Raw genomic sequence first — 72,089 nt, 5'->3', positions numbered from 1 at the left:
ACATCACTGAGGACTTCTCCTGGACCCTCCACACAGACGCTGTTATCAAGAAAGCTCGTCAGAGGCTTTACTTCCTCAGGAGGCTAAGGAAGTTTGGCATGAACACGAGTATCATCTCAAACATCTTAGGTGTGTTCTTGCTGTGTCTTTGTAAGTCCATGCTTTCGTTCTTTTTTAAACACAGAAACAGTTTTGTTTACCTGTTTGTAGCTACAGTTTCGCCGACAGCTGCTGGCTTCGTCAGCCTGAAGAAGCCGGCAGCTGTCGGCGAAACTGTAGCTACAAACAGGTAAACAAAACTGTTTCTGTGTTTAAAAAAGAACGAAAGCATGGTATCATCTCAAAGTTCTACAGGTGTGCTATTGAGAGCTTGCTGTCGAGCTGCATCACAGTTTGGTATGGAAGCTGCTCTGCCAGCAGCCGTAAATCACTACAAAGGGTGGTGAAAGCAGCAGAGCACATCACTGGCACAAGGCTTCCTGCCATTCAGGACATTTATCTCCAGCGATGCCTCCGGAAAGCACACAGCATCATCAAGGGCCACAGCCACCCAGCGCATCAGTTGTTCTCCTCATTACCATCTGGCAGGCGTTACAGGAGTCTGCCTGCTCGGACTACGAGACTTAAAAACAGTTTCTACCACCAAGCCATACGACACCTCAACCACTACACTTAAACACACAATTAAACACACACAACACAGGATACAGATGTTACCCTGCAGCTCCACAAGTAAAATTTAATCTGCACTGGTTACTTCATTTTAATGTTACTACTCACTTTTTTTAGATATATTTATATTTAGTCATCTATACTTACTTTATCTATTTAGTAAGCTTTTACTTTTAAGTATGACTCTCTAATATTTTGCTTTTACTGTATTATACCTTGTTCTTTTTTTTTCTATTGTATTATGCTGCTGAGAGGCCGCTGCTCGTCAAACACATTTCATTGCAATGTTGACCCTGTGCTAACTTGCATATGACAAATAAACTAAACTAAACTATTTGAATGACTTTGTGACTGTCTATTTGGATGACATTTTAATTTTTTCCAGGTTCATCACTCAGCACCAGAGACATTTTCGAGCCGTGTTACAACTGCTTTTAGAGAACAGGAAATTTCACGTTTCGGTTGTGAAATTTTTAGGTTTTGTGTTGGAAAGCGGACGACTGAAGGCAGACCCAGACAAGGTGCAAGCTGTGACAGAGTGGCCCATTCCTACCACCAGAAAGCAGCTGCAGCGTTTTCTGGGCTTTGCCAACTTCTAAAGACGGTTTATCCGCAACTATAGCCAAACCGCAGCTCCTCTAACATGTCTCACTTCCACTACTAAACCCTTCTTTTGGTCTCCAGAGGCCGAGGCAGCCTTTCGGACACTCAAGAAAAGGTTATCTGAGGCCCCGGCACTCTGCAGGCCTGATCCCATGCAGCAGTTCCCCTTGGAGGTGGATGCCTCGGGCACTGGGGTCGGAGCGGTCCTCTCACAGGTATCCCCTGCAGACCACAAGCTCCATCCCTGTGCCTTTTTCTCCCGGCGCTTAACACCCACCGAGAGCAGGTATGACGTGGGTGACCGGGAGTTACTAGCCATTAAACTGGCTCATGAGGAGTGGAGGCACTGGTTGGAGGGGGCTGAGCATCCGTTTGTAATTTGGACAAATCACAAGAATCTGACTTACCTCAAGGAGGCTAAGAGACTTAACCCTCAGCAATACCGTTGGTCTTTGTTCTTCTCACGTTTTAACTTTGTATTGTCTTATCGCCCAGGATAAAAAAACACTAAGCCCGACGCTCTCTCCCGCCAGTATGCCTCCGAGGATGAATCCATGCCTGGTACCATTCTGCCTCCTTCCTGCATTGTAGCAGGAGTCACCTGGGCAATCAGGGACCAGGTTCTGGAGGCTCTCAAGGTCGACCCCGGTCCAGGTAATGGTCCATCCAATAAACTGCTTGTTCCTCAGAGTCTGCGAGGAAAGGTCATCCACTGGGCTTACTCGGGGAAATTCTCCATACATCCTGGGGTGGGACAAACCTTGGCCCTTATCAAGCGCTCTTTCTGGTGGCCCGCCATCTACAAGGACGTCAAAGAGTACGTGTCGGCATGCCATGTGTGTGCCCAACAAAAAGGTACCAACCGACCACCAGCTGGATTACTGTGTTCCCTGCCTGTTCCGTCTTGTCCTTGGTCACACATTGCTATAGACTTTGTTTGTGGACTTCCTTCCTCCCACGGTTTTACTACTTTATTGACTATTGTAGACAGGTTCTCCAAGGCCTGTCACCTGGTTCTTTTCAAGACCCTTTCTCCCTCTGTCGTGACCACCCAGGTCCTGGTCAAGCATGTGTTTCATGCTCCATGGCATACCAACTGAGATCCTCTCGGATTGTGGCCCCCAGTTCGTGTCCAAGGTTTGGAAGTAGTTCGCCACCGTCCTGGGGGCCCGGGTCGCCTTAACCTCGGGATTCCACCGCCAAACCAATGGCCAGTGCGAGCGTATGAATCAGGAGCTGGATGCCATGCTACGCTGTGTGTGTGCCACAAACCCCTCTGCCTGGAGTGACAATCTCGCCTGGGTGGAGTACGCCCACAATAGCCACGTCTCCACTGCCACAGGTCAGTCTCTGTTTGAAGCTTCTATTGGATATCAGCCCTCCTTGTTCCCGCTCCAAACAGGTCCCACCACTTCCATGCCTCAATTTCTTCGCCGGGCCCACCATATGTGGGCGGCCACGAAGTCTGCCCTCCTACGTACCGCTGAGAAGAACCAGAGGTTGGCGGATCGGCATCGTCGCCCAGCGCCGACCTACTCCCCGGGGCAGATGGTCTGGTTGTCATCAAAGGACATACCCCTCAAGTCGACGTCTAAGAAGTTCGCCCCAAGGTACCTTGGTCCGTTCAAGGTGGCGGCTGTTCCGAGCCCACTGACCGTGCGCCTGGACCTCCCGCAATCGCTGAGGGTCCACCCCGTGTTCCATGTATCCCTGGTCAAGCCCGTGGTTTCCAGCCCCCTGTGTCCGGTGCCTGCTCTGCTGCCTCCTGCCCAGCTCTACAAGGGGGGCTGGTCTACAAGGTTCGGCGGATCGTCCTTCATTGAAGACCCCTCCTTCATCACTGACTTTGAGGCTTCCAGATCTGTTCCAAGGACGCCAGGGGGCGTCCGTTGAGGGGGGGTGGTGTCATGTTCCTGAGCTGAGGTGAGTGCTCCTTCCATGCTAACCATCTCTGAGGCATTTTCCACAGGTGAGGAGCGGAGGGAGCTGCAGGTGCGCCGAATCGCCAATTTGGAGGTCAGATATAAAGGGAGGATGGAGACACCACACTACGCCGGATTGCACCTGCTAGGTAGCCCCAGCCTCTTGACTTTGTTTGCTCGTTTCTCTACTTAGAATTTGATACTGGATTTTTTGGCTCTGAACCTTGGACTGTTTTTCTGGATTATGCTTTTTGGATTCTCCTCTGAACCCTGTTTGTTTACTCTGTTCAGGATACTCCACTCTACACACTTCTCTCGCCGCTCAAACCCCGGATTTCCAGAACCATGTTCTATCCTCCTCTACAACGCCTGCCCGTTTATCTCCGCTGCCTCACCCGCCTCAACTCGCTGAATCTCCACCTGCACTCACCTTGGCTACCCACCTTTCCCACACATATTGGACTATTATATGGACTAAAGCCGAACGGCACACTCTCACTGGATTTACCAGTGCACTTTTTGTTCCTGTTTTAAAATAAAATAACTTTTCTTTTACTCACCCAGTGAAGTCGTGTTGATTCTGCATGTCTTGAGTTAAACACCTCCCTCGAGTCATGACAGGGCCATAAGAAATCTGGAAATTAAAACGGTAAAAGAAAAGAGACCACCTGTACTGCCGCGGGTTAAGCCTCTTTGCCTCTCTTAAGTAGACCAGGTTTTTGTGATCTGTCCAGATGATGAAAGGTGTTTCAGCTCCCTCTAGCCAGTGTCTTCACTCCTCTATTGTGAGTTTCACAGCCAGAAGCTCTCTGTCACTCACATCGTATCTGCTTTTAGTGGGGGTTAAACGGCGAGAGAACAAAGCACATGGGTGAAGTCGATTGTCCGAGGGAAATGCCTGAGAAAGCACTGCGCCTACACCGGTGTCTGAGGCATCCACTTCAAGTGTAAACTGGTGCTGGCGAACAGGTCGGTGGAGCACAGGGGCATTTGTAAATCTCCTCTTTAGTGTCTGGAAAGCAGCCTCGGCTTCTGGGAACCAAACAAAAGGCCGATTAATAGAGGTCAAGTTTGTCAGAGGGGCGGCTGTCTGACTGTAGTTCCTGATAAACCTCCTATAAAAATTGGCGAATCCCAGGAACCTCTGCAGCTGTTTACGGGACATCGGTGTGGGCCATTCAGTGATCACACTGACCTTCTCGGGATCGGCCCTCAACCTCCCGCTCTCAGTGATGAACCCTAGAAATTTTACCATAGGGACAGGACATGAAACACACATTTCTCAGCCTTCACATATAGGTGGTTCTCTAGGAGGCACTGTAACACAGACCTAACGTGCTTAACGTGTTGTTCCTCAGAACTAGAGAAGATTAAAATATCGTCTAAGTGAGCATGCGCTGACGGCCGATCACCGGACACATGGCAGAGTTTGAAGCAGATGGCAGCTCGTTAATCAACTTCCACAAACAATTAAGATGCATTTTCGCCTAATTTACTCACTGACAACGCAAAAAAACTAAAATGAAATCTGTTAAATATAACACACTCAACCTGGAGGTAAGTGGAGAAAATTTAGAAAGTTTGCAAACATATATTGACGAGGTTTTTGAGTTTTTTGTCATGGGACCGAAGAAAGCAGCAGCAGCTGAAACGGAAACACGTGGGACCAAGAGGAGCCGTCCCCAGGACTCGCCCGAGGCCTCATCTCCCCATAAGGATGTCTTAGATTTACTACAGTCCATAGATAAACGGCTTCTGGGATTTGAGGAGCGACTCCACCTGCTAGAGGTGCTTCACAAGGAGTTCCAGGACCTCCGAACATCTCTGGAGTTTAGCAAAGGAGCAGGTGGAGCGGCTCGCGGCTGAGAACGCGTCTCTGCGGGAATCGGTTTCCTCCTTAACTGCAGGATTAGATCGGATCTCCCAGGACAATAAAGTTCTAAAGGAGACGGTTCTGGATCTCCAATCACACAGCATGAGAGACAACCTGGTGTTTGCAGGCCTTCCAGAACAGACCGGAGGAGAAGCGGAGGATTGCGAACAAAACATCAAGAACTTTCTCCACACCCCCATGAAGATACCTGAGGAAACGTTTAAAAACATCACCTTTCATCGGGTACATCGCTTTGGAGCCAGGAGAACAGACAGCAGAAGACCTCGTCCCATCGTGGCTAAATTTGAGCACTTTATTAGAAAGATCTTGTTAAAAGCCGCGGGAGGGAGCTTAAAGGTAAAGACTACAGCGTTAACGTTCAGTTTCCTAAAGAAATTCCGGATCGCCGCCGAGTTCGCTACCCGCTGCGCAGGATGGGAAGCGGGCTGTGATCTCTGTGGATAAACTGTTTGTTGATGGTAAGATCTACAAAGAACGAGGAGTAACAGACTGGTTTTATTAGACAAACTTCAGGTACAACTTTATTATTATTAACAGCACTCACTGGGTTTGAACATGTCAGGATTTATAGCTGCTAGATCCGTTTAGATATGTTCACCTGTTCCCCTCACCACCTCACACCCACAACACTGTTTCTTTTCTTTCTTCTTTTTTCCTCTTCTTAACCTTTATATTCCCTTTCTTTCCCCTTTTTATCAATTTCTGGGTCTTTACATCTGCATGGCACAATTAACTTCTTTTTTGTTTTCTCTTTCCACACTGCAGCACACAACTTGCGCGCGCACGCACGCACGCACACACACACACACACACACACACATAGACTCCATACGCACAGTCACACGCATAAGTAGCCTAAGGCGTTTCATTGCACAATCAACACTGTTGGGCTTGTCTTGTTATTATTATTATTATGATTATGATTATTATTATTAATATTTGTTTGTATTTTTAATTTTTATTTGTTATTATTTATTTATTTATTTATTTATTTATTTATACTTTATCATTATCAGCATTAATATCTTTATATTAATATTGTAATATATATATATATATTTTGCTACTATTATTTTTTTTATTAATGTTGCAAATAATAATAATGATTATAATAATACCCTCATCATTTACTCTCTATTATTTACTATAAGATTAATGTATGCATTTAATTACTTATTTTATCTCATACACATGAAGGCGTGCACACACACATCTATGGGTGCACTAAGGTTTGTCTCATGGAACGTACATGGAGCTGGCTCCAGAGAGAAGAGATGAAAATTTTTTGGATCAGTTAAAAAGAGTGCAAGCACACGTAATATTATTACAAGAGACTCATAGATCTGCCACATCTGCAGATGAACTTAAAACACCTGAGTTTCCCAGCATGTTCTCTGCCTGCTATAACTCTAGGCAAAGGGGTGTAGCTATTTTAATACACAAAAACATCAATTTCACAGTATTGGACACAATTTCAGATCCAGAGGGTAGATTTATAATGTTAAAAATATCTATACAGAACCAAAGCTTATTTATCGTCAGCATATACTGTCCAAATATTGATGACCCTCCATTCTTTCATATTTTTTTCTCTGTACTCTCTTGGACTGTCCACTTATACTTGGAGGTGATTTTAATTTTTGGATGGACACTTTAACAGACAGGCTCAGTACAGCTGGGACTCAGCGCAATTGGCAATCCACTAACATAGTTAAACAGTACATGAGTGATTATGGGCTTTGTGATGCATGGTGATCTCTTCATCTTAACCATAGAGAGTATACTTTTTTCTCACACGTCCATCACTCTCATTCACGTTTGGATTATTTTCTAGTCAGCAGCTCATTGTTGGCTGACATTTCAGACACCGAGATACACCCCATAGTTGTCAGCGACCGTGCTCCGGTTTCTTTAACTCTGGTAAATGAGAAGATAATCCCACCAAGCAAAAACTGGAGGTTTAATACATCACTGCTTAAAGACGAAGGTCTTATTGATTTTTTTAAAAAGGAGTGGACTTTATATTTAGAACATAATGACCTGCCTGGAACATCAGCATCTATTCTTTGGGAGGCAGGAAAGGCAGTGATGAGAGGTAAAATAATCTCTTTCTCATCACATAAGGAAAAAACGGAAAACAAACATATTCAGGAGTTAGAAGAAATCATCAAGTCTTTAGAGGCATCCACAGAAGAAGAGTTACTGAGCAAATCACGTAAAGCTAAATTAGAACTTCATGGAATAATTGACAAAAAGACACAATTTTTAGCACAAAAACTATGAATAGAAAACTTTGACCATAGTAATAAATCAGGTAAATTTTTAGCTAGCCAGTTAAAAAATAAAGAGAAAACTACCATATCTGCTGTTAAGGACTCAACTGGGAATGTAGTTTATGATCCTGAAAGAATAAACAACACTTTCAGAGACTTGTACCAAACTGTACTCACCACAGATAAAGCCATCAGATAACGAGATCGATGAGTTCCTTGACAGGATAACACTTCCTAAATTATCAGACAGCCAAGTTACAGTCCTGGACTCGCCACTAACATCAGCGGAGCTCCAGGAAGCCCTTAAATCCATGCCTAATAGGAAGGCTCCAGGTCCAGACGGGTTTCCAGTAGAATTCTATAAAGAATTCTGGATCATTCTGGCTCCAACATTTTTCAGAATGGTGAGGGAAATCGAAGAGAGCGGCAGATTACAGCCAAACATGAACTCAGCCAATATTAGTCTCTTGTTAAAACAAGGCAAAGACCCTGCATTTCCAACCAGCTATCGCCCAGTTTTTCTTATTAATGTTGATCTCAAAATAATTTGTAAAGCCCCGACAAAAAGATTAGAGAATACACCCTGACCAAATTGGTTTCATTAAGGGTAGACAGTCAACCACAAACTCACGGAGATTACTTAATTTGATAGATTTCTCTTACAGTAGAAACATAGAAACTAGTATATTATCTCTAGATGCAGAAAAGACTTTTGATAGAGTTAACTGGGAGTTCTTATTTGCAACTTTACATAAATTTGGTTTTGGGAACTTCTTCATAAACTGGCTACAAACATTATACAGTTCACCAACAGCACGTGTCAGGACGAACGACCAAATATCAGCTAGCTTCTGTCTTCAGAGGGGGACCAGGCAGGGGTGCCCACTCTCCCCCTCACTGTTTGCTATCTTTATCGAACCACTAGCGGCAGCAGTTAGGCAAACAACAGATATTAAAGGGATAGAGAGTAAGAAAATAGAACATAAGATCAGTCTTTATGCAGATGATGTTTTACTCTTTCTCCAGAATTCTCAATCCTCTCTCTCCCATTCAATACAACTGATAAACTCTTTTTCAAGAGTTTCAGATTACTCTATAAACTGGTTAAAATCCACAGTTCTACCAATTAATTTCTCTTTTGTTAATTTACTTAATACACAATTGGATTCAGGGAATATCACATACCTGGGAATTAATGGCTCTCCCAAGTTAGCAGATCTAACCAAACTAAACTACATCCCACTTTTAAAGAAAGTGGAAGATGATCTTGCAAGATGGAAATCCTTACCGAAATCACTCATGGGGAGAGTTGCTACAATTAAAATGATGGTCTTACCCAGAATAAATTACTTATTTTCGATGATCCCAAACAAACCACCAGCTGACTGGTTTAAATCTCTGGACTACTCAATTACTAAATTCCTTTGGCAGGATAAACCTCCACGAATTAGCTTAAAAACGCTTCAGAAGACCAAAGACAGAGGAGGACTGGATTTACCCAACTTTTATTATTATTTCTTAGCCAACAGGCTGCAATATACACCAAGATGGTTGCAAGATAACCCACTAGACGAGTCCTGGTTAGATATAGAACAGACACTTTGCAATACGATAGAGCTTTCAGACTTACCATTTATTAGCTCAAGCATAAGAAAACATGAAAGCTTCAAAAGTATTAGTATCAGCACCTCTCTGACAGCATGGTGGGAGTATCTAAAAATGACAGAGTCTTCACTAATACCATGCAGACGCACACCTATCTGGAATAATCCTGATATTTTGCAAAATAACAAAATGATTAACCTTCCGGACCGGAAAAATAAAGGAATCCTATACCTGGAACACATATATGAAGGATTGGACTTCATCCCATTTAATAGAATAGTCTCCCAATTAAGAATTGATAAGAATAGCTTTTTAGAACATCACCAAATTAAATCTGTAGTCAAACAAAAATTTAAGCTCAATAAAATAGAATTACCAACACCACCAAGGGTATATGACTTCTATAAAATTGCAATCCCTATTGAAAAATGGGAGGTGGATCTATCAGTCAGCTTTGACCAGGACTTCTGGTCCCAAACTTGTTTAAACACTTTTAAAATGATCAGACACTCCAATTTACTACTAATTCAGTACAAAATTCTACACAGAGTACACTATACAGGTCATCGGATGTTCAAGATGGGGTTTGTGTAATCTGACACCTGTACACACTGCACAAACAACGTTCCTGACAATTATATTCATGCACTGTGGTCCTGTCCACCTGTCCAGGAATTTTGGGGTAGAGTATGTGAGGATCTGTCAAAGTGTCTGAAATGTCATATCCCAACTTCCCCCTCTCTTTGTTTACTGGGAAACCTGGACGATGTCCCGATTGAATTATCTTCTGTTCACGTGGTTCTGACTGCCATTTGCATCGCTAAGAAAACTTTCCTCATGAATTGGAAAAATAGAGACACCCTGTGCATTTAACAGTATAGAAATATTTTGTTAGATAATATTACACTTTATACAGCTTCTGTTTCAGCGCCTTGGGCTTCCTGACAGGGTTGCGGAAGGCGCTTTATAAATAAAGCTTTGATTTGATTTTGATTTGATTTGCTTCCACTTCAAGTCAATCTCTCTGGGCTCCTTTGATCGGTTCCATCACATAGCGAAGATGGGGGACCATTGATATTGTCCTGCGGGATGATGTGGGTGAGGGGTTTGATGGTCTGAGTTTGGAGTATCTGGATGTTCCCTGGAGGTGGGTTCACCGGGGGTGCCTGGGACTGGGGGGCCGTTGCCCCCCTCTGGAGGTGCTTGGGTTGGCTCAGGGGGTGGACTACTGGCGGCTGTGAGTGGGGCCCTTTGGAGGTCTTGGCGGCCTGGCAGCTGCATTGCCCCTGGGCGGGTCTGGGTGGGGGCCTGGGGGCTCGGGGTGTGGGGGTGGCCGGCCCCGTGTGGGGATCTGGGTGCGGCCTTAGGGGTCAGGTCCTGACATGTATGCTGCTGGGAAGAAGGCAGGAACATGCAGCAGTGCCTGGCCCGGGTTCAGGGGCCACGGGTAGACCTTGAATCCTCTGCTGTCCCATCACAGGGGAGGGGGAGGTCCAGGAGGGGGAGGACCCAACCTTACCTGGATGTTCTATGTCATTTATAGTCCAAAAGTTGTGCAAATGCAGGGATGGGCGTAGATATTCTGCTGGGGTAGAGCTGGGTTAGGGTTAGTACCCCAAATGGAGACTCCCTTTTGGATCCGAGTTGTCGGGGGTCGGGTGACCCCAAGGCACTGAAGGTCGTAGATTACCCGCAATGTGACCAGGTCAATACAGAGTCGTCTTCGGGTCACAACAAACAGGTGGACTCGTTTTGCATCTAAAACGATTGGACTCTTAGGGAGTCGGAGGCTGTGTCAGCTTTGCAGCATGCAAAAAGGTTTTGACTGCATGTCAGAGAGACGTTTCAAAGAGGCTGGTCCCGGATTGGCCACTCCGAAGTCTTAGCTGGAAACAAACTTACTCAACTCCACTCAATGAACTGAACAACTCAGGAAGTGATCTAAGTTTTATTAATTTCTATGTTATGATTTTCTGGCAAATCACATCATGCCATGTTAAGGAGGTTTTACCAAACAAACCTCAGAAACACGCCTTCCTCAGATAAAAGATGCTGATTTTGTGGACAAGAAAATCTCTACGTGTCATGAGATTATTTTAACCTTGTCATATGATCATGTGTATGAGTGTGTGAGCTTGTCAAGTCACGTACACTGATTATCAGACAAATGGATATTGCAAGGACACATTCATTCCAGCCATATTAATTTAAGCACAGATTAATCAGAACATTCATTTAACACCTTGTCCATTCATTATATGATTATTTAAGTATTTTATTTTATCCATATTGTTCATTTCATTTCATCATTATTTTAACATGTCATTATTTATAACGGTTCATTATTATAAAAGTTCATTCTTTATTCTGTGAAGAAAAGACTAGATAAGCAGCAGCTTGGCAGACAAGAACCTTGGGAAGGTAACATGTTGACAATGTTGTGATCCCGGGATCTCAACAAGCACTGTAGAACCTTTCTTGCAGCTTGGAAGATTAGAGGGCACACAGATGCAAAATTATGTCTGTAGCTGAACCGATACTGAAGAGGTCAAACTGTAGATGAAAAATGACCCTTTCTGGACATTATAGTGTAAAAATGACATCCTGTAGTTGAATTGGGGTGATGAGTGTGCATCCTTCTTCAATGAAAAAAATCACAAACATTAGATTAACCAATCATTCCTCTAAATCAGCTAACACAACCAGACCACTGACACAGCCTCACAGCAACAACCTGGCCAGAATGCCAGCTTTCACCCTGACTAGTACTAAAACACTGATTGACACAGTAAAGACCCTAAATTCGTCTGCCTGCTGTCTGGGCAACCTGCCAACAAACTTCTTTAAATGTTTGAGTTCCCTAAAAGCTGAGGTACTGGAAATTGTTAACTGCTCTTTAACATCAGGTCTTTTTCCTAAACCGCTGAAAACTGCTGTTAAACCCCTTCTAAAGAAGAGGAAATTAGATCGCTCAGTGTTGAACAACTACCGACCGATCTTTAATCTCCCTCTGATGGAAAAATCATTGAAAAGGCGGTAATGATCCAAAAAAAAACAACTATTTAGAGTCAAACAACATTATGGACGGTCTTCAGTCAGGCTTTAGACATCACCACAGCACAGAGACTTCACTGATCAAGACATTAAACGACATTCATCTCAACACTGATTCAGGGAAAGCATGATGATGCTTGACCTCAGTGCAGCTTTGATACTGTGGACCACAACATCCTTCTGGACTGTCATGTGCCGGGGTGAGTACTCCTCTCATTTTCCCATTTTTGAGTTGTGTGTTTCAGGTGTAACAGAATGAAATGACTGTTTTCCACTTAAAAGTCATTTCCCCCCTCTCCTCTGACAGAACTAATCTGCATGAGATGTGGTCTCAAGGTCTCATGCATTTGCTCTAAACTGCTTCTTTCCAGCCCAAGAGAAGAATGAAGAAAGGACTCTCTCCTTTTAATAAATCAAAGAACTCTATTTTTAATAAAGCTAATCAAACAAAGTGTTAGTCAATAATAAGATGTGAACCAATCTGTGGAATCAAAATATTAATTACTTTATTATAATCCTACAGAATATAATAAGCAGTGGTGGGCAGTCAGGGCCAGCAAAGCCTTCTCTGCTGGCCTAAACATACTCAAAAGCGTAAATGTATTTTTTTTCCTTTGGTAATTATTTTTAAATAAAAAAAAATGTTTACTGGTCTATTTTCTTTATATCCTATTATACCCACTTGGCTGCGCTGCTTCCAGTGTTAAAATACCAAGGCTGGGTGTTTTCCAATCAGATTTAAGCTAGCTTGTGTTTTCAGGCAGATTAAGTCTGCCCTAGGCCTTCAGAATCAATCGAGAAGCCCACTGTCCGCTGTAAGTGAACAGAGACGATCCAGTTGCGATAGCCAATCAGCTCACGAGTCAGCTTGGCCCGGGCCAGCTAGCTGGCCTCACGCAAAAGTTGACATGAACGCATCCTGTGATTGGATAAGCAGTAGTTAGAACTTTTCTAGCGGCATGAAGCAAAATATCAAAACTAAACACAGAGATTTGTATCTATAGGCAGCTATCGGTGTATTTTTGAACACATGATGGCTGAAAGAGGAGAAGAGACAGACTTGGTTGCAGATTTACTTGCCACACCATTTTCAAGACGGACCTTTCAAGAAAAAATGGATCTTGTGAGAACAGGTCGTCCGACTCCAACGCTAGCTGGCTTGTCCCAGCAGGAGAAAGGATTTGTTCGTCATTTTCAGGCAAGCAACTATGAACGGTACCCACGGCTAACAGCTTCAGAGAACCGCTGCAGGTTATTCTGCTGGGAATGCCTGTTGCTCGCATCAGATGGATTTGGTAGCATTAAAGCGCGTTAAAATGTACGCCAGAAACACGACCGGACAGACACGACTTTCAGCATTAGCCTCCATGTCCATAGAAAAGGACCTACTCATGGACCTGAAGCACGCAGATAAACTGTACAGAGCCACTGAGGTTTTCCTGAGGAAAGAAAGAAGGATGGATTTTGTTTTCAAATGAGCAGGAGAGGAGGAGATCCATGCTGGACATTTATGTTGGTGAGTAGAAACATTTTATTAGTATTTTTTAATGTTTTGTCATTTCATTTTGTTAATAATCAATAAATGGTAACGAAATAAAATGGCTAAATGAAATAATTCTATGTGTTCTGTTTCTATGCAATTTATATTGTGTATAACGTGGTGTGTGCAGCTGCGCCAACATGTTCGCGGTACAATTTTCTCCAAAACAAATGCAAATAATGTGTTTGCTTTACTTATTTATTTTATTGTCTCATCTCTTAAACCCGTCTTTCATTTCTGAGATTTGACGGTATCCGTGGTCAGCTTCCTACTCTCAACTGGGAATGCGAGTTTGATTTTAAAGACTCTGGAAATTATGTGTCTTGACCAGCCACTGGTGTGTGTGTGTGTGCGTGTGTGTGTGTGTGTGTGTGTGTGTGTGTGTGTGTGTGTGTGTGTGTGTGTGTGTGTGTGTGTGTGTGTGTGTGTGTGTGTGAGAGAGAGAGAGAGAGAGAGAGAGAGAGAGAGAGAGGTTTCTCCAGCTGTGATGTCCAATTGATGGTATTTTAAGGTGTATTAAATTAGATTGGACTGAATAGGAAATCACTGAAGGCCCAGGGGTGGAACGCACCGCCCGCCACTGATAATAAGTAATATGACTTTAAATGTTTCCACTAGGACTGATCTCACGTAGCGTCAAGAGATGACACATTACTTTTTCTGATCCAATCAGGAACTGCCAGATCTGACGGAGGCGTGGTTTTGGTGGTGTTTGGTAAATCTGTAAATCTGTATTGGAGTTTCTAGCAAAGAACGGATTTTTCCTGCTGTCATTTTTAATGTAAATACATGTTTATATGTCTTTTCTGAGTGTTTCGTGACACTGTGCATTTTTCTTGTGTACGGAGATAAAAGAATTTCTCCACCGGAAGTTCGCTTCCCGATTGCCATTTGATCACCGGAAAATCAGCCCGTAGCCTGACTAGCATTGAATTGCGACAGTCTTATAGGCTTTTAAAATGGAAGAGCGTCGTTGCAGCACGAATTGCACACGCTAATTAGTCCGAAATATTAACACGAATGAGTCACGGACGTTCGGTTATTCGGGCTGGTCAGTTCTACGACATAATTGGACCACAAAGCCTGCTCAGCTGACAGGCTCTGCTAGCTTACCATGCTCAGCTGCTAAAGTTTAGCTCTCAGTTTTTGCAAAAAACGGAGTAGCTACCCGCAGCTGAAAATCGATTGACACAGCGCTCCTGTGTCTTAAATTCCGCTACCCACAAAGGGATAAAACTTTGCTTCGTTCGAGTTGATTTAGCGGCATTTTTAACACTTTTGGTGTGAGAAACAGACTTTCGGTTAGCCATTTGTGCTAACCGCCAGTGGAGGTACGGCGCATGCGCACACGTGCCGCCATCTTGCCTGGTAAGACCACGCAACCTCTCGATCAGCCATCTTGGTACGGTAAGCCGAGTGAAATCTCTGGGTCATTACTGAAACTGTTCTGTCCTGAATGTTCATTCAAAACACCACAATTTCTCCTGTAACAAAGCTCATTTACATCCATCCAGTAATCAAGGATTTCCTATTCAGCTTCCATTAATTTTATAACAAATTAAAGGATCTGTTACATTGATACAATGGCTTCAGAGCAATATAATCATTTGACTTCTCTCATTCTACAGATGAAAAATGAATTTCAACTGCAGATTTCACAAACGCAGACCCAGCTAAATATGCAACTTTCTGTAATGAAAGACATGCAGATGCAGCTTTTCAATCTGCAACAGGGAGTCACAAAAGTCCAAGCTATTGAAGGTGACTCCCAGGTGGGAGGGGCTTTAACCCTGTGCTCTGCTGATTTGCCTCCAGATAAGACAGAAACGCTGGAACCGGATGTACTGATTGGCTCTGAACTACAGGAAACACACAACATGTCCCATATTGCTCCATCCACATTGATGATAAGTGCAATCTCCACGGACAGTAGCCCTGCGCCCCCTGGTGTCGAGCCTGACGAACTACTGTTGGGACCTCTCCTGCCACAGGGGAGGGGTGGTAAACCCACAGTATCTGTCATATTGCAACAGGGGCATCCCTGCAATGCACTTTTAGATATGGGTTCAGATTTTACAATCATGAGCAAGTCTCTCTTCGACCACGTCTGCCTGGATGTAGGTGGAGGCGTACGCCCTCCAGAACTGATTCCCTGTGCATTACCTATCCGTGTTTTCTCTGATTCTACAGTGATCTTGTCTTCTAAGACTCTCCTCCAATTCACGATCGGTCCTATGGGCTTGACACACCCCGTGTACATCTCCGAGAGTGGAACCATGCCTCTCACCCATGGCATGGACTTTCTGAGGCACATTGATGCTTTCATTGATGTGGGAGGGGGGGAACTCTGGTCAGGGGTTGAAGAACCTCTGCCCATCATTCTGCCTCCTGACCTCCACTACGTTTGGTAACTCTGAGCAGGCGAGAACAACATGTTCACCACATAGCCCAGAACATTTGCCACCACAGATTCAGCTTTCATCAGAGTCACATTCTGATGTTTTCTCTCAGATTGAGCAGGTCGTGGACCAAGCAGATGCTCCTACCACCATGTTTGAGCGAGACAAACAACAACTTGTGTTAAAATATCCTGATTGCAAAAATCTTTCTCTTTCCACCATGTGGACAGGTAAACACCTTTCCAGTTACATCGGTGGCCAGAAACTCGGCTTCAAAGCTTGACTTCTGCCAGAGAACTTCCTTAACGGTCATCTCAACAAATTTACAGACCCTCTTGCCACACAAGGTAAAGATGTGGGCACCTCATGGTCCCTCAAACCCTGGTGGCCCCCTGATGATGCGTCCATCTTTGAACCATCTGATGGGTTTGTGTCTGTTCAACTTGTTTTTCCTATAAATGACCTTTTCAGTCTACAGGTCCAGGACCCTGCTATCAGCAGGATGGTCTTGTACCTTTCTGAGCCAAAAACTCATCTACATCTTTCTCTGGGGTTTGACTCCATTCCTGAGCTGCGTGCTCTCTTTTGTGTTCGTGTCGCTCCTCGGTCAGGTGTTGTTGACCACAACGGCGCGGGACTGACCAGGGAATCCAGAAACTCTAAGATCATCGATGTCCACAGAGCCTGTGTTGTCCCTGCAGCAGAACCACTCCTACCTGAGTTGGGAAAGCCACCTGACCCAGGGGAGGCTGACCCTTGCAGTGACGCTCTGCCTGAGACTCCACACCCTGCAGTGGGAACGCCACCTGCCGCAGGGAGAGTTGATGGTGGCACAGAGACTCCAGCTGAAGCCCAGTACGTTGCGGTGGGAACACCACCTACCAGAAGGGGGAACGACGCCATCACTGACCTTACTCCACTAAAGCTGGCGCTGATGACCTCTAAACCTCAGGTGGGTGACTTACCTACCAAAGTGTGTGTGTGTGTGTCGGGGGGGGGGGGGGGGGGGGGTTCGGATGTCGCCCTGTACCTTTACTGGCTGACCCTGATCTCTCTGATCGCACCTGTGTGTCGACCGGGGGTCCTCCAGAGAGCACATCTGCTCTGGACCCTCGTAAGGCGCCTGCACCGGTCTATAGCCTAAATCATCCTTGTTTTCAGTCGTCAGATCAGACAGTGTGTCTCTTACTAGTCACATGCTTCTGTCTGATCCTCAACGTGGCTGTGCTCCCTCCACAGCCTCCTCTAATACGACCAGATCTCTTGATGTTTAACCATCGCCTGCAGTTCCAGCCAGTTCAGTCTGGTGGCGCTGTGGCTCACGAGTGAACAATATTTGCAGGACCTGAAGAACCATCTGCCTGCAGCATTCTCGTTTGCACAGACAAATCTGGAGAAATCAGCTGAAGGCACGAAGGCTTATTATGATCAGAAGGCCTCACATTCTGAACTCAACGTAGGTGATGAGGCCTGTTTCTACATTTTTGCTCCTAAAACTGGTAACACCAAGAACACCTCTGGAAAGCTGGCTAAGAAACTTTTGCCCAAATGGTCAGGCCCATACCTGATAACAGATAAGCTCTCTCCAGTCGTGTATCAGATCAAGATTACCCAAACAATCAAGGAGCCCGTCTACAAATGGGTCCACAGGGACCAAATCAAACTGCACAAGGGTTCCACTTATTTGGTCAATGCTACCACCAACAACTTACCGACTTTTAAAGGGGGGTGATTTCATGCCTCGTCTGTTCCATAGCACTCTCTCGAGTTACACAAGTTTGTCTATGTTTGTGTGTGTGCATGGTTGTTTTTCCTGTTTATACATGACGTGCAGACTTGGGTGATTGGAGATGGTCACGCTGTGGGTTCCTGAAGTCAGGTAATCAGGTCGTTAACAGTAGAGGGGTTTAGTCCATATATTACCGGTAACCAAATATTTTTTATTGTTTTCACTAATCATAATTCCTTATGGGTACATTCACATGTAGGTTGATTACTAACTTCACTGATTTACATTTTAGTGCTCTTTGACACTCATATATCTATCTCTTTCTAGAACTTTACTACAGTGATTAAGTTTTGAAAACTTTATGATTAACATTGTTAATTTACCATTATGGGCTACAGCCATTTTTGCCCTTCATTTTGAAGACATTTTTACTTAGTGCAGTGATTTCTCCCATACGCAGTATAGGGTTTTATTAATTTTATTCTTTTTGCACCACTTTTTGCAGTACACGTAGTGTATTGCATCCATTTCTTCGCTTAATACTAATTCACATAATTGCCTACACATAGTACATGCAGGTACTCACAGTGCTAGGTTTCTTTTTGTTTATTAATTTGCATTAGACACCATTTTGTTTTGTCTACGTCGAAGTGCCCTGTGCTGTGCTCTCTCTACTCTCCTGAGTTTTGCTGATGATCCTCGCTTCCTGGGGGTGGACCCGTGACTCGTCATTGGATTCTGCTCCTCCTGATGGGTGTTCTGGCTCGTAGGACCTGGACGCTCGTGGATCCCGGCATGGCTGCTGGGATACTTCGCTTTAGAGGCCTGCACTGAAGCTCTAGGCCCTCGGGTCGGCCCTCGGGCCAGGCTTCGGGCCAACGATTGTGTAATTACCTCGGACACGGGCCGGGCGCCTTTATTTTTAATCGAATTCATAAATAAAAAAAATTGAAACACTTAAACCAGGGGTCGCCAACCTGTTCCCATCAAAGAGCCATTATTACCCGTTTCCCACAGTAAAGAAAACACTGGGAGCCATAGCAGCTACGGCGTTGTGGGCGGGGCCTACCCTCAGACAGCAGAGAGCTGCTCACAACAGGTGACAGCAGCCAGTACTGGTCGCTCTTGTACGTCAAAGTTATCTTTCATAAGAAGATAATCAATAAAACGATTTATATAAAGTGGATCCAGAAGTTGTAGCCCGTCTCTGCCGACAATATTTAGATATTTTTCACCCTGTTGGTGGTTTTACTGAGCAGGTGCCACTTTTGTCATACGTTTCTTTTTAAAACATGTTTAGACTGTTCAGAATACAAATCCAGGCTCTGTCACGTTTGATTGTTGTAATTAAACTTTGTAGGTGGGGAAGGTCAGGAAAGGATCCGATCATTTTGTTTTTCCCTCATTTACAGTGACGGAGATAACGGCGCAGTGCGCCTGGCTCTGGTGTTAATCAAGTTAAATTATATCTATTTTCACAAGAAAACAAAACAGTTAAAAGCAGGGCTTGTGCTGACCGGACAGTTCCCGTGTTTGACCGTTTATTTTGACGGAGAAAGAATAGAAAGAATTACCCCGATGCATGCAGACGAACTGACATTTTATTCGTTTTGCACATCGCAGATGTAGCTAAATCACCCAAGAAAAGATTCCCATCTGAACATCTGAGCTGGACACTGCTCAGCGCAGCTCGCTTTCAGCGTGTACTACATGAGGTACACAGCGAGCTGAAGATGTGGAGAGGGGCTTGGAGCGCATGCGGGAAGATTCCTCCGACTGAATTCAGTCGGAGGAATCTTCCCGCTGATCTATATCTGATGCGGGTCTCTGTGCTTGTAAACTAATGAATGGATATTTAAATAAAATGCTTTATATTTTACTGAATTAATTTTATATCTGTAAGTCAATTCTATGTAAAGATTGTCTGCGTAAACCTGAACAGGCCCAACCCAGTCTTACTGTGAGACCGGGTTGACGGGTCACGCTTGTGCGTAATCATAGGTGATTTCTGAGCTGAAGATGTGAGATTCTGGGATTCTCCTCAGACGGCTCCTGGATGTGTCGCCACATTGGAGACAGGAACAAGTGCTATTCAGCCAAAGTTTCATAATAAGGGAACATTTTCTAAGTGACAAGTCTCTCTGAGAGACCGGGTTTGGAAACCTCTTGCTTCAGTGGGAGGAATCTTCCCGCATGCGCTCTGGTTCTGCGGCGCGCTCCAAGCCAATCTCCACATCTTCAGCTCGCTGTGCACATATGCGCTGACAGTGAGCTGCGCTGAGCAGGGCCCAGCTCAGATGTTCAGAAGGAAATATTTTCTTGGGTGATTTAGCTACATCTGCGATGTGCGTAGAATAAAATGTCAGTTCGTCTGCATGCGTCGGGGTAATTCTTTCTATTCTTTCTCCGTCAAAATAAACGGTCAAATACGGGAACTGTCCGGTCAACACAAGCCCTGCTTTTAACAGTTTTGTTTTCTTGTGAAAATTGTTGGAAAGAGATAAAATTTAACTTGATTACCACCAGAGCCAGTGCGCTGTCATCTCCGTGACGGCAAACGAGGGAAAAACAAATTGATCGGATCCTGCACGTCTTTTAACACATTGGTCAGGATTGACACACTTTGTTTTCAATTAGTTGGTTAAGAAAAGTCGGGCTCGGGTCGGGCCAGAGAATCCTGAAAACCTTTTCGGACCGGGTCGGGCTGGGGCTCCACCCCCTCGGGCCGGGCCGGACACGGGCTCAGATTTTAGGCCCGTGCAGGGCTCTACTTCGCTTGCTGGGACCTGACCTACCTGCTGCTATTTCCTGTACTGGATCACGATAAGTGCAATTACAAAGATCAATATACTATTTTGGAAGTATTCCCTACCCGTGGAGATATAAGTTTTGCTCCTGCTTCAAATTATTACCTCCACGTGGATACCTTAATAATCTGCTGAATTGTGTGCTTCCAAAGGGATTATGCGAGACTGTTGAAACCATAGACTGTTCTTTGCTGTGGGGTTCGTACCTCACCACTTTTGGGTTGTTTAACACCAGGTGGTCTCTGTACGGACCACCGTACCATTGAAAAGGGGGATATGTAACAGTATGAAATGACTGTTTTCCACCAAAAGTCATTTCCCCCTCTCCTCTGACACAGAACTAATCTGCATGAGATATGGCCTCAAGGTCTCATGCATTTGTTATAAACTGCTTCTTTCCAGCTCAACAGAAGCATGAAGAATGGACTCTCTCCTTTTAATAAATCAAAGAACTCTATTTTTAATAAAGCTAATCAAACAAGGTGTTAGTCAATAATAAGATGTGACCAATCTGTGAAATCAAAATATTAATTACTTTATTATAATCCTCTAGAATATAATAAGTAATATGACTTTAAATGTTTCCACTAGGACAGATCTCACGTAGCGTTACGACATGACGCATTGTTTTACTGATCCAATCAGAATCTGCCAGATCTGACGGAGGCGTGGTTTTGGTGGTGTTTGGTAAATCTGTCATCTTTTCATTCGACCATAAACCAAAACATCCGAAGTATAAAACTATGTCCACATCATCTTTAATGCCAGTTCAAAGCGTTCTAGAGAAGTTGACAGAGTGGCCAATCCGTAACTTTCCTCTTCAGCCGAAAGAACCAACGACAAGCTGGATAAAATCTGTTCCTTTTCCAACTGCTGCAACGGTTCCTTTCAGAATAAAAGCTGAACCAACACAACCCAGTTTTGGGTCTTGTTAGATGCCGATAAATTGTCATGACCCGGAAGTATCTCAAGACTGGTCGGCTGCCGCGGCTTTTTCTACAAGCTTCGGCTCCACAAAGGTCAAGCTGGACCTCTACACCTCCTGATCTAGACGGGGACTTCCGCTAAGGGTACGTAGACCGACAGAATGGCGTTGAATGTGTTTATGAATCTCCTAACCAAAGCTTAGCGCGAAGACATCACCTTCACTTCCCACCAGAACTACCACCAGAACTGGTTCTGAGCAACATTTCACATTACACCATTCTCTGTCTCATTCACCTTAGTTACACTATACATTTAGTGTTAAAGTTAGTCTAGTTTAATTTGTTTAGTAATAAAACTTTAAACTTTTCAAACTTGACTCTCTCTTCTGTTGTCTCTGAGTTAATACTAAGTGTTACATAATCCCTGCAATAAAAAGTTCCAATCTTCTGGTTAAACAGTACCCACAGATCCATAAAGCCGGGCGTACACTGTGCGACTTTTTCACTTTTTGAGCCGATTTTCCACTCGTGCGAGAATCCACGAGATCGGGGCGAGTTTTGCGCAGAGCGGTCGTGTAGTGTACAGGGGGTTACAAGAGGCGATTAACACCACGTGACCAGCTGCCGATCAGCAGTCGTGAGGTTGCACGGACTTCTGGCGTGTTTAAAATTTCGCTCGTCCCTCGTGAGGGTATCACACTGTTGAAGCGGCGCTGCGAGCAGCTGCGACCCAAAAAGTATCAGAACCGCTCACGGCGCATGCGCAATCATGCATCAACACCGCTCGCTATTTCCCTAATAACACACGCTGTTCGTTTTTATTCTTACACGTTTTTTTATTCACAAAGATTGTCAAGAAAGTGTGTTTGTCGTGTTCATGTCAAATTAAATTGATCACAAAACACAAAACTAGTTTTCTTGTCCGGGGATTGGACCGCCAAGGCTCCCGCCTTGGTCTGCCACCCGATTCGCATTGCACCGGACCCTTCATGTTCCTCCTGCGGGTGGTGGGTCCACAGTTGGACGAGCCCATGTATCCGGTTCGGGCTGGGCCCGGCCGGGCCCCATGGGCGAAAGCCCGGCCACCAGGCGCTCGCTCACGGGCCCCAACCCCAGGCCTGGCTCCAGGGTGGGACCCCGGTAACCCTCCGGGCCGGGTACTCCGACTCTTCGTTTTAACCGCCATGAAAGATCCTTCGAGGTGGCCGGGCTCAGCCTTAGAGATAGGGTGAGGAGCTCGGACATTCGGGAGGGACTCGGAGTAGAACCGCTGCTCCTCCGGATCGAAAGGAGCCAGTTGAGGTGGTTTGGGCATCTGGTCAGGATGCCTCCTGGACGCCTCCCCGGGGAGGTGTTTCGGGCATGTCCTGCCGGCAGAAGGCCCCCGGGTCGACCCAGGACACGTTGGAGAGGTTACATCTCCAATCTGGTCCGGGAACGCCTTGGGGTCCTGCCGGAGGAGCTGGTGGACAAGGCCGGGGAGAGGACGGCCTGGAGCTCCCTAGTTGGGATGCTGCCCCCGCGACCCGGACCCGGATAAGCGGAGGAAGACGAGACGAGAGACAAAACACAGATTTAATTTCTTTATTTCGTTTTCCTCATCCAACCCCCATAAATCCCTGTGTGTCCTCCTGCAGCACTCCTGAAGGACAACAGGCAAAACAAGACAAAAAAGTCTGACGTGTTGAGTAAAAACTGCTATTTTTAGCATATTTTTAGAGCCGACGTGTTGCTACCAGACGTACAGTGTGAGCAGTCACATCGCATCCGAGAACTGGGTCGTGCAGTGTGAGCGCCTGACTAATGAGATCTGCCCTGCGAGTAAGTCGTACAGTTTGAGCTGAAGCTGAACGCTACGAGTGGAAAAGTCGCACGGTGTACGCCCGGCTTAAGGTTGATTTCATATTTACTATGGAATTTTATGTCTTATGGCTCATTAAATAACATATAAATTAAATCATTGCACAGGAGAGGGAGGCTCCAGCTGCAGCTGATTTTTCAATCAGCGGGTCTGGCTAGAAAAGGAGGATGGAGAACACTCCTCGACGCCAGATGATTACTACAGCTTGGTAGTTTCCTGCCCTCTTGCAACTCTTGGATTTTGTGCTCTAGTTTTTCTAGGATTTTTTGTGAACCTTTGGATCTTTTCCCTGTGCTTACCCGTTACCAGGTTTTGGAACGTTTTTGGACTTCTGCGACTCGTCTGGATTACGTCTCTGGATTTCTGACTCCCCTGGATTACTCACCTGTGCCTCATCAGATTTCTGGACGCAGCTCTCACCATTCTCCATTCCTCCCGGCCGGCCCGTTCTCCTGCTCTCCTCTCGCTCCCTCTCCTGGACACCCCACTTGGATCCACCCCGACCCCCAACCTACCCTGCCTCATTCCTACGCTCCCCTACTCCCAGTAAGTCTATTCTCTGCACCCACCAAGTTTAGACTTACCTTCCTGGAGTCACTTGTATTTGCTCTCCCCTCCTCAGACGCTGCGCTCCCGTTCTCGATCTCCACTGGGCTTTTCAAGTGCACCTTCAGTTCCCGTTTAAAATATATATATATATATATTTTACCATAAGATCTGTGAGTGTGTGATTCTGCATGTCTTGGGTTAAATGCATTCCCCAAACCATGTCATGGACAGACTCACAAACTGGGTGGGACCATCAGGCACAGTGCTTGTCTGGTTCCAGTCCAATCTCAAAGGCAGGGGCTATGTTGTCTCTATTAGGGACTACCAATCAAGGCGGATCACCATGATATGTGGGATCCCCCAAGGCTCAACTCTAGGACCACTACTCTTTAATCTATATGTGCTCCCCCTGGGTCAGGTCATACTTAATAACAACATTGCCTATCATAGCTATGCTGATGACACCCAGATCTACCTAGCCCTATCGCCTAGTGACTGTCGTCCACTGGACTCACTCTGTCAGTGTCTAGAGCAAGTAAACGACTGGATGCAGTCAAACTTCCATCAACTAAACAAAGACATGACTGAAGTTATTGTCTTTGACAACAAGAAGGATACATTGGATGTTATTGCTCAGCTGGACTCAATCAATCAATCAATACATCAATCAATCAATCAATCAATCAATCAATCAATCAAATATACTTTATTAATCCCAGAGGGAAATTAGAGTTTCAGTACACACAATTCAGAGATCAGACATACATGGGCAAGACACATGACAAGAATGGGTGACTATGGTCATTCACAACCCTGAGTCGCGCTACCTTAATAGAGATAAGAGGGTTACATGAGGGTTGGTTCAGGTGGAGGGGGGAAAAAGGCACTTCAGAGCTACCCTCCACCACTCCAGAGGAATGAAGACAAAAACCCAGATTAGAAATCTTGGTGTTATCATTGACTCCGACCTGAACTTCTCTGCACATGTTAAGGCTATAACTAAATCAGCATTTTATCACCTTCATCAAATAGCAAGAGTCAGAGGTCTCATGTCCAGACCAGACTTGGAGAAACGTATTCATGCTTTTATAGTCGGCTGGACTACTGCAATGGTCTCCTAACGGGTCTTTCCAAAGAAGCTGTGAAGCAACTGCAGCTTGTTCAGAACGCTGCTGCTAGAGTCTTAACAAGAACTAAGAGAACGGAGCACATCACTCCTGTTCTTAGATCCCTACACTGGTTACCAGTAAACTATAGAACATACTTCAAAGTGCTCCTACTAGCTTATAAATCACTCAATGGCATGGGACCAAAGTACATGTCAGATCTCATTCCTGTTTATACACCCAATAGGGCTCTGAGATCCCTTGGAAACAATCAGCTGGTAGAACCTCGGGTCAGAACCAAACATGGTGGAGCTGCATTTAGTTACTATGCTGCTCACATATGGAATCAGCTTCCCCATGACCTCAGACCTGCCCCAACCCTAGTGTTGTTTAAAACACAACTAAAACCCTCATGTACTCATCAGCCTTTACATGAATTGTTTCTTTTGCTGCGTCGTCTCCACTGCAATCCGCGCTGTAACTATGTCTTCTCCTTTAGCTCTAAACTGTAATTCTGTGTGTGTGTATTTTAATTCATGCTTTTATGTTATTTTCATTTCATGTCCTGGTAATTGTAAAGCACACTGAATTGCGTCTGTGTTTGAAATGTGCTCTGCAAATAAAGCTGCCTTGCCTACTGCAGTCCATTTTCATGAACAAAACGTTACTCTCACACTCCCATTCTACGAGTTTTATGGCTGCTGCCAGTTATGGATCAGTCTGGGAAGATTCTAGATGGCAAAAAGACAAGTCATTCTCAGTTATCCGTCTGTCTGTCTGTCTGTCTGTCCGTCCGTCCGTCTATCTATGAAATTTCATCAGTCTGACGTGTCTTCCGTCTGACGTTGAATGCGTGACCCTGTACGTGACATGCGGGGGCTGGGGGGCAGCGACCTCCCTTTATCCCGTCTTGGTTTGAGAGGTGTCTGATGGCAGTTTATTCTAGCTTCAGCTTTGCTACTATAAATGCCAAATTTTTCCCCAGGGAACCGCGGCAAATCCCGTTTTGCAAACGCTCTGGTCCTGTGAAGACAGCTCAAGGGAGAGCCCAGCCACTCAGCGGAGAAAACTCATTTTGGCCGCTTTTATCTGAGATCTCATTTTTCTCTCACTACCCAAAGCTCGTGGCCATAGGTGAGGGTAGGAATGTAAATCAGACAAATACAGATTAAATTAATCAATCAAACCTTCTTGGTATTGTTCTCCATAGAGACAGAATTGGAGGTGAAGCAGCATGCAGGAGTAGATTCAGCTGTCTGACTGACTGATCCCAGAGCAGGATCTGTAGAGCTTCATCAGACAAGTTGTTCCTGTGTTCTTTAGAATAGGGAGTGCTACACCAAGACAGGCTGATCACAGACAGAAAATGTGGTGTTCTTAATGGTTTCATTCCTCATATTTGAAACAGCTCCCAAAACAAAGAGACGCCACCTTTCACTTCATCTAGAAGCAGCAGTTTCCTCTGCATGAACTTGGGTGGATGTTGGATGGATTTATGAGGCTCACTCGCCCGCTCTTTTATGACTTCACTTCTCTAAATATTTAGAAAATCTAGCTACAAACTGGGGAGTAGCAGTATATGTGTGTTTGGCCCAAGAGCACGGTCACAAATCAAGGCACTAATGAACAAAAGCTCAACAAATCTACCTGAGACTCTGGACCAGGGGTCCTCAATTGTAATGGTCTGAGGGCCACTCACAAAAAAGACCCAGAAGCAAGAGGGCCTGTCCTTCTGTCTGTCTGTCTCCAGCTCTCTTAGCTCAAATCTGATCACTGAGACATTGTCAGAATTATTTAAATCCACTTTCATTAAGTGTCCAGTATTATTATTACCTTTTAAAGACCTACTGATTTTTAAAGTCTCAATGCTTTAAATATTAGCAGCAGTGGCAGCTTGTCTACAGGGGGCGCTGCACTTCCTGACGTGAATTGAAAATAAAACATGTATAAGCAGAAAGGCCCAGACTTCCCTCTCCCCATCCACTTGGGGCCACAGACATCATATTCAAAGACACCTCAAGGACTGGCGCTGCCTGTTGGAGCTAGCATAGTAGCAAGCCACCATCTTGGATGAAGTAAGACTTTACTTAACTCTAGCAAAACCTTGTGATTTACTGCTTTTTCAACACTTTAATTACCAAAAATACCCCCCAATCATACAGCCAATCAAAACAACGGAAGACTTTGTGCGTGCGTGTGTGCGTGTGTGTGTGTGTGTGTTTGCTCTGTCTTCTCCATCCCCAGTGAGTCGTGGTGGATGGCTGCTTTGTCATGGTCCGGGGTGAGCTGCCTGCCTGTAATCCTGTTTTCTCTGAGTCTTGTCTGCAGGTGGGCGTGTCTGAGAGCAACCAGCTGCAGCTGATCCTGTCATCAAGGCCCAGGGGATTTAAGGAGCAGTGTGACACTACACCACGCCGGATGATTACTCTGTTTGGGTAGCGCTAGCCTCTAACCTGTCTCAATCCTGTGTATTTTGCTAGATAACTTGCCTCCTGACAAGTCCCGACGACTCTTCCCTGCTCTCCTCCAGGTTACGCTCCACACTCCATCATCTCCATACCAGCTCGGACTCCTGCACTCCTGATCACACTGCCTGCTTAGTATGAGGATTGCTGTAAAGACTCTGACACTAGTCAGTGACTCGATGCAACCTGCTGGGTTCCTTATACAGGAATCTTTTTACTGATTGGCTTAACCCTCTGGAGGCAGGCGTTGCAGATTAGCAACGTTAAAACCTGCCTACCTGGTTACTCCACACACGTGTTTCATGAGCATTTTTTAGCTCAGAAGTTCGCCTGAAGGACTTAGTTTTTCGTCCTTTTATCAAAACTTATTTTGAGCCTGAGAGGGTTAATGACCTGACCTGCAGAAGAAGAAGAAGAAAACATCATTTCTATAGCGCCTCTCAAGATAAAAATCACGAGGCGCTTCACAAAAACAAAAAAATGTTAAAATATAAAAAAGCATTTAGAAAATGTTTAAAAAAATATATTTAAAATGAGCAAAAATAGGCAATTGTGATTTAAAAGAAAAAATGTAAAGAAAGAGAGAGAGTGAACAGGAAAGAGGGAAACCAGTGGATCCTGAGGAAGGTGGAATAGGTGGGGAGAGCAGAATAAAGAGAGAGAGGTGAAGAAGGTCATCCAAAAGCCAGCTTGAACAAGTGAGTCTTCAGCTGCTTTTTAAAGGAGACCACTGAGTCCACTGATCTCAGGCTCAGGGGGAGAGAGGTCCAGAGTCTGGGGCCACAGCAGCAGATGATCTGTCAACTTTGACCTTTAGCCTGGTGCTGCACAACCAGTAGGCTTTGATCACTGGACCTCAGGGACCTGCTGGGGGTGTAGGGACTAAGAAGATCACCAATGTAAGATGGTGCTTGTCCATGTAAGGCCCTATAGACCAGAACCAGGATCTTGAAATGAACCCTGAAGTTGACTGGCAGCCAGTGAAGCTGGAGGAGAAGCGGGGTGATGTGGGTGTGTTTGGAGGACTTGGTCAGAAGCCGAGCACAGGCGTTCTGAACCACCTGTAGACGGTTCAGGGAGGTTCTGCTCAGACACGTGAAAAGAGAGTTACAGTAGTCTAAGCCCTTTTCAGACAGACAATCTGGAACATTTGCGGACAATTCAATCCGGTTTTTAACTGGAACTGTGTTTTCAGACACACCACTTTTGTACCGGAACTTGTCCTTTCGGCTGCGTTCACACAGCAGGGAAAAGTTCCAGATGTCTGACGGCGGCGGGGGGTGGGGTGGGGTGGTGGTGGGGGGAATCGGACTTATGTTAAGAAGAAGAAGAAGAAAATATCATTTCTATAGCGCCTCTCAAGATAAAAATCACGAGGTGCTTAAGCATAATTCTGCGCACACGAAGACGCATAAGAGACCTGTGTGATGAAGCTCAATGGTTAAAGGAATCACTGAAGCGGTGTGAAGCGCTCCGTCGTGCGTCTAGACGGTACCGTAGGAGGCGAGCTGCCGTGGTTCGCTGCATGCTACAGCAGCGGGCTATCTAGGTGCGCACAGCGTCCCCCGGTCCCCTCCTCCTCCCCCTCCTCCTTGTCCGGAACTCTACCTCACCAGTCTGAAGCAGCCACCCTGTCCGTAACAAGTCCGGACCTGTTACTAGGGGCTTCGTCCGGATAAATTCCGGAACACGTTATCCGGATGTTTGTATTCAGACACAAAGGTCTTACGGACAGATTCCGGAACATTTCCGTTTTTCATGGCCTGTCTGAAGGGGGCTTAAGCGTGAGGAGATGAAGGTGTGGAGAACTGTCTCAAGTTCAGAGCGGGACAGAATGGGACTCAGCTTAGCAACGTTCCTGAGATGGAAGAAGGAAGAGCGAACAGGAGAACTGACATGAGAATCCAGGGTGAGAGCTGGGTCAAAGGTCATGCCTGTATTGGAATGTTTACTGTGTGAAGGTCCTTGATGACTCTGGTCCTGATTTGGGTTAGGGTTAGGATCATTGACTGCTGGATGGGGGTGTTTCCTGTCGCTATTGCACTGTGCTGCTCAGAATGAGGGCTTCTGCTGAAGTGATGCTTCTATTCTCCTACTTACTTTATTTAGGGACAATCTGACCTGCTGACATTTGACAATGAATTTAATTAGATCAACATTTATTTATTTATTTATTTGCACTGCCACCATTCTGCCTGAAGATGGACCTGACATGATTCATTGCTTTGTTCAAATGGTAAATGACCTGTTTTTGTATAGCACCTTCTTAGGGTTATTATTTATTGTTTTTTAAATAAAGCTTTAAAGGGAAATCTGTACACTCATTCTGCACACCGCTAATTGCCCCGTGGACAGAATATTTTTTTTTAAAATAGCTTTTAATTAAATGTTCCATAGTCCACCTTTAATACATAAACTGGTGCTTTGTGAAAAAACAAAACCTATCCAAAGTGCACCCATGGACAATGGTAATGTACATTTCTATAGATTACCATTGTCCATGGGTGCACTTCGGATAGTCCTCAGGCCTTTCAGACAATCATAGCCAGATCAGATAAGAATGGACACATGGTGGATCAAGTTGTTGATGGGGGGATCACTGATACTTCAGGCTGGTATGAAATGTTGATGGTAACACACACACACACACACACACTTTGACATGCCATAAACATACATGGACGCTAAACTCGGCCACCTACCTGAAGAGGGGTACATGTGTCAGTGAGACAACAGCAACAGGGCACATCATAATACTAGTTTAGCTGACCTCTGATGACTACCCACATGTACCAGCAGGTTGTTTAAATAGTTAAATGGACTGTGAGAATCCATGTGGTATCAGGTATCTATGAACGTTTTCCCTTTTCTTTCCTAGTGTGAGGAATACATGTTTTTTAGAAAATGTAAAACAACAAGAGGAGCCAGCTGAGGTGGCTCGAGCACCTGGTCAGGACGCCTCCTTGGTGAAGCTTTCCAGGCATGTCCAGCCAGGAGGAGAACTAAGGGATCTCAACTGGCCAGAAAACACCTTGGGATTGCCCCGGAGGAGCTGGCCAATGAAAGTCAGACAATTATTAAAAAATAAACTGGAGCAAAACAGATGGTACCCCTAGAAAAGACTGAACATTTGATGTGATCAACGAGACATGTTAATTCAAGCTGTGTCCACCAAGGAGCATCACAGGGTTGACCTCAGGGTCGTAGAGGATGTTCATGTTTTTAAGAGCAGGCTCAAGACTCACCTCTGTAGCGTCGCTTTTAACTGATATCTGTTTTTAGCTGCATTTCCTGTTTATTAATGAACTTATTTATTTACTTCCATCCATCCATTTTCTGAACCCGCTGGTGCCTATCTCCAGCGGTCAATGGGCAATCAGGCGGGGTACACCCTGGACAGAGAGCCGGTCGATCACAGGGCAATTTATTGAATGATTTTCATTTTAGTGGTATCAGACGTTTGTTTTAGTGTTTTACGATCTCTTAAATCAGTTTTTATTAGTTACTTTACTATCCATACTAGCTATTATTATGAATATTAATATAATTATTTTACTTATTTTAATCATACCAGTGTTTCCTCTGTGGGGCCCTCTGCCTCGGGGTGGTGGTTGACTGTGGCAGCCTGGGCGCTCCTAGGGGTGTGCTTAGGAGGTGGTACGGGTTTCCCCCCTCCCTCCCTGGGCACCCTGGGTTGGTGCCTTGGCTGCTGCCGAGGCTGATGGCTCACCTGTTGGTGTTTCATTCATTACCTAGCCCATCTGAACTCAGCCTAGAGTTTACTCACGTTCTTTACTTACGCTGTTTTTTAGGTTGTGTGTGTGTGTGTGTGTGTGTGTGTGTGTGTGTGTGTGTGTGTGTGTGTGTGTGTGTGTGTGTGTGTGTGTGTGTGTGTGTGTGTGTGTGTGTGGCAAATGGGTTGGGCAATGGGGAGTGTAACTGTCACAATTGTTTTTATATTTGTGGGAAGGGATGGGAACATGGGTGATATGGGGTCATTTTAATCTGTAAAGCACTTTGAGCTGCATTTCTTTTGTATGAAAAGTGCTATACAAGTAAAGTTTGTTTGATTGATTAATTGATTGATACAATCAATCAATCAATCTTATAATCAGTCAGTGGGCCTGTCTACAGGTAGTCACTGTGTTGTTTGGTGACGTGGTGTGTACCACAGCCAACACTGACAGAAGTGTCATGTTGAGGACTAGCGTTCTGATCCACGACATGGCGAATCACTCACGACAACTCAGGTAAGGTAAAACAAAAGTGTTCATTTAAACAAAGGGAACTGAAGCGCTGCTCAAAACAGGTGGCAGGATGATCCAATAGGAGGAGGCCGTCATGGTTTAGGTAATTAACCCACATGCAGACAAAGTCAGGAGACCGAGTTTATTTAGAAGATGATGTAATGCTTGGTGTTTCTGAAAGTGGAAGAACTGGCAAGTAGGCGTTGGGAAGTGCAGGATGATAATGATACAGCTTACTGCTGGGAGGAATGGAGTCGAGGGTCCAGGAATAGCCGGGTTCAAGCACACTGGGGAGTAGACTGAGGAATGGTTTTGTTTAACTTAATGGTTTCCTTACGGTTGACGGTGGAGGGCAGAGTAGGTGATAAGCTTCCGTTGCTAGCAGCTAATGGTGCGTTCGCTTGTGACAGAGTCAGCGTCCTGTCACTGTATCCTGGTTGATCATGGCTACTTAGCCAAGGGGATGTCCCTTTGGCTAACTGGTTAGCATGCGTGACTCTCACCCGGGAGTCTGGGGATCAAATCCCGCACGGGCCCTCGTTTCTTCACCTCGCCATACTCTCGGTACTCAAAAATTCCCACTTCTGGGTAGGCAGAGAGAAAGCCTCTAAAGTTGGGCTTCACTTCACTAAATGCGATGGGTGACTGGGTGATGCAGATATCGGCAACGTTCTAAATGAGCTATCACCATCTTAATCTGCTCCAGCAGGTAAATAAACGGTTTAAGATAACGTTAGCTTTTTACTTTAGCTTCTGTTGCTTGCAGCTAATATTAGGTTCATTTTCTCCTGTTTTAAACAGCCAAAGGAATGAAGATAATCAGTAAATTTAGTTCACAGCAGAGATGTTTGCTTCAGTTTGATTTGCTGTCTCTAATGCTACAAGGACCCACCATCACAGGTTGTCCAGAGGGGGAAGGAGAGGAAAAGGGGTACGAGAAGCTGGGTTTTAGTTTTTGTATCGTTCAGAAACGATTCAGCTCAGGCGGCTGGGAGGGATTCCCTGGGTTGGGAGCTGATCCAGCGAAGCTACTGTGGCCAGGTGCTGGCAGTGTAGGGAAGTCCTGGTCCAAGGTGCTGAACCGGTTGGTGAGAGGAAGCGCAGATGGAGGGGAGCAGAGACAGCTGCCCCGCGCTCTCCCACCACAGCCGCGGCCAGGGCCGACCGTGGTCCAGGCGTCCCGCAGAAGCGACGTGGAGCTGCGGGGGACTTTCGGCTTGGCCCCAGATGTAGCCAGCGGTCTTCCGATACAGCAGGTGTAGCCTCAAGTGCCCCAACCCCGCGAGGAGACCAGGAGGATCCATGCGCCTCCACAACCTCGTCGGGCTGGCAGGGAATGGTGTCGGCCAGTTCCGCTCTTCCAGCAGCGGCGAAGGTCCGGCCAAAGATGAAGGTGATGTTGCGCTCGCGATCTTGGATCTGGTGAACCATAGAGATCATCTGCTCCAGCTCCGAGATCTTCTGGGTGAGCCCCAGGCAGCCACCACACCCGAAATCGCAGGTAGGAGCCGCCATGACGGGAAGAAAGGAGCCGTAGATAAAACAAGTTGTAAAAAAGTCGGTGATGCTAAAATCGATTAAAAACCAGTTTAAACCCAGTGTTAACTCATCTAACCCCTGAAGTGGCTGCTGGTTTTCTTGAACCTTTTAACAATATGCCTCCAACTAATGTCTACGCACCTTGTGATGCCATTATCAATGATTTTAACAGAAGACTAGTCAGCTCTTAACTTGCTTGTTCCACTCAAAACCAAAAAATTACAGTCAAATCAAACATCACCTTGGAGAAATGAAAACCTAAGTAAAGTAAAGAGAAATTGCAGAGTGGCGGAGAGGAGATGGAGGAAAAACAAATTAACAATAAATCATCAGATATATTTGTAACTGCTTAAAACATAATAATGCCAGAAGAAATTCAAGAAATGCATATTTTTCCAAAATCCTCTCAGACAATAAAAATAACCCTAGAATTCTTTTCTCCAGTCAATAATATTATCAACTCCAACCAAAGCTCAACTCAACTCAAAGTCTTCAGCTTGTCCAAAATGCTGCAGCTAGAGTTCTGATGAGAATTAAAAAGAGAGATCATATCTCTCCTGTCTTAGCTTCCCTACATTGGCTACCTGTTAAATTCAGAATAGATTTTAAGATCCTTCTTCTCACATATAAAGCTCTTAATAATCAAGCTCCATCATACATCAGTGATCTGATTGTTCCATACGTTCCTAACCGAGCACTTCGCTCTCAGACTGCAGGTCTACTGGTGGTTCCCAGAATATCTAAAATTAGGATGGGAGGCAGATCTTTTAGTTATCAGGCTCCTCTCTTGTGGAACCAACTCCCAGCTTTAGTCCGTGAGGCAGACACTTTGTCTACTTTTAAGAATAGGCTTAAAACATTTTTATTTGATAGGGCCTATGGTTAAAATCTGATGTTAGCCTAAATCTGGACAAGTGGGGGAGTAGAGGGAGGTGGAGTGTACAGTCGGTAAAGACGGCTCTCCCTTGCCCTGCCTCCAACATGCCTCCATCTAAATAGGATAGATTATCCAGAGTTATCTCTGTAGTTATGCTGCTATAGTCTTAGACTGCTGGAGGACACACTGACCACTTTTCACACTCTGCTTTCTTCCTCAATCTGCTTTTTAACTGTATTATTTCCTGCTATTTCAGCTGTTAACTTGATTTTCTCTCTAAGTGTTTTTCTCCCCAGAAGAAGCTACTATGGCGTTCTGCTGAGCTGTGGTGGCCTCATGGAGGAGGCCATCTTCTAGCACACTGCTGCTAACCACTTAAACATTCTCCCTCTCCTGATAATAACTTTTTGCTTTCCTTGACGTTGGACGTGCTACTACTAGTTTACCCGTTTAATTATAGATCCACTAGGATAAATACAACAGTTTATCTTTCACCAAATAGAATATTTACTAAGACATCACAATGCAGTGTGTGTGTGTGTGTGTGTGTGTGTGTGTGTGTGATGTGTAATGCGTGTGTGTATGTGTGTGTGTGTGTGTCTGCTCTGTCTTCTCGATCCCCAGTGACTCGTGGTGGATGGCTGCTTATACTGAGCCAGGATTCTCTGGAGGTTTCCTCCTGTTAAAAGGGAGTTTTCCTCTCCACTGTCGCTGCATGCTTGCTCAGTATGAGGATTGCTGTATAGTCACTGACACTAGTCAGTGACTTGATGCAACCTGCTGGGTTCCTTATATAGGAAACATTATTTCTGATTGGCTTAATGAACTGACCTGAATTGGAATGTTTATTATGTGAAGTGCCTTGAGACGACTCTTGTCGTGATTTGGCGCTTTATAAATAAACTTGAATTGAACTCAGAAACCCCCCTCAAACACTCTCTGTGAGGAGCTTGCAGACCACTTCAAAGGGAAGGTAGACACCATCAAATGTAACATTTTGCTTGTGCTTTCCAGGTGGGCCTGGGCAAGGACGAAAATTTCACTTTAGAAGTGGGGGGGACACGGGGACATGTTCTAATGGGAAACAGGCTTCAACACAAACGGTTGTTTTCCGCTTGGTCCTAGAGCTCAACCAGTGTCAATTTAATATAGCGTAATATTGTTTTTGGATGGTAAAAATTGCAGGGGTCAAAACTGGACTTTGGAAAAAGTGGGGGGGGGGCATGTCCCCCCTGCCCCCCCCCCCCCCCCCCCCCCCAAAATTACGTCCATGGGCCTGGGTGGAGGTGGGGGTCTCTGCCCTCCCTGCCCTGGGCGCCCTGTGCCGGTGCCTCGGCTGCTGCTGTGGATCTGCTGCTGTCGTGGCGGATGGCTCCCCTGATGGTGTTTCCTTATCTTAGCTGGTCTGGCTCATCTGATCTCAGTCAATCATGTTTTATCTATGGGGGAAGGGGGCATGTATGTATGCGTGTTTGTGTGTGTGTGTGTCGGTGGAGGAGTGTTGTGAAGGGGTTTTTATTGTCAAACCGTTTTTAAAAATTTGGGGATAGGAGGGAATGTGGGTATGCGGGGCCTTTGTAATTTGTTAAGCACTTTGAGTTGCATGTATTGTAGGATTAAGTGCTATATAAATAAAGTTGATTGAGAAACTGTTGTGGTTATAGGGTTTCGTATTGAAGAATTTTGTGCAAAATTCTGATGATAAAATACAGTTTGTATGTAATTTATCATTATATTTATGAAATTTGGTTATACAGTGAGGAAAAAAAATTTAATGAAAAAATGTATTATTAAACACTCAAAGTATTGAAAATTGGTACCATTAAGTGCCCATATTGATTCCTAGGTACTGGTAATTGGTACCAAAACGATTCAAATGTGAAAGGTACCCATCTCTACTGCAGAATGTTCAGAAACCTAAACTATGGTCAGAGGTTCTTGAAAGAATCGCTTTGATGCCACTTATCTTGACTTTTTTGCGGATGGCAGGCCAAACCATGGAAAGATTTGCTTTGTGAAATACCCAGCTACACGTGTACAGAACCAAAGATTTATTGTGGGGTTGAGTTTTGAACCAGTTGTTGTTCATAAGCCTCACACACACAACGCTTTAAATTGATATGGAGGAAAACCAGCATTACCAAAGGTTTGCCTTAAAGGATCAGCGTGTAATAGAGAAGCAGACTTGGTTCTCCTGAGCTTTCAGCTCCTCGTGAGACAAATATTATCTGAACGAGCAGCACCATCTACTGGATCATCACAATATGACAGCCACAAGGATAGAGAAGATGCAGGTGAAACTGGAAGAATTTGGTGCAAAAGTTCATTTGTCACTAATTTAACTTAAAATTTCAACCTAATATACGAGACACACCCATTCCATGCAAATCCAGATACTTCAGCATTTCTTTGTTATAGTTGTGATGATTATTGCTTACAGCTGATGAAAACTCTACATTCAAAACCTCAGATACCTCACTCTAATCAGCTGATGAATCCAAAACACCTGCAACGGTTTCAGAGACTTTAGATGGTCTCTCAGGGTAGTTCTCAATGTCAAGGCGCCTGGCCTTGCGAGGCAACATCTTGCTAGGCCAGGCGCCTTACCTTGCGAGGTGATGTCTTGCTAGGCCAGGCGCCTTGCTTACGAGGACACGGTCCTTCCTTGGTCAAAGAAAACAGTTAAATGTAACAGACTTGCATCAAGTGACCGCGGCTTCCATGGTGGTCATACAACGGCACGTGATACGGGAGATAACGTTATATTTTATATGTATTAGTTTCAATATAAATATAAAACGAGCCATTTACATTTTAAATTGTGTATGTGTTTATTAAATTAAATATATAAGTGAGTTACTACCCGCTAGCCACCGAAGCTGCACTACTAAGCAACTAACCAACCATAGATAACTTCTTTGGATCTAAAACATTTTTAATTAGTTGACTTACTTGAAAGTTGCCCTCGAAGTAGCTGCTGGCTTCTGATCAAATCCGCCATCCTTTTGAAAATACTGCGGTGTATTCTGGGTAATTTTTGACCAAGGCTAGGCTACAAGACACCTCGTGTGTCCTTGCTCAGCTAGCTAAACGGCTAATAAACGGAGAACACACGCCTCGGTAGAACATGAACACTGGAACACGCCTTGGCGGTTCCTGATGACGTATCTCCTAAGCAACCGGGGCGGGGCCAAGATATCTGGAAGGACGCCTCACCTTGGGAGTGTGTCCTGACTTTTGGTATGATGAGGAGATGGCTGCCAGAGCACAGGGACCATGAAGGCTCGTTTCTCAGAAATAGATCTGAGAGATAAGAAGGCCCAAGACCATGAAGACATTTAAAAATCATTAAAAGAACCTTAAAGTCGATGCTGAAATGTACAGGAAGCAAATGCATCTTGCTTAAGACGGGTGCAATGCTCCTGCCTCCTGGTCTTTTTTAGGACATGAGCTGCTGCTGAATTCTGAATAAGTTGTAAACCTGAGGTACTCTCTTTGGGAAGACCAGAAAGCAGGGCATTACAGTAGTCTATTCTACTGGTGATAAAGGCGGGCATCAGCGTCTCTGTATCGGCCCAAGAGAGGAATGGGCGGACTTTGGTGATGTTCTTCAGGTGATAACAACCTATTTTTTATGATGTTCTTAATGTGGGGACAAAAGTTAGCTCAGAGTAAAAAATCACGCCCAGGTTCTTCACTTGAGAAGATGGATTAAGAGCTAGTGACTGTAGCTTAGGTAGAAGTTTCTCTCTCTGGGTCTCAGGACCAGTGACTAAAACTTCAGTTTTGTCCCGGTTGAGCTGGAGAAAGTTTTCTGTCATCCAGGATTCAACATCTGACATGCAGTTAAAAAGGGCATCCAATGATAGTACGTCATCGGGAGACACAGAGATGTACAACTGTGTATCATCTGCATAACTGTGAAACACTCTGTCGCCCGAAGACACCACCAAGTGGAAGCATAGAGATTAAAAACCACTGGGCCTAAAATCAAACCCTGGGGCACACCACATGTAATCTCACAGGTCTTAGAACAGAAGGTATCTAGACTTACCATAAAAAGAAATAAGCCATTTATGGACGGCACCAGAGAGGCCGATGTGTTTAACGTTGTGGTCCACTGTATGAAAGGCAGCGCTTAGATCCAGAAGAACAGAACTACCACCTTCTGTTCGTGATTTATTCTTAGATCATTTCAAACTCCTCAAAGGGCTACACCGTCTCAGTGCCGTGGTTTACTCTAATACCAGACTGAAATAACTCAAGGACAGTATGTGCATTAATAAAATCATTAAGCTGGATTAAAACAAGCTTTTCTAAAATTTTACTTAAGAACGCTAAATTAGATGTTGGTCTGAAGTTGTTAAAATCGCTAAAATCTAAATTGCTCTTCTTCAACAGGAGCATCACCACCGCCCCTTTAAAGGCGGCAGGAAGATCACGGTTAAAATCTCATATCTAAAATATACATAAAATGGCTAAAACTGAAGTAGGAACTGGATCTAAAAGACGTGATGGGCCTGACTGAGGAGGAAACGTTCTGGAGTCTCAGCTTCCACCAGGACAGTGTTTCCTCTGGTACAACCGTTTTCCACCTTTAACTTCTGAGGAATTGAAAAACATGAAAAGTGATTAACTGAATCAGTAAAGTAGAAAGAATTGTTTTTACATCACATTTAGCATTTAAATATCTTCATCTTTATTCATTTGTGTTGCTTTGTGTGGAGAATGAACACAACATAAAACAACATCAAAGGTTTGTGCTTAAATGAGTTTAGAACGTTAAATGTTCATTTTTAGAACATTTGTCCTTCTGAATTTCATCTGGTGTATGAGAATGTACGAAAAGTCTTTTTGACATAAATAGAACATAATATATTGTTATATAGATCTTAGGTCACATGGTCGTCCTAACCAAATAAATAATTAACCGGCTTTTATCATGGGTTGCCTCTGCTTCAGCCCGCCTGATTCACGTTTCATTACCTTCTTACGATGACATCACATGCTGCAGAAACCTGTTAATCCCGCGTTCATTTAGATCAGGTGTATGGCAGCAGGGAAACACCTAAAACACTCGGAGCAGGGCTGCAGCTGCTTCTGAGAGGGCCTGAAGCTTCGTTCACACTGAATGCAGAATGGATAAGATCCAGTTTAACACGGATCAGAAATCACAGAGACCAATGAAACTAGCTGTGGTGCTGACCCAGATGCAGAGCTCCAGAAAGCTTCCACATGGAGTCTGGACCCTGAGCCAGACAGGAAGTGAGATGTGGTTCAGCAGTAAGGAGATCGTAGGCTGTACTTCTGGGGCATCGCCAGCACTGACTGAAGCGGTGCTCGTGGTTACGCTCGACTCTTGTATCGATCTTTCAAATCAGAAGTGTTGTCAAAGACGTCGACGCCTTGCTTGTGCAGAAGACCACGTGACTTTTCCAAACGTTTCGGGGCAGCCTTGAATTCAGAGGGAGGTGGTTCAGGGTTCCAACTGCAGGGGGAGCTAAGGGGAGCTGAACTAAAACACCCAGGGGGAGGCCGAAAAAGCTCCTGGTTTTTCTTGTACTACGTATTTCTGTGGATTACCCGGGGGTTGTTTTGAGTGGAGAGGATGCAGAGTGCTGATGGTAGTTTCGCTCCAGGAAGCTCCGTCCCGCGCACGGCCACAGTAACATTCTCAAGTGTCGCCATGCACCCCAAAAAATGTATTTAACACGCGACCATTTGTGTCGGCTCACATCCTCTCGTGCTGTCTTTGTGCCTGATGCGCTGCGGGGCGCACCACTTGTCTTGTGCTCCGGGGGCTCGCCGGCAGCAGGTTTCTGTAGGACCGAGAGAAGGTGCTGGACAGACAAATAGATTTATCTCACTATGTGGTTTTAACTTTGTAATGAAAAAGCACGTAAAACCTTCACAGCTCAGTCCCACACCCAGGGCCGTTTCAAGGCCTTTCGGGGACCAGGGCGAGAATAAAGTGCTGTAGTATTTTCTGATGGGACAGCCACTCTGTAACACACCTACCTTCAGATTTTAAGACAACAACGGACAGATTTGGACACACTTGCCTTTAGTGTGCCGTGCTGATGCTAGGTTGAAGTCTGGCCAGCAGGTGTCACTCACTTAACTGGGTTCAAATGGTTCACAACACTGAACCATTAGCTTCATGTTGGTCCAGCGGTGTGGAAGGCTTTGGTTTCTCCATCACCAGGTACTCGAGGTACGAGAAAACGGCTCAGGGGGCTCAGAGGTCAAAAAGGTGAGGAAACAGTGCTGTGAAGGGTCATTCTAGCACATAGGGGCTCAAGAAGATGGCCTTGTCCACGCCGCACTCCAGAGCTTCAATTGCTGTCCTGGTCACCATGGGTACCAATGAAATACCGCCGTTCAGCTGCCTCATTTATTAGCAGAATACTAATATAGCTTTGCATTGACCATTTATGGCAGAAGGTGTGAATAGGAGGCGGGATGTGATCCAGAAACACCGGAGCACATTTGTAGGAGCAGTGCTGAGCTTAGGTAGAGCGAGGCCCCAGGCATCCTCCAGCTGTACACGGGGTCATCAGATTTATGTTAATCACAGGAGCCATACATGACTAGGGAACCATTTCAAAGGCAATTAAGGTATTAGTTTAATATTTCTGAAAAGAATGAATACAAAGACTTTAGACAAAGCATTTGGTTCTGCACCAAAACAACAGGTAATAATAACTCTACGGACTTTGGCCTGATGCCGACCCAACTCTGATCCACCAGTAGTCATACAGATGTTTGGTTTGAACTAGCAGGTCAGAGCTCAGGTGAGTTTCAGCCCCTACATGTGAAAGTGTGAAAGAAAACTTTTATATATTTATATATTTTATATATAATAAAAAACACAAACAAAAACAAAGGAAATGGTAAAAACATCTGGAGCCTACATCAACATTATAATTACATCTGTTAAACTCATCATTTAGACCAGAGACCAAGGCTCCGCTACACCCCCCCCAGTCTGTGTCTGCTCAGCATGGAGGGTGATGTCAGCGTTCACCATCCTTGGTCCCGGTAACCATGGAGACCACACCACTTGTTCTACTAACACTGTTTAAGTTCCCTGCATCAAAAGGCAGATGGGTAGACCAGCAGAGCCACCAGTGCCTCCCAGACCAGGAGACGAGGACAGCCTGCTGGTAACCGGATCAGTGGGGCGTCCCCCACCAGACTGGACCATCCTGTCTGAACTCACCTATGTGCACTCAACTCGTCTGCGGTCCAGGTAGACAGGGATGTTGGCAAATACACCACGACACCACACAAACCTAACGGTGGTGGTGAGTGTGCTCAGAGAACAGAAGCGCGGGGGGGGGGGGGGGGTCCAAACAACTACACAGCTGAGCATTAGGCCGATGCCATCGGGTCGGTTCCAGCTGGATCAGGATGTTCCTACTGGGCCTGCTGGTGGGAGGAGTCCAAGCCCACAGACGGCTGAAGCTTATTACTGATGATACTATCTGAAACTTGGTCGACCACGTCTGTCTAGTCTCGACTGTGGAGGTCAGTGTGGTCAGCTAGCCTTAGCAGAGAAAGGAGAACAGGTGCGTGTGTGTGTGTGTGTGTGTGTGTGTGTGTGTGTGTGTGTGTGTGTGTGTGTGTGCTGTGAAAAGGCGGCAACCCCTCATAGCAGCACACATTTACGTTTCTTCTTGGGCTCTGGGGGCTCCAGTGCTGCCAATATGGCCTCATCAAACACATTCTTCAGGCCTTTCTGTAAACAAACACACAAACAAACAAACAATAAGGGAGGTACACACACACACACACACAGCTCAAAGAAAAAGCCAGGTGGATAAAAAGCTTCTTCAAATGAATTTCAGTCACTCTGAAGGATGTTTGCTGCAGTTTCTCACCAGTATCAGCTGATGGAGGGCTCTAGTTTTGTTGTCCCGGTCAGGGAGGGGGCGGGGCATGACGCTTAGCTGGATACAACTACATTACATCATCAGACCAAAGGGATCACCGCAGAATCACGCACACACACACGCACGCGCACACACACACGCACGCGCACACACACACACAGCTAATCGATGTTGGACATTTCAGATTGAAAGCATCGACCTGGTGACCTTGGTGGAAGAAAATAATCCAGCCGAGTTATTTAACAACTAAGAATGTTTAATAAGGACTAATCTCTGTACTGTGTAACTGGGGGAGCAGCTGCATGTTTTCTACGTGTCCCTGCTCAGACACACCTGACTTAGTCTTAACTCAGAGCAGCAGAGCCTTTGTTTACCTTCTGCTAACAGGTTTCTGCTCCTCTGAGAGGAGACAAGCCTGGGACATGTTAGCCACATGTCCCAGGCTTGTCCTCGGCTCTGAGGACGGAGACAGGATGAGAGGACATCAGGTGATGGTCTGGGGGTCTCACACAGAAACATTTTAGTGAGCAGATGATCGTTTCCTGCATTCAGGTGCTTTTAACAGCTTATTTAATCCTACTTAAACAAACAACTTTAAACTTGAGCTTCAACAACAGAATAAGATAAATAACTAACAGCAGGTTTGGCCTGGTTTGTTGTTTTGATTGAACAGAACCCCAACCCCAATGTGAGAAGCACAAACCAGGCTCTGCTGCTGAAGACACTAAAACACAGAGCTGGATGTTTGTTTACATTTGCTGCTGCTGACAACAACAACAACAACAACAACAGGAGGCTTTGGGCTTGACTAAGATTTGATTAAAGCTACCTCCCCTTCACACCCCCTCCCACTACCTGTCCTTAGGAGACATTTGGACGTTTATCACCTTATGTCCACAGTGTCTCTGGGGAGGAGCAGATGAATGACGTAAACAACAAGAAACATCAAACTCAGGTTAACAAAGGCTCCCTCCCAAATGACTTCACGTTGAATTCAACAACGTGAAGTCATTGATGACAGTTTACGAGGAGGCCGAGACACCGTCCTCTTTGTTCAGAGCCGTCTTAACCCGTGCACCCTCCAGCAAGGCAGCAGAGCCCCAACAAGACCCGGCCCACGTCTGTACCACTGCTAGGGATTCATGTGTCTGGGTTGTGACGCGTCCTCATCTCCTCGTGTTGAGCACGACTCATCACGCTCACATTACTGATCGACCCAGATCTGACCGGACCCGTCGGGCTTGCTCCATTCAGGCTCGGATGGTGTGAGTGGAGGTCGACACAGGAGACCTCCAGGTCATGCAGGCCATGCGTCACTGGTTCTAATGGGAGGTCTTAAAACCCTCTTGAATATTTCCCCTCCTGGTTAGTATTGGAACTGGTTAACCTGTGGAACCGGGCCTCGCTGTTCACAGAACCGTTTCAGGTTTAACAGTTTACCGTCCTCAGGAGGGTGAATCGTCGTGTAGGTTTAGGAGAAACTATGAATAATTCAATTTGATTGAGCGCCAGAGCTAGCATTAGCAGCTAGCTTCAGGGACGGCCTCACGTTATTAGATGTTCGCCCATCAGTCGTGTCCTGTGTGTGTGTTCGTGTTACTCATGGAAGTATGACTATGTAGAACGTTGAATTCTGTGCATTTCACATAGCACTGCTTCAGGGTTCCCCAGAGCTTTAAAAGGTCTAATTATTCATTTTAGGTCGTTTTTAACGCACCAAATTAATATTTAAAATGTGAAACGTAGCGCTGAAACACACAGTGGTTTTATGGATGACTGGAGGCTTTGTTGAATGTGAGCACCGCAGCTGGACTCTACAGACACTTCCTTCTGGCACAGACGGACCAGACGATGACTTCCTCAGCGTGAAAGGTCGGCAAATAGAATATTTGAGGATTTGATAGAATATTCAAATTAGGAATGTAAGAAAATATCGATATAGCAATATATTGCGATATTTTTTCCTGCGATATTATATCGATGTTCAAAAGCTGTGTATCGATTTTTTGGGAAGAATTTACGTGCAAACATTTGTGTATTTTCTTTTCTTTTGGTGCAAATCAAATGCCGTCCGCTAGTCAGCAGTAGGGTGCAATGGCGTTAGTTTCCACCACTGAAATGTAAATCCCTCTATTATAGTTCAGATACCTCATGTTAATCGTGTTAAGTATCAGTTTGGACCATTTATTGAATTTTCCTACAATAATTTTAGTCTAAAAAAAATCACTATAATTGTCCGACTGAATATATCGTGATAAGTATCGTATCACCAGAATTTCACCAATACACATCCCTAATTCAAATACTAAAATAGTTAAAATAAAAGGGTTTGTGTAGCCTGCTAGTGACTCTAACCACATCTGGTAATAACGTGTACTATGCAGTAGTGACATCACACAATCGTTACGTGGTCAGGTGTATTTTCCAAACCCTCCACCTCCGTGGCGGAGCTTGATTACACCAAGTCCTGGAAGAGTTCTCTTCAGAAACCACGACAGCCGTGTTGCTCGGATCCCAGCTGAACCAGAACAGGTCACACAGCACAGCATGCCTACTCAGTGCCCCGGTTTTACCCGTTTGTCACAAATGTGACCCCGGTGGGTTGTTCTGAGATGAACAGTGTCTGTTTAGGTGAGACGTTTACTGAAATAACATCTTTTGTGTTTGGTAAAACCATATTTACAGATTGTTTATGTTTATGTGTTTAGCAGACGCTTTTGTCCAAAGCGACTTACAAGTGATAATCGGCATGTTGCCCTTGAGGCTAACAACAACAACAACAACAACAACATTGACATCAATCATGGAGAGGAGGGAACAAGGAGTGGACGGTAGAGAGGGGAGACGGGTGCAGGGAGGGGGCTAGTTTAGAAGATGCTCTCTGAAGAGCAGGGTCTTCAGGAGTTTCTTGAAATTTGAAAAGGAAGCTCCTGTTCTGGTAGTGCTTGGAAGGTCATTCCACATTTGTGGAACGATGCATGAGAAGAGTCTGGATTGTGCTTTTTGTAGTACTACTAAATATTGTTAAGCGAGGCGGGCGTTCGGCCGTGACCTCCGTGTCCTGCTTCCTGCCAGCTGCATGGCTGCCATGTGAGACTGGTGGTGCTGGTCACCAGTGGAGCTCTCTGGTGGAGACTACAGAAGCTCTGCAGCTCTTTGACTTTGATGCTCCTTAAGTTTGAAGTTTCTCTCACTAAAAACACCCAAAAACATCTGTTAGCTTCAAGTTAGCATACAGCTAATCTCCGAGCGTGGCACGGGAGCGGAGCTAGGGCTCATGCCACACGTTCAGCTCCACCTCTTTTAGCAGTTTTGGCCGGAACAAGACATGCGACACGGCCAAGATAGTGGTGATGGGAACTGCCCAGCTTTGGCTTCATCTACAGAAATGGGCGGTGCTTTGTCCTGGATTAATAATATAACAATACAAAAGGTGAAGACAGGAAATCTTTGTCTTTTTTTAAACACAAACATACTTCAGAATGGCTGAAAGTCCTTGTAACTGAAGAAAAGGGTGCATGGCAACGTTCAGAGGAGTGTAACAGAAAAAGACGGGAGCCAAAACAAGCAGAGAAGGTGTCTGAACACATTCATGAAGCTACAACAAGTGATGACGTGATATCATGCACCACCGAGGGCAAAGTGCTACTGAACTCAAAGGCAAACGAAAGAGGAAGTGGAGGAAAAACAGGAAAGCCCAGACGTCCAACAACCTTAAGCTTCGACTCCCGTGGCTTTCCTGGGACGGGGCAGCAGGACAGACCTGCTCCAGCAGAAGTCCACACCGGGTGAGTGGGACACGGCCATGGAGCACACGCAGGCTGCAGCCTAACTACTACACCTACTTAGTGACGGGCGCTACAGCGACAGGAGGCAAGGTGTGAAGGAACAGGACGATGGAGCAGAGGACAAAAGCATGGAGTCAGTAAAACAGACAGCATTTCCTCTTTCTTTGTGTTTCAGGCGGCTCAAGGGCAGCTAGCATAGCCCCATCATAACATTCTTCAGTGCTTGCTACAGAGACAGGAGAGGAAAGAGAACAGCACAGCGATTAGCAAACAGATAAAGGATGGATGAGGAAAGTCGATGGTGAGATGGTAACTGGCTTTAGTGGTCCACTATTCTGTTGAAGGACTCATCGTTCCAGACACGCTAGAAACCACCCAGTCACAGCGATGAAGGCCGGAACGACCCCGCCCACGGGCGTCCTGACGTAGATCTGAAAACCGAGTCCAGCTCATCACCGCCCCGGTTCCTACAGGTCAAGTTCAGGACGTTTAAGACCACGTCTGTAAGTATCTCACAGCCCGCAGCAGCAGAGCGGTGTGAGCTTTAGCTAACGTATAACACGTGTTTAAGGTACAACACACACTTCTACTGCTACTGTAACAGTGGCGGGATCTTAACACCACTTTTTTAGAGGATAACAAACCATTTAAAGGTTTCTCTGTATAAACCAGCCTTCATGTCAGCAGCAGCACCCCTGCTCAGACTCCTCCGGTGTTTGGAAGGTGATGGACTCAGGTTAACGGTTTCAGTCACAGCTCTCCGGGTGACGCCCGGCACCATGAGGGGCTTTGCTGAATGCTGCTACTCCTGACTGTTGCTGTGGCTGCTGTTTTGTTTAGCTGCTGCTACTTTAGCTAAACGTCTCCTCCGCTCATGATGGAATCAGTCATGTGACCCGCGGAGGCCCACTGAGACGTTTACCGAATGTTTCCACTCAGTTCCAAAGAGGTCCGGAGTCCTGGCGCCCCGCCCTGGGCGTGAGTCAGCCTTCCTCGTGGTCTGCTGAGGTGTCCTGCTTCTGCTCTGCTGGAGGGCTGTGGTATGTGTACCATCACTGCTGTCGGTTCCTCCACTCGTTATTTCATTAAAAAGGTTGACAAACGAAACTTAAGAGGACAAATACAGCACGGACAAATTACATACAGCCCACATTTTAACACCCAGTTGTCAGAATTAAAGACTTTTGAAGGTATTATTTCCAAATTCCTAAATTCAATGCTTTTGAGACCCCGCGGGAACCCTGATCAAAGATGGCTGCTCGGTGAGACATGGAGAAGAGGAAATGGACTGTAAGACTAGCTGCAGGAAACAGGAAATGACACGTACAGCTCTACAGCCTATTGGAACATGGAGAAGGAAGGAAGGAAGGAAGGGGCAGAGCTAGAGGTGAAGGTCATGCCTCAGCAGCACCAATGTTCTCGGAGCACGCCAGAAAAACCCATCCTCCACCCAGAGGGGGTAGTGTGGGCCGGGTCTAATCCTCAGAGCTTCACACGAGACGTCAACCTGAAAACCTCCACCTCTTGCTGCAAAACCACTACCGCTTATTCCCCGTTTGTTCTGATGCTACAGGGAGCCTTAGGCTCCTCCCCCTCCACTCACCTCATGGGTCCGTGAACGACGGGTTGTTTTCTAACGGCCTTACACCCATAACACACGTATACCTACACGTTGTACCTCAATTCCAATGATCACGGATTATGTGAGTCATGTAATCTGATTTATTAGGTTGTAATTAAAACAACTACCAATCAGACGCGTCATCTATGACATCACAGCGGAGCCTGCTCCCCGTGCAGCTGCTGCTGACCACATGACCGCGTTCGCTGCTCCTGCTGTCGTGGTGGAAGGAGGACATGAAGCTCGCTAAACTCAGCCGTTTCACTGCTCCGTGTTCTTCACGTCTGCTGTGATGACATCATCAGGGTGGGAGGAGTTTGCAGTCTGTTACGCTACATTACTAACCGACCCTAAAGTAACTTCTGCTGCCAACAGAAAACAAGCATCTTCTAAATCCACGGTCATCATGTAGCATCCATGGCACCTATCAGACGGGACCAGCAAATAGCCTGATGCCCTCGCAGTCTCGCGGTCATTCTGTTGGCAGTAGGGAACATTCGACACCTTCATTTTTTGAGAGGGGTGATGGCGGCGCTGTGGACAAAGTTAAAGGAAGCAGCGTCCCGACCAATCACAAGCTGGTGGTGACAGACGGTTAAACATGTGGGCCTCCGTGAGCCCTCGCACCGCCGGAGAAATCAGGCTACAGGCTTCCTATAATCACTGGAACATGATCTTGTGGCATCAGGCCGGCTCTCTCTCAGCACCAGCACCCTGAACCCTGGCCCGGCAGCTACACAGTACTGGTACAGCTGCAGAACCGGTCCCATCCCAGACGTGTTCTAACAAGCAGCACCAGCAGACACGCTCCTCTTTCCTCCATGTTCTTATTTCTTGCCCTTGATGTTTCAGCCACACAGTGTGTGTGTGTGTGTGTGTGTGTGTGTGTGTGTGTGTGTGTGTGTGTGTGTGTGTGTGTGTGTGTGTGTGTGTGTGTGTGTGTGTGTGTGTGTGTGTGTGAGACACTGGGAAGCGTAGTTACCTGTGTGAGGGCTGAGCACTCAACGTATTTGACAGCCTTGAGGTCTCTAGCCAGCTTCTCGGCCATCTCTGGTGTGATGGGCTTCTGCTTGTTCTTGGCCAGCTTCTCTATAGTGGACGGGTCGTCCCGCAGGTCAATCTGGGTCCCGACTAGGAGGAAGGGCGTCTTTGGACAGTGGTGGGTGATCTCTGGGACCCACTAGATGAACAAACAGCATGTGGTTACACCGACTCATCTGAGTAAAGACAAGTTTATGTTGTAGAACAAGCATCCAGTATTCTGTCCTCCTTAATGAAGCGGACCGCCTCAGTCTGAAGGCCTAGATCAGGGCCTGCTGGGTTGGACATGTGCAGCTCCTCAGACAGGTTTACAGCTAGAACTGAAGGACTATCTACCAACCAAGAGACAACAAGAACGTTGTACACCACTTCTGGGTTCCTCTAGGATGTATTAATCACCAACAGACCCCTATGTGGGCTGGCCCTGGTTTATCCTCCACACTCGGGTCTACTAACCAGACGCTCTGGCCTGCGCCCCTAACCTAACGCAGAAACAGGGTGGAGGGCTGATCAACGCCGATCCAGAACCAGCTCCCTGCTCTGGTGCAGTTTGTAGACACGGTGGAAGAGATCTTTAACATCACCATGTTTCATCTGCTGGTTTCACTCGGAGTGACTGCTCTCGTCGTTTTGACCTGTTGGGTTTTCGGGGACCTGTGTCTCCTGCAGCCGTGTGAACCGGTGGTGGTGCGCCGCTAGTCTGATATGTAGGACTGCATTTAGACCGGGCTGGAGGGCCTCAGCCCACAGCTTACAGAGTGCATGCTTACCTTCTCTTTGACATTTTCAAAGGAGGACGGGGACACGACTGAAAAACAGACCAGGAACACATCTGTCTGGGGATAACTCAGAGGACGTAACCTGTCGTAGTCCTCCTGACCTGCAGGACATAAAAATGACGCTTTAACAACAAAAATGATAAACAGACCCTAAAACCAAGTCTGCACCACGACTGTTGTCCTTCCAGTCTGCACGGACCTACAGAACACCTAAAACATGGACGCCGTCCTCTCTAAGGCTCAGATCAAAGATGTCTGCTGCTGTCCACTAGTCTGCTGCTGGGGGGTTAAGGGCTGCCCACGCTCACGCATTTGACCCTCTTCACACGCTCACGCCACACCTCCAACATCTCCTGCTGAACCAGCGCCGCCGCTCCCTCATCGCGCGTCACACACAGTGAGTAGGGCGCCGAGAGGCCGTCGGGTTTACGAGAAAAAGTAAGATTATATTAATTCTAGTATTAGCTACTGAACACACACACACCCCTGTATAACAAGCTTCTCTCCGCTCTGGCTGTGAGGTGGGCGGAGCCTGCGACCGATGGGGTGGGTGGGCAGGCCCGGTTCTCTGTGAGCTGCACCACCGACAGGACACGCTGTTGTTTACAAACGCCGCCGTGTCGCCAGCCGATTTCCACGCAGCTTTTGTTTTCACTCATCAGCCACAGGTCCTCGCTGCTCCCAGCGACAGCCAGCCGGGGTTCCCTCCCCTACATTAGCTGGTGACGCGGTGAATTTAAACCCTTCACCTGTTTGAGGGACCAAACCCTCCTCTGTAACCAGGCAACTGGCACGGAAGCCTGGGAAGGCCAAACTTCCTCAAACATATGTTTTCCCACTGGGAATGTTTTGAATAGAACAGAATAGATTAATAATCCCACAGTGGGCCATCCCCTCATCACAGCAGCACATGCACTTGGAGAATAATAAGATTACATGGTATCTGTCCGCACCCAAAGGGCCCTCCCCGCATGGAAATGTTCAGACGTTGGCAGCCATTGGGGTTGTTCACGGACTTCATGCGTGTATCGTGTCACACTGTAGAGTTACAGCCGTGTGCTGGCCATTTGGTCTGAATGTGTTTTTTGTGAAGAGAAAAGAAAGGAGGGCAACTTCATCTTTATTTGGACACGACGGTGTCCCGCCCTGGCCTAAACTCCTGACTGTGATAATGTCACATGTTTGTGTCACGATACAAGAGGAAGACCATACCTGCTGTATCAAACAAGCCCAGGGTGTAGGGCTCCCCTCCGATCATGACCGTTACAGCGTAGTTATCAAACACCTGGGACACAAGGTAAACACCGGTTACGCTCACACACCACAACTAGTGTGGTCCATCTTCAGGCGCGTTTCCATTGTTGGAACCTCAGGGTAAGTTCTGGGAGGGGGAATTAGGCCCAGCCCTCTCAGCCAGACAGAACCAGCTCTGTGCACAATGACAGGTTTTTTTCATCCATCTGGAGGACGACAGCAGCTGCATGGTGTAAAATGTGGCGTTTGATGATCAGAAAAGGCTCCGTTTTTTACAGCGCTCTGTGAGGCAACAAAGCCCCGTACTCTGCCACGAGTTCAGTAACGGCGATTTCATCTGCTGATGTCATTTTCTTCAGAGAGCCAACCAATCAGAGTGAGGTAACCAAAGGTTCAGCTCAGCTGGGCCTTTCCAAGCACCTACCTGATACCGGCCCGTTCGCTGAAGTGGACACACGCGTGCCGGATAGTTCCGGTTAACTTACCCTGAAGTTTCAGAAAGGGAAACATGCATTTGATGGTCTATGCTACTTTACGTTTGAAATATCAGAAGCATATTTCATACATTTTTGGATTATTAAAGGAGGTTTGTTTAAAAAACCCGTCAAGCATTACAGAAGAGAACCTAAATGGAAGACGGTTTCTAGCAACAACAGAGAAATGTATACAACAAAAACAATTATTTATTTCCTCAGTGCAACCACTCCCCCCCCCCCCCCCCCCCCCGCCAGACACGAGCTGCCCGCTCACAGCTAGCTACAGCTGCTAGCTGGCTCATTTCTATCAGTTTTAGCTTTACTGGGAAATCTTGGCTCTTGTGTGAAAATAACATTTTAAAAACTCTTGATATTGTGCTATGCAGGTTAACAAAAGCTTGATTAGTTCCAGTATCGAGCAGCTTTAGCTATTTACAACACAAAACCACATTAAACATCTAATTTACAATGAAAGACTCAACATTTCAGAACTGTTCTACTTTGAGCTAAGCCTACAGAGAGTGTTAGGGAGGGTGGTCACACACATACCGTGGGTACGTATTCAGAGGGAAACTTGTTTGTCGTGTAGGAGATGAGCAGGCAGGTTTTACCCACGGCTCCATCTCCAACGACAACACATTTGATGGTCTGCATAGCTGTGTTTTACAGTCTGCACTACTCATCCAAGATCTGGAAGAGAAGAACCAACACAGGAACATCCATTACTTTAAAACGCTCACCGCACATCAGGTCTCGGTCAGCAGGGATGCACAAACGTGGTGAGACCTGTACCTGCTGTTGGGGACAAATCCGTACAAGAGGACATAAGAACAACAAACAGCATAACAAGAATAGGGACTAGAGGTGCTGAAAAACATCGATTCAAGTCTGAACCGGGATTCTTATTTATGAAGATTCAGAATCGATTCCAGGAACTCAAATGTTTGGCATGTTACAGGTTTCAGATGCACTTTTGTCTGTTTTCTGATCTTCGTTAGGAGAGTCAGTCCTCCGTTTACTTTTGTGGTCCCATACATTCAGATGATTTATGTTTGAATCTGCTGATAAGCTAGAATACGATGTTGTCCCTACTCAGAGAGTTGAGATATTCTCATATTTATTTTCTAAGTTGATAAGCGAGTACTCAGGATGACTCATGTGTTTATTTTAAGTTATTGATAAACGAGAGAACACATTTTCCTTTGTAAGAAATCTAAGGTACTTCTTTTAAACAGGCTGAGGACTCAAATGTTAAACTTGTTTCTACACATACTTGAAAAGTATTTGACCGTATTACCTTCAAAGTTACTGTTAGGTAACTACAGATTTGTTATATTTAACAAGGTAAGCAAAAATAAATGTTGCCTTTTGGTCAAAAGATTGTTTCTGTTTAGTTTTAGAATCACTTTAGTTGTAAATTAGCTTTTTTTTGGCATGACCGGTTTATAGTAAAATAAAAATGTCCCATAGCTTTAACTAACTTCAACAAAGGAGTTCATCCTGGAGCCGACACTCTTTGTTAATACTGATTCTGAATAGATTTAAATCGAGCACCCCGAGAATCGGAATCGAATCAAATCGTGAGTTGCTCTGAGATTCACATCCCTAAAAGGGATGCCCCGTTCCGATAGTGATATCGGCCCAAAAGCGCTAGTGGACTGCATCAGAACTCTCCGATATCAGCAGTAGGATCCTCTTTAAATTCCATTCCAGTAATTCTATCCATCAGCACCCAGATCCAGCATGCAACGTCCACGTGATCTGAACAGTGTGTGCTAGCAAAGTAGCATGTGGGCCATGTGGTTGTACTTCTCGTTAGTCAGAAAAAGACAGTTTGGCTCGGTTCAGCACTCGTCAAGCACCAGTTTCCTGTGGTGGATCAGAACCGGAGACGATGAATACGTCCCACCTCATCCTGCATTTGAAGCAGGATCATAAAACACAGCAGGATGATTTTCTCCGTGTCAAATTGAAACTTTAGACACTGTAAAGGGTTAATTTACATCTGTTTAATGAGCCATAAGACATGAGATTCCATAGTAAATATGAGATCAATCTTATGGATCTTTGGGTACCTTGAACCAGAAGATTGGAACTTTTTATTGCAGGGATTATGTAACACTTAGTATTAACCAGCTGGTAGATGATGAAAATCTACCAGCCAAGCATATTTCTTACCGGCCAAAATCCTAAATGATTTAGATCTACCTAAAGCATGTTATTCTATATTATGTTGATTCCAAACAGAGTGACAAACTAGTTAAAACATCAATAAATGAGAAAAACAACTCTTTTGTCATTTTTACTATTTATTTATTTTTAGAGATGTTTTTATGAACTCTTTCATTGAAATCTAGTCAGACTCCTTGTTTTCTCTGTCCATGAAGTCTGGCCTCCTGCTTGTGACACCGTCTTTGTGCCAAAGCATTACAGCCTCATTTGGGTCCTAGTCCTTGATCTCTGGAGAACACAGCTGCACCATGAGAACATCTGAAAGCGTGTCAGGGCTAGGGTTGTCACGGTAACCGGTGTAGCGGTAAACCCCGGTAAAAAAGTTGACAATAGTAATAACAGTCTTGTTTTAAAAAAAAACTATATTATCTCGGTGGATTACCGTGGCTGCGGTGTAGGCGCGGTGACCCTTACCAGCCACCGTATCATCTGCTGAAGTTGCCAGCGGCACATGCGCACTTTGTTGTTTACAACCAAAACTTTCTTTAAGCTAAAGCTGAAATAATGGCCAGAGGAGGAGATGGCAGCACTCTGGACATTTATTATCCCTCAAAGAAGACAAAGTGGGAAGTACGGGCATTTCTTGGGATATTTGAAGAATGCTGAGGGACAGTTGATAGAAGACGGCTATCCTGTTTGCAGCACGTGCAGAAAAAGTGTCTGTGAAAGGCAGCAACGCTTCAAATCTCATGACACATCTGCGTGACCATCACCCACAACTCTACAGTCAACGCAAGGCAAGCTAACGTTAGCGTTTTAGCTAAAATGCGTGATCCGAGGATTTGGGTTGAGGGAGAATGCAACGAGTGGCTATATAAAGCAGCCGTAGCGCCGCTACCTGCATATAAACCGTGTCGCGGACACCCCCATGTTGAAATGACGCTATGCATTACGGGGCTCCCAGGGGCCGATAAGAGTTGGTCTCTCTCCGAGAATAATTATGAATTTAACAACGATTACTGCCTGATGACATTTTCCCACATCTGCAAAGCTCACTGGAAGGACACAAACCGAGGACAATATTCTCCTGATATAGGGTTTATTACTCAAGTAAGGGTAAAAAAGTATCTGATTAGAAGTCTACTTGAGTACTGAGTATCATCTGATCTAATATTTTTAAATGATGACATCAAACAGACATAAAATAAGAAGTTATGGGCAAATATTGGTATTTTAAAGACTAAAGGGGAAAGTGTAAACAAATAAACAACATAATAACAAAATAACACATTTTAGGCAAAATTTAGACACAAACTGAGGACAATATTTCCTGACATACAGGGTTTATGTAATTGTGTGAAAATGTGGCACGTTTAAAAAAAATACCACGATAATACCGAAAAACCGTGGTAATTTTGGTCACGATAACCGTGAGGTTACATTTTCACACCATGACAACCCTAGTTAAAAACAAACGTTTTCACATATTTTCCATGTAGTTTTTGCCAGTTCCTCTTCTGAAAGGTAGACAATTGTTTTTCTCTTTCCATCAGAAAATCTTAATATTCTCCTAGTTTGGCCCAGCACAGTTCACTTCCCAGTTACAGCAACAGCCTTATATCATAACCACATCAGTGGAGAAAATGCTCAGTAGCAATGAGAGAATTTGCTGTTGCATTTAAGTGATGTTAACTATTATTTAACATTTAAACGATTTATTCAAATACCCTGGTAAGGGATGTATTTCTGTATTTGGAGCATCAGAAAAAGTTTTATGGTGGAGGTGATGTTTTAAAGTCACTGAGAAACTGCATACATGCAGTTTGTTGTTTTGCTGCTAATACAGTAGCAGGTGCAGCTGCTAATGCAGTAGCGGGTGCAGCTGCTAATACAGTAGCAGGTGCAGCTGCTAATACAGTAGCGGGTGCAGCTGCTAATACAGTAGCAGGTGCAGCTGCTAATACAGTAGCAGGTGCGGCTGCTAATACAGTAGCGGGTGCAGCTGCTAATACAGTAGCGGGTGCAGCTGCTAATACAGTAGCGGGTGCAGCTGCTAATACGGTAGCGGGTGCAGCTGCTAATACGGTAGCGGGTGCAGCCGCTAATACGGTAGCGGGTGCAGCCGCTAATACAGTAGCAGGTGCAGCTGCTAATACAGTAGCAGGTGCGGCTGCTAATACAGTAGCAGGTGCAGCTGCTAATACAGTAACGGGTGCAGCCGCTAATACAGTAGCGGGTGCAGCTGCTAATACAGTAGCGGGTGCAGCTGCTAATACAGTAGCGGGTGCAGCCGCTAATACAGTAGCGGGTGCAGCTGCTAATACAGTAGCGGGTGCAGCTGCTAATACAGTAGCAGGTACAGCCGCTAATACAGTAACGGGTGCAGCCGCTAATACAGTAGCGGGTGCAGCTGCTAATACAGTAGCAGGCGCAGCTGCTAATACAGTAGCGGGTACAGCTGCTAATACAGTAGCGGGTGCAGCTGCTAATACAGTAGCGGGTGCAGCTGCTAATACAGTAGCAGGTGTAGCTGCTAATGCAGTAGCAGGTGTAGCTGCTAATACAGTAGCGGGTGCAGCTGCTAATACAGTAGCGGGTGCAGCTGCTAATACGGTAGCGGGTGCAGCTGCTAATACGGTAGCGGGTGCAGCTGCTAATACGGTAGCGGGTGCAGCCGCTAATACGGTAGCGGGTGCAGCCGCTAATACGGTAGCGGGTGCAGCCGCTAATACAGTAGCGGGTGCAGTTGCTAATACAGTAGCGGGTGCAGCCGCTAATACAGTAGCGGGTGCAGCCGCTAATACAGTAGCGGGTGCAGCTGCTAATACAGTAGCGGGTGCAGCCGCTAATACAGTAGCGGGTGCAGCCGCTAATACAGTAGCGGGTGCAGCCGCTAATACAGTAGCGGGTGCAGCCGCTAATACAGTAGCAGGTGCAGCTGCTAATACAGTAGCAGGTGCAGCTGCTAATACAGTAGCGGGTGCAGCTGCTAATACGGTAGCGGGTGCAGCCGCTAATACAGTAGCGGGTGCAGTTGCTAATACAGTAGCGGGTGCAGCCGCTAATACAGTAGCGGGTGCAGCCGCTAATACAGTAGCGGGTGCAGCCGCTAATACAGTAGCGGGTGCAGCCGCTAATACAGTAGCAGGTGCAGCTGCTAATACAGTAGCAGGTGCGGCTGCTAATACAGTAGCGGGTGCAGCTGCTAATACGGTAGCGGGTGCGGCTGCTAATACAGTAGCAGGTGCGGCTGCTAATACGGTAGCGGGTGCAGCTGCTAATACAGTAGCGGGTGCAGCTGCTAATACAGTAGCAGGTGCGGCTGCTAATACAGTAGCGGGTGCAGCTGCTAATACGGTATCGGGTGCAGCTGCTAATACAGTAGCGGGTGCAGCTGCTAATACGGTAGCGGGTGCAGCTGCTAATACAGTAGCGGGTGCAGCTGCTAATACAGTAGCAGGTGCGGCTGCTAATACAGTAGCGGGTGCAGCTGCTAATACAGTAGCGGGTGCAGCTGCTAATACAGTAGCAGGTGCGGCTGCTAATACAGTAGCGGGTGCAGCTGCTAATACGGTATCGGGTGCAGCTGCTAATACAGTAGCGGGTGCAGCTGCTAATACGGTAGCGGGTGCGGCTGCTAATACAGTAGCGGGTGCAGCTGCTAATACAGTAGCAGGTGCGGCTGCTAATACAGTAGCGGGTGCAGCTGCTAATACGGTATCGGGTGCAGCTGCTAATACAGTAGCGGGTGCAGCTGCTAATACGGTAGCGGGTGCAGCTGCTAATACAGTAGTAATAAAAATGTTATGTTGTAATGGAATTCATGCATTAGTTTTTGTTTGCTTTGAACCCAGAGCAGACGTCACACGCCAGACGACATCAACACTGCATACTTTAGTATTTGTTCATTTATCGTGAGTAATATCGAAATTGCAATATTAAGCACTGTTATCGAATATCGCAGGTTTTCCTGATATCGTGCAGCCCTATATTCTTCTATTAATGTTAAATATTAGAACAGGCATTGGAAAATAAAAGCTTGTTTTAGTTTATTTAATAAGAAATAAAAGCTAAGGATTAAAGACAGAAAAACCAAGCATGTTCAAAGATGATCTGATATGGTTTTTTTATTGCTGATATGTTGAGGTGACAGTCAGGCCATGGCCGGTATCTAGATGTTTCCGTCTTTATCTGCACACTAAAACGTCACAAACAACAGTTGATGGGTGCCCATTTATTATATTATTTTCTTGTTACCAGAGAAAAGAGGCAACAGCTGCACAACAATTAGCCGTTAGCACATATGGCTGCGACAGCGTGGCTCTTTTCCAGCCAAGGATTGGTCCAGTGTGGAGCAACACTTCATATGATTGGCTGTTCATCATCTTTACATTGAAGTTTCCATCAACCCTCTTTCATACAGAGGAAAAGCTATTTGGAAATCTATACTGCTACTGTTCCATCGCTCTGCTCTGATTGGAGTAAATAAAACAATTCTTCATAAATGTGAGTATCTAACAAAGCAGATTATCGTTTGGAGTAGGACACTACCAGGTTGGACCACAACACCAGAAGCTGCATATCTTTTGTCTGGCTGTTTTATTTCAAGTCTTAAAGTCAACTGCCTGTAACTGATCAGAGTAATGGACTCACACCCTTGACCACTTGATGGCATGTGAACACATTAATTAGCTGTTCTCTCCTGCTGAACGAGTTCATTGGCTTCATTCTGAAAAAAGCCATGGAAGCGGAGTGGACAAAGTTTCAACCAAAGCCTTGATGACTACAGGTGAACCACTGGTGCACCAGGGGTTCTAGCAGAATCAGGAAACTCCTCAATCCTATCAGGGAATGTTCTGACTTGTGATCACTTCCTTGGGAGAAATAGTTCCTGGCTTCAAACCTTTGGCTGACGTGGGGCTTGTACCTCTAGTCTCCAGTGAGACAGCAGAGCTTCAGCCTCTAAAACATCAAACAGCCACGAGAAGATGCCTGTCCTTTTCCACAATCACACTTCAGGCTAGGTAGGGCGATTGGACAACTTGTTCAAACATCTGCGATTGGCTAAGCCCTTCGCTGTTGTTTTTAAGGAGCAAAGTGTTTTAAACCTATGAATACGTCCTTCAGATGGGACATTGCAAACCTCTTGTTCCGTGTACATGTTACACATCACTTGAAAGCTAGGACTCTAGCTGTATTACTAAGATAATCTCGTTTATGTTTGGCTTTGATTTATAGATTGGAATGAGCAGTAAACCCAGGGGGATATTTTCCCAGGAGGAGGCTGAATCCCAGACTCCTCACTCCTGTTGACCAAAACTGGAGCCAGGTCAGTGCCTCATGATGCACCACGCAAAAGGACGTTTATGTAGAGAACCGTGCTAAGCTGTCCTTTTGGTGATTAATAAACAATCCCAGATAAAATGACTCCATCAGAATTAGGACGATTATGAGGCCGGTTGAAGAGAAACAAGGCTCTGGCTGCAGCTGCATCAACAGCTCCAGACCTGATCCACGCATGTGTTTCTAGGCCAGCTGAATGGCCCGATAATAAGCTGATGGGCAGCCTGATGAAGCTGGTTATGCTTCCAAAGTTGTGTCTGGCACCACCAACGCTGCATTTCCTCAACTAATAGAAATTCCCAAAACAAACCCTGAAGAGCATCAGCCCTGGAAAACAGCATCCATCTGAAACGGGTCGAAAGCTGCTTCTGGGATAGAAACTGGCCCGAATATTTACTGGTGTCAAGCCAGCCTCCAGTTTGTTTTCTGTTCCCCGTCTACTCAAATTATTACGGGAATGGATGTGGAAACCAGATTTCAAAATAAAATTCAACTTCTGACAAAATGCAACTACTCTTTGGAAATATGACTTTTGCTTTTAAGAGCATTCTGAAGTCATTGAAAGAGTAGTTCAAAAATGTAAATTTACAGGGCTTTTACTTTGAAATCCAAAACAAGATTGCCTTGATATTGACAGGGCGCCAATAGTGAACAGGCCTAAATTATTTGTTGTTCTTAATATCTGATAATTCACTCGAAGTTGAATTTTATTTTGAAATCCAGTTTCCACATCCATTCCCGTAATAACTTGAATAGACGGGGAACAGAAAACAAACTGGAGGCTGGCTCGACACCAGTGAATATTTCCTAGCACCGACCACGTCGTGTCCCAGTCAGGATGGACCCATCAGGCAGCTGAAACCACCTGCCCCTGCGCACTCCTGCTAGCTTTAAACGCAGACAGCGGCGTGCTAGTAGCCCCAGTAGTAGCTCACACTCCGGCCCGACCAGGCCCGCTTCATGCCGGCTACCAGAACTAGAAACTCGCGGCGGCTTGGTCTCGTGATTGTTTTCAACCCATCGATATTTTGCTTTACAGCCTTCTTCAAGCTTTTACCTGAACAATAACCCTGAAAACACTCTGCTCCGTACCCAGCTGCTCCGTTGCAACCAGGCCAGCTGTAAAAACTTTTGTAACTTAAAACTAATAAATCCAGTCACCTCTAAACGCCAGAGACAGCAGGACTCCGGGAACGGTTGAGATAATGCTGCCGCTGTGAGCTGCAGGCTAAATATACCATCCTCCTCCATTAGCTGGCGGGCTAAAATGGCTCAGCCACTCCTAACGGATGTCATGGCTGAATGAGGGAATCCATCCCAGTTGCTCATACAGAACACAAACATGAGACACGCGCCAGACCAAACCACGAACACCGTCACGTTAAACCCGCACAAACCAGACAAAATTAACGAACCTACCGTGGGACTTAGGTGAGTTGCTCCGCCGGGCGTTGGCAGCTTCGCGCTCGGGGTTTCCCAGTCAACTGAACAGGGGCACGCTGCGTACGTACTGAGGTATTACGTCATCCCGCTGAAACAACTCCCTTCACCGAGTCTGCCTTCAGCTACGAGCCCGAGTTCTGCTTCATTTATTCATTTACTAACATGTGCACCTGTGTACGTGGAGCAGTGCTCCGTCACACCGTCACCAGCTGGAAGTGTCGCTCAGAGACCTTCTTACACTTAGACAGCAACACAAACTGAAAGAAAACACTTTATTTTCAAAACTGTTCAATATGGTTGAGGAACAATTAAAATATCCATGTAATTAGAACCCAAATAGCCCCAAAATGGAAAAACATTTGCTCGGAAAAAAAAAAAAAAAGAGTCACTGGCATCTCCACGTCTCTAGTTGGACACACTCTGCAGCAGGGTGATGTTGTCTCCCTTCAACATGATCCTCCCTGAGACACAAACAGACGCAGAAGCAGACAGGTCAGTTCACAAAACGAGAGACAAAGTGTCCGTTTACACAAATCAACATGGAATCCCCAACACCAGGAATTCTAGAGCCTCAGTACAATCACAGGGTGGCAGCAAGCCGCTCAACGGGCCGCCCTGCTGGACCCAGCAGGAGCAGCTTTACAGAGGGTGTTCCTCATACACACACACACACACACACACACAATAGGGCTGGTGATATGGCCTAAAATTAATATCACGATACATTGAGGATTTCACCTCGATAACGATAAATGGACGATAACTACAGGTGTGTGCAGAGACCAAAGTTGTCCACTAGATGGGGCTGTCACATGTGTTACATTGGTCTTGTTCGAGATGAGCCAGTTCTGCGCAGATTAGATCACCGGTGATCAGCGAGCAGTGCTTGCCGGTTGTCCGATTTGACGCCGACTTGCTCTGACGTCATGCCTACGTAGGCAGCGATAACCTCGTGAGATCAAGGCGGCTGCAGATTTTGAAGCAAGGCGCTGCAGTTGGTCTCCATCAGCTGCAAAACCTAGAGGACGGAAACGCCTGGCTCTCACCTGATCTAAGATCTGATTGGTTCATATTCTGATCCAAACATCCGGTGGTAGAATGCGAAATGTTAAGTCACATGTATTCTGTAAATCATGTTACGTTGATGATGCAGTAGGATTATTTCCAGCTGTGTGTGTGTGTGGGGGGGGGGGGGGGGGTGGGGGGTTATGACACGTCTCACCTTCATGTTAATATTGTTTTATTTGATGCCCTCCACTCTGAACTGCACCAATCCAGCGACTGCTGCATTTTAATAACTAGTATTAAAGGTGAATACACCAACATTTGCACAAGAATAATTTCTGTTTTAAACTCTCAGTGACACACTTTGCAGGGGGGGGGGGCATTTAATTTTACTTGGCGTCTGGAAAAACATCTCCTTCTGCCCCCCTTTATTTTGGTCCAAGACCATTGGTGGGCTGGCCCTGTTAAACACCTTCTACACCCCTGCTTAGTAGACTTAATGAAGTATTTTTAAGCCAGTATAAAAATGACTGAAACACAAATGTACATATTTAGCATTATTGACCAATATCTTTGATTTAATTTATTGTTAAGAACATCAAGATGCATTACAGTGAACATTATAATAAAGTACATGTTTCCAGTGCAGAGAGGAGACGACCCATAGAAGTACTGGTCTGATCTCATTTCAGAGAAAACTAGAACAGGTCAGATGCACCTAATAAATAAAATTACTAACATAAACTCAGGAATCTGTTTCTTTGCTTCATTGTTCTGGTGCTGAAAACATCACTAATGTGGATCAGATACACAGATGAATGCACCTTATTTATTATTAGGAAATGAGTGGGTGTGGTTTACATCAATACATTATTTTACATCTGAAATTGATATGGATTGATCAGAAGTTGATATGTGTGTATTGTTTATTTGAAAACTATTTACAGAGCAGCCTCAGAACTGAGATTAAATATGTTTGATCACAATAGTAAAGGAACTATTACAGAACACGTTGTTCAGTAAAATCAGAACATTAATGTTTAAGTGCATGAACTAATGCATCTGAACTCATGCAGTAGGAACTAGGAAATATGAGATACTAGAACATTTTATTTTTATTTGATTTAACTGATTTTTCCTAACGTTGTTGGCATTTTTCCCCACACACACTTAGACAAAACGATGATATACTTCCTAACAAAATCTCTTCAGCTTCATCATCAGAGTCTGACGACCATGGCTGTGTAAAAGCTTCATGTTTCCTGAAGCCCTACTGGAGCTTTGGGAGCCTTTTCCCTGGTGAAAGCACGTCATTCTCCTTGTTTAGAGGTGCTTCTACCTCTTCACTTCCAGAGGGGTTGCCTCCAAAAGTTGGTTTTCCAACGTTTCCTCAGAGCCTGACTTCTTCTTGTCAGCACCAAGTTGCCTGATTAGAGCTCCTTACATTCCTCCTGCTGCTTGTTTGTTTTCTGAAGCTGTTGTTGTCTTTCCTTGCTAATCAGGAGCTCGAGTCAGTCCTTCCACCTTTTTAGAGTGTTTTACGGGATTTTCTTATTCAATGATGGTGGAATATTTTTCTCAATACCCGGCTGCAAATCTTCTCCAGCCTTTGATCTTTTTCCCAAAGAAACATGTCAAATGTGTGAGTTTGGTGTTCTAGCGCTGCTTTTGTGAGAAGAAACCATCAGGCACCTGCTTAGGTTAAGTAATGCAGGAGAACTGCCTGTTTGATGTGAAGAAAATGGAGAATCAAACTGAAGTCATAATTCAACCTTCTCTTAAATCAGTTTAGCCCTAGTCAGCATGCACTCTTACCCAGTGGCTTTCTGTTCTTGGTCTTCATGTGGATTTCTTCAGAGTCATCTAGAACCAGGTTCATGTATTCATCAAAGCCCTGAAACATAAGCAGAGACTCAGACTGAAGCAGAGCAGCACTTCACCTGGTCACAACTCTTTAACTCGTAGTGGGATTATCTCTACAAGGCCCATCAACCTGGCCGTGTTTAAGATCACATCAGTTATGGTCGTACACCGCCCGGTAGGACCGTCACGTCCGCACGACCAGGTTCTCAGCTCGGTGTTCAGTTTCAGACATCCCATAAAAACAATACTAGCTCATCACCATGAAGGTTAGTCTGCTGGAGAAAATACACACAAATGCACCTTCCTGAGTGACTGAAAACCAGAGCTGTAGCAAAGCTTCGATGACGCCAACGTCAGATCCGGTAGTCGACGCACCGCGCCCACTTGTTGCATCCCCAGGAGTTAGTAAGTAGAGGAGGAATCTGCCTGTGTTTCCTCTAGTTCGCCTTCACTAACATCTCCGCCAAATACCGAAGACCCGGAACAACGTCCGTCCGCTACTAGATTCCTTTCCTGTTTTGCCCGCCTTCGTCTCCCGGCAACGGACAACAACTTCCGGGGTCAGATGCGCTGCTCCGTCTCTACCGCAGATGTAGAACATCACCGGGAGCGTTTCTCCCTTCATGAAGGAGCTTCTTTCAGACATTAGGAGAGCTGTTTTGGTGGTAGCAGTCTCTCCTCCCTACTGAAAACAGCCGTCTACTCAGGGTCTGAAATTAACACTCGCCACTCGCCAAATGCGAGCAAATTGCTCCATTTGGCGAGTAAATTTTTGAGCTCTACCTGCCACCTGGCGAGTAAATGTTTGCACCAAATTAGTTATGTTTATCAGTCATCTTCCATGGATTTCTGATCCTCCTCCCGCCTGCATGCAACGTACACAAACGTACGCGAAACGTGAACGCCGCATCCAACGTCATTTCCACCTATCCCATTCAATCAGTTTATCAAGTTAGCCGTTAGCTTCGTGTTAAAACTAGCGGTGAAATGTGGCGGTTTTTAACTGGAGTCAGCCAGCCTTCCAAAAGAAAACTCGTCGAACTGGAAGAAAACCACCAGGACCAGTGGCAACCAGAAGATTTTGTGAAAAGTGGCGAACCGGAGATGGCGGAGTCGTGAGACAATGGCTACATTATGATGGCCACGTAGCGTTGCTGCCTTTCACAGACACTTTCTCTGCTCGTGCTGCAAACAGGATAGCCGTCTTCTATCAACTGTCCCTCGGCATTCTTCAGATATCCAATAAATGCCCGTACTTCCCACTTTGTCTTCTTTGAGGGATAATAAATGTCCTGAGTGCTGCCGTCTCCTCCTCTGGCCATTATTTCAGCTTTAGCTTAAAGAAAGTTTTGGTTGTAAACAACAAAGTGCGCATGTGCCGCCGGCAACTTCAGCAGATGATACGGTGGCTGGTAAGGGTCACCGCGCCTACACCGCAGCCACGGTAATCCACCGAGATAATATAGTTTTTTTTAAAAACAAGACGGTTATTACTATTGTCAACTTTTTTACCGGGGTTTACCGCTACACCGGTTACCGTGACAACCCTAGCCCTGACACACTTTCATATTCTCATGGTGCAGCTGTGTTCTCCAGAGATCAAGGACTAGGACCCAAATGAGGCTGTAATGCAGCAAAAACGTAAAAGAACCTGCTGAACTTTTCCCGCAGGACAAGTGTAAAGTTTTCATCCTACAACGAACAATACGGCACGGAGGAAGTTCAATATTTAATATGAGTTTTAGAGAAACTCTGGGCCGTGTGAGGTGAGTTTTTAAAGTTAAAAAAATCCTTTCACAGGCCCTGAAAACACTCTGAAAAACAGCCCATCCACGTGGGTATCCAGCAGCAGATAACCTATCAGGCATCCCTGTTGCATATGGAGGTAAGGAAGAATGAAACAAAGCCATTACTTACGATTATGCAGCCCTCTATCCTCATGTTGACCTGCTCATACAGCCACACCTGGATCCGTGAGCGCTGGGGACAGGCAGGGAACAACTTAGAGGTTCTTCATCTAAATAAAACCATTTCAAACTAAAGGGATAGCAACTTACATTTTGAAGGTATCTGAAGATAAGGTTCTGAAGGTAGAGTCAAGGAAAACCAACGCTCAGCAGTAACAGTACACGCACGTCTGTAGCCTACATTTGTACTCAGTTGTAGTGTTACCTTTATTCATTGCCATTAAAAGTAACTTATTACATTTTAAAGTAACAGAGTTACACTCAGCAGCTGCCAACATAAAAATCAGTACATAGGATTTGGTAACCATGTCCTGAAAATAAATGACAGCGGGGCTGGGACTGATGGTCGGACATCTCGGGCCGTGCCTTCATTCAGGTTTCACTTACAGGTTCCACTCCAAACAATCTCAATGTAACCGACCCGGCACAGAGGAGTTCTGCTCGTGTTCGGGCCAATGCCACTGACCGACTCTACTTTAGTTAGACCCAAACAAACATGTTTACACTTATTGTTATTATAAACCACAAAGGCTGAGGAAGACGAGGCTGAAGTTGGCTTCAGATCCGGGAAACCGCTAAAGGGCAATTACGCCCAATTTTTCTCTGACCATCTTTAATCTGCTCTGGCTGGAAAACTACAACACCTGCACTCTTCAAACCTGAACTGGATTATTCTAGACTAATAGCAGATTGCAAAAAACATCATTTGTGATTTGTAAAACCTTTTTCTGATTTGTGAAACTTCAAGAAACCAGATTTTAGCACGTTTTCTGCATCTAGACCACACTGAACAGCCATAGTTTCAAAACAACAATACCTAGACATTTCAAACCTGTACTGGATTATTCTGCACTGGTAGCAGAACAATTAAAATCAACTCTGATATTTGTGAAAGCTTTACTTAAAAGGCCATTTAATACCTTTTTGTGGTCCCTGGTTTCACAGCTCTGTTTCAAATATGACAGATGTTTAATTCAGGCTTTAAAAGTACTTTTCAGTAGAGGAGCCCTTAAGGAGCTCATGTATCTAACAAGGTATACTTAAGATTCATTATCGCGTGTGCACTAGGGGCACTTCGTTAGAAGGATTCAGCTAAACAGCTCACTCTAAATTCTAATAATCTGATAGCTGCTGACTGTATATCTTGTAGAAATTAAATATTAAAATCCAAATTGGTAATGCGACCCGTGTTTCACCCGATAATAAAATGTTAAACATGAGAAATGACCAGAGCCTAACTGTTTACAAAGCCCATTAAGATCAGGATTAAACTGATCAGCTATTAAGTGCTGCAGATAAACAGACTTTAACTTTTCATGTAAAATACCAAAAATAAAATTAAAACTCAGAACTTCACCGTCCAACTTCAATGTTTAGTTCATCCAATTCACATGTGATGAATCATGGACTATTTAAACTATGTTCGAGTAACCTGCCATTAGTCTAGGATATTGCAGTACAGGGCTGAAGAGCGCAGGTGGTGTCGTTTTCGAGCTAGAGCAGATTAAAGGTGGTCAGAGTAGAGAATAATTTGCCCTTTAGCCATTTCCCGAAGAGGTCGGAGGGCAGCTGTACAATGGCGTCCTCAGAACCTTTTCGATTACAACTGCAAAGTCCTACAAAGTACTCTGGATAACCGATGCTTCAGGAGATCAGAAGCTCCCATCACCTCCAGCGGTACAGCTAACCGGAGCCATTAGCATTAGCGGCGCTAGTTTTGCTGCTAAGTTCGCCTCGGGGCCGTTTCTTTTTCTCCGACATGATGCGGAACACGTGCATCATCTCATTAATTTTCATAAACACCAGAATCACACAGTTGGAACGGAATCCGCGCGTTCGTTCAGCGAACTGGGCCACCGGTTAGCCAGGCTGCTAAACACCTAGCTCCACTCACGCGTTCTCCATCATACAAAGGATACGATGGGCTGCACCATGACCTTCTGCACCTTCTGTCCTTGTCCTCTGTACGCCATCTCTCCAGCAAAACACCAACGAAATGTGTTCGGTAAACAAAAACTGCACCTTCTGGACCAAATGCACCTTAACGTTTGACCCGCGTTGAGAGCTAGCTACAATGGCAGGTTTCCGCGCGAGCAGGATCTTTAACCGGTCTGATTAACCGATTTTTAACAAACAGCAACGGAACAGCGCCTCCGCAGGACGGAGGACTCTACTGCAGCAGCCTGTTCGTTTTAGCACACCCTCAGGTGCCAGACATCAGAGCATGGAGGGAAAAAAGCAGGTTTCATTCAAACCCCATCAGACTTCTGACTTCATACCGTACCAATTTATTTATTTCATTTAAAAGCAGCATGGGAGCTGACCAAATGCGCATAACAATACAGTAACAATAAAACTCATAAAAACACCAATAAATCAGCCAATAAAAGCAGATAAAAACTACAATCAAACACACAATAAAAGAGAACTTTAAAAAGTCACAATCTGAAAGCCAAATCATAGAAGAGCGTCTTCAGCCGTGTCTTGGATGATGACTGATGGATAGTGAGTGACAAAGGCTCGCTTCCTCTTCGGGAGTAGCAGGCAGTGAGCAGGCCGCACTGCATCAAAGGTCTCAGAAAAAAGGTCTTGTAGCCTGACTAAACTTTTCCTGAGCTCCTTTTGTCTGCCAGACTTTTTTCTGAGACCTTTAGATCTGATTACGTAGTCAGAAGTCTGATGGGTTTGGGTTTTTTCTCTGTGGTCTGGATGGCTTTTGTGTCCCCAGAGGTGTTGTTCCAGGATTAGATCCGATCACGTGATTGGCTTGTTGAGTTGAGCTCATACCTCCTGGGGGTCAAAACAAAGTTGTATGCGTATATTTTGTAGTGTGTCGTCAGTCTGGGGCTTTTGGCCTCTAGATGGGGCTGTGTCACTTTCCAGATTTTACAGTCCATTTGTAAATATGAGACTTGGTTAATAGATGGACAAAAACAGAGTTAATTCCTCATCTTGATGTGTATAAAGCCCCTCTTTTCCCAGGAAGAAGGCCTTTAAATCCTGAATCTGACCATTGCTGGACAAAGCCGTTCCCCGTGATATTTATAGGTGGTTTTATAAAAAACGGGGTCTGCCATTTCTCTGTTGTGCACAGTAAACCTGTAACATGATGAGCCGAGTCAAGGAACACAGCCTTGAGTAGTTCACAATAGTATTAATAACATGCAACACAGGCTTGTCCCTGCCTCACAGAGGAGAAAGTGGGTTGATAATTAGCAGCCGAGGACAGACAAGTCTCTGCGAGTGGGGGGGAAGGCAAGGACCCTTGGTGGTGCAGGCCAAGGTGTCGCCTTTCAGGACCAGGATGCCTCTGCTGCATCTTAAAATGGCAGAGCTGCTGCAGTGTGAGTTTCTCTCGTCAGGCATGGCTGTGGAGCAACACATGCTTTACATCTCTATGGGAGCAGGAATGGACTGCTGAAGCTCAATGCCACATGCCAGCTGGCATTCCCATGAAGACGGAGGCAAGTGAGACTGCAGACTGGCTGCCTTAGAGGTCTTAAAAACCGCAAAGATGGAGGCCAGGGTGCCATGACTGTAGTCATTCGCCTTTTCATTAGCTTTCTGCGCCCATTAATCTGTGTGTGTGTGTGTGTGTGTGTGTGTGTGTGTGTGTGTGTGTGTGTGTGTGTGTGTGTGTGTGTGTGTGTGTGTGTGTGTGTGTGTGGACACCACATAAACACTAAAGATGACTTTTATCCACAAGGGGATACATCAGCATCAGTGTGTGCTACGGATAGGATGGGTCCCACATGTACCCTGACACGATGCCCTGCCACCAGTTGAACTCTCCTCCCTCGTTTCCACGCCTACATTCTCTTCCCTCATTTGAACCGGTCAAAAGGAACTGCCCCGGTTAGAACACCCTCCTATTGTGCCTTGTTGCTGTGGCTAGCAATTGTTCTAAGGGAAAAGGAAGGCAGACAGGATGGTTGGGGGGGGGGGAGGTGGATTTCACCTGCTCAAATTCCCCCTCCCACTTTGTCCCCCCATACCCGACAAATGTAAAGTCTGCAGGTTTTGTAGGGTAGAGCTGACCACCAAGTTCCACGTCTCATATTAACAGCTATTTAGTATGTAGATGGTGGAGTGTAGAGGGGATCGTCACTTCCTGTTTTCAGTGTTGTACTCCGTGTAGCTGTTCCGTGTTTGTGGTAGTGATGTGAACTCCGGTTCGTTCGTTTCTTACGGCTCAGCACATCTTTTTGTTTTTTTTAAATTAAGTTATCACCAGAAATTATGTAAAATGTGTGTGAAATTATTGACCGATCTACAAACTTACATTAAATAAGCTTTTTATTATTTAAAGGAAGACTAGGCAGTGTTGGCTTGTTTTTAGCACCTCTCATCTCCTCTCAGTGTGAAACATCTCCCCAGCCACAATTAGCATCTACAGAAGGGATTCATCACTAAATCAGATGTGTTCATGATCTAAAACATGCAGCAAACCTGCTGGAAGCAAACTGCAGCACCAGGTATGTCAGCTAAACAGCGGACGGCCACTCTGAAGTTGTAAGTGTGACATTCAGGCTACAGAGGGCGGTGGGGTCTAAGCGACTTTTCATTAACCCTGTAAATGCTCATTTGAGCACATACTGGTTCAGGAAAATTATTTTAAAATCTGAAAACATTGCAAAGTATCCCTTTAAATTACGTCTAACCATTCAATAGGAAACAGAGTGAAACAAAACAAATTTTAAATAACAAAAATAAACTATGTACATCAATTATTTATAGACTTAACTTTACCAACTTAGAAAAGCTAAGAAAATCACACAACAACATTTGTAGAGGCTGCTTGAAAAGATATGTGTTTTACATAGTCCACACTCTCCTTTTTCATTGTCAGCATTGGTAAAATGTGTACAAATCTAGCTGCATTTCCTGCTTTAACTCACGTCCTCACCTTTCTGTAGAGCTGCCCCCTGCCTGATCGGACCAGGGATAACATGTTTAGCCGCATGCTGTCCTTCAACCGCTGGCTGTCTAGGTGGTGTCCTGAAAACAACGTGGGCTACATTGATAATTGGAAAACTTTTGGGGGAAAATCTGGTCTGATGCGGAGAGACGGCATCCATCTCTCTTTGGATGGAGCAGCTCTTCTTTCTAGGAACATGGCCAGTTTTATTAGTCCTCCATGGCAACCCAGGGTCCAGACCAGGAAGCAGAATCGTAGTTTAACCCACCCCTCTGCAGCTTCTGTACTGTTACCCACCCACTACCCCATAGAGACAGTGTCCTGCCCACGGCCAAAACCACACAGATTAAATATCAGGCTAAATAAAGCAAATCATGGAAATCTCATAAATATTAGAACAAATTCAACTGAGCAGAAAACTGTGGGTTGTTGAACATTAGATCCATTTTTCTAAGACTTTGTTAGTTAATGAGTTGATTTGTGATAATCAGATCTCTTTGCTCTCTCTCACAGAATCCTGGCTGCAGCAAGAGGACTATGTTAGCTTAAACGAGTCGACTCCTTCAAATTATTTAAATCATCATATTGCTCGAAGTACAGGGCGAGGAGGAGGAGTAGCAACCATTTTTCATTCTGACTTATTTATCAGTCCCTTACAGATTAATAGCTACAGTTCGTTTGATCATCTTATTCTTAGTTTTCCTAATCCAGATTGCAAAACTGTAAAACAACTCTTGTTTGTAGTTTTATATCGTCCACCAGGCCCTTACTTTGAGTTTTTGGATCAGATCTCTGATTTTTTATCTGATCTGGTGCTAAATACTGATAAGGTCATTGTAGTGGGGGATTTTAACATTCATGTGGACATTGATAATGATAGCCTCAATGTAGCCTTTAGTAATATCTTAGACTCAATTGGTTTTACTCAAAGAATACATAGCTCCACCCACTCCTGCCATCATACATTGGACCTTGTGCTGACTTATGGCATATAGTGTGGGGAAATAACGATCTTTCTGCATAATCCAGTCCTCTCGGACCACTTTCTGATAACCTTTGAGTTTTTTATAACTGAGTTCTCGAGACATGAAAGTAAATTTCACTATAGTCGGTCTCTATCTGACAACGCAGTTGCATCTTTTAAATCAACTGTTCCATCTTTACTGTCGTTCTACACACCGGGAGGAGTCCTGCTTAACCTGGAAAAATAGTCTTGTGCTTTATAAAAATAAACTTCGACAAGCTAGACCAACATATTTTTCATTGCTAATTGAGAAGAATAAGAATAATCCTAAAATGCTTTTCAGTGCAGTTTCCAAACTTAACTCTATTAGAAACAAAATCTTTAGCATCCTCCCTAATGCGATTTCTTCTCCCTCAGTAAGTGAGGCAGCATCAGAGGTGACTGTAGAACCTCATCTGTGTTTGAACTGTTTTGATTTAGTTTAACTTTCAGATCTATCAAAAATATTAGCTTCATCTAAACCTTCAACTTGCATTTTAGACCCAATCCTAACCTAAATATTTAAAAAGCAAGTCACCCCCAAATTAACATTTTTTAGCTGATAAACTATATAAATGAGTGTCTACTCGTGCTGGACTTGAGTAGTCAAAATCCTATTGACCAGAATATAGAACAACCCCCCTTTTTCAGACTTATCTTCAGGAAAAAAACAAATAAATCACTTTTTAAATAAACTATTTCTATTGAAAATTGGAGACCAAATACTGAGCAAAAATACAAATTTAATGCAAACTAGGGTTAGGGTTATGCTTTGCTGACATGTAAAATCAAAGTCAAATGAGGCTTTTATTCACAGACATCCTCTGCCTCGCTGTACTCACTCACTTTATTCACAGACATCCTCTGCCTTGCTGTACTCACTGTCAGTCCCGGTGTACCATCAGATTGCTACACCTGCTGGCTCCTCCCATTGAACATCATCTTCACTACCATCCGAGGCATCTATGCATACAATGTTTGATGCCTCTGCTGAATTGACCACCATCATCTTCAAATTAGCATAACTCTGCCTTACTAGCCCCCCTTTTGGTCCACTCTGCTCCAGACCTCTCATGTCCATTTTCTTCTCCTGTTGAGAACACACAGCCAGTCACCCTCTGCCATTATGGGCGTGTTATGACCCCAGACAATTATCAGCATGTGTGAATGCTTATTGTCCGATTGTAAGACAACCCCACATTTTAAAATTGTTTTCAATGACAAAAACATCGTCCTATATTCGGGTCAATACGATAATTTGGCACATTAGTGTGTCTATTTAAATTTGAATACTCTGCCTAAAACTGTCAGTGTTGTGCTGTCTTCAGGTAAAAACTCTGCACTGCCTTTGAGTTTAAATCTGCCATCGTTATTGGCAAAGAGGTACACAATGATGTTAGCTGGTACATTATGATGTCACAATGCTGTTGTAAGCCTGTTCTGTAGGGGTTGA

At 45.2% G+C, this 72,089-nt stretch overlaps 2 protein-coding genes across 2 annotated transcripts; both read right to left on the bottom strand.

Annotated features, from left to right (window-relative positions):
• Positions 1–41,572: 41,572 nt before the first annotated feature.
• cdc42 (cell division cycle 42) lies at positions 41,573–59,986 on the bottom strand. The gene is made up of 6 exons (XM_015974343.3): positions 59,857–59,986; positions 51,472–51,612; positions 50,405–50,477; positions 49,184–49,293; positions 48,355–48,552; positions 41,573–41,809 (listed from the first exon to the last, which is right to left on the bottom strand). The coding sequence occupies exons 2-6, from the start codon at positions 51,574–51,576 to the stop codon at positions 41,720–41,722; spliced, it is 576 nt and encodes a 191-aa protein (XP_015829829.1). The 5' UTR covers positions 51,577–51,612; positions 59,857–59,986; the 3' UTR covers positions 41,573–41,719.
• A 152-nt stretch (positions 59,987–60,138) lies between these two features.
• Positions 60,139–66,828, bottom strand: snrpe (small nuclear ribonucleoprotein polypeptide E). The gene is made up of 5 exons (XM_015974345.3): positions 66,635–66,828; positions 64,806–64,832; positions 64,666–64,728; positions 62,701–62,779; positions 60,139–60,341 (listed from the first exon to the last, which is right to left on the bottom strand). The coding sequence occupies exons 1-5, from the start codon at positions 66,686–66,688 to the stop codon at positions 60,286–60,288; spliced, it is 279 nt and encodes a 92-aa protein (XP_015829831.1). The 5' UTR covers positions 66,689–66,828; the 3' UTR covers positions 60,139–60,285.
• Between the last annotated feature and the right edge of the window lie 5,261 nt (positions 66,829–72,089).

Source organism: Nothobranchius furzeri, chromosome 3, assembly GCF_043380555.1.
Source record: "Nothobranchius furzeri strain GRZ-AD chromosome 3, NfurGRZ-RIMD1, whole genome shotgun sequence".
In the NCBI taxonomy this organism is placed as follows: Eukaryota; Metazoa; Chordata; class Actinopteri; order Cyprinodontiformes; family Nothobranchiidae; genus Nothobranchius; species Nothobranchius furzeri.
The sequence above is the reverse complement of the archived record's forward strand: the minus strand, read 5'-3'. Positions and strand labels throughout refer to the sequence as shown.

Excerpts from the sequence above, each read along its gene's own strand:
- cdc42 (XM_015974343.3), bottom strand. The coding sequence starts at position 51,576 with ATGCAGACCATCAAATGTGTTGTCGTTGGAGATGGAGCCGTGGGTAAA. Across the intron at positions 50,478-51,471 it reads CCTCTGAATACGTACCCACG|GTGTTTGATAACTACGCTGT; the intron begins GTATGTGTGTGA and ends CTTGTGTCCCAG. Across the intron at positions 48,553-49,183 it reads TTGAAAATGTCAAAGAGAAG|TGGGTCCCAGAGATCACCCA; the intron begins GTAAGCATGCAC and ends TTGTTCATCTAG.
- snrpe (XM_015974345.3), bottom strand. The coding sequence starts at position 66,688 with ATGGCGTACAGAGGACAAGGACAGAAGGTGCAGAAGGTCATGGTGCAG. Across the intron at positions 64,833-66,634 it reads AGGTCATGGTGCAGCCCATC|AACCTTATCTTCAGATACCT; the intron begins GTATCCTTTGTA and ends CTCTACCTTCAG. Across the intron at positions 64,729-64,805 it reads TCTTCAGATACCTTCAAAAT|CGCTCACGGATCCAGGTGTG; the intron begins GTAAGTTGCTAT and ends GCCTGTCCCCAG.